Source organism: Rosa chinensis, chromosome 7 (assembly GCF_002994745.2).
Source record: "Rosa chinensis cultivar Old Blush chromosome 7, RchiOBHm-V2, whole genome shotgun sequence".
Classification (NCBI taxonomy): Eukaryota; Viridiplantae; Streptophyta; class Magnoliopsida; order Rosales; family Rosaceae; genus Rosa; species Rosa chinensis.
Genome location: NC_037094.1, coordinates 13,892,542 through 13,964,321, shown reverse-complemented (window position 1 = coordinate 13,964,321; position 71,780 = coordinate 13,892,542). Strand labels below are relative to the sequence as shown.

Below are 71,780 nucleotides of genomic sequence, written 5' to 3'. Positions count from 1 at the left end.
CGTGACTCCCTGCTTCCTGACCTAGAGGTGAGCTGACATAGCTTCCGCTTCTATGATTTCAAGTCAGTTCTTAACTACAACTCGGAAGCACTTCGCATTAAATTCTTAATGGAATTCTGTGGTAAAGAGATCACAAATGCGTTGTTGATTGAGAAAACTCTCTCTACTTTCCCTTTCTATGCATTGATGGTTGCTAAGAACCATCGAATCGATGTTTCTGTAAGACGGATCACAAGGTTTCATGAGTTCATTGGAGCTATGAATGTCACTGAAAAGCATGACAACATCCTTGTGAAGAACTATAATTCAAGATCCGTGGGAGCAGAGCATATTTTGGAATCCAATTTTAGTCGCGCCCCAAAGAGAGGGCGCTAGGAGCTAAACCATAATCTTAGGGATACATTTGGATGTTCTGGTCCATATAATTGCTCTACTTGAGAAGGAAACTGCCAAAATAGGCGAACACGGAACCGAAGAGGTCTACGTGGAAAGAGAGAGGGAGGCAACGCCTCTAGCCATGTTGGTGGCTCCACCAACACTAAGAGCCATCTAAATGACCCTTTCAGAGCACCTCAATCAATGGAGTTCAAGCAAAGTGATGTATGTTATGTGGAGTATCTGATCATTGGGCACACATTTGTAGAGCTCGTGAAGAACTTGTCATTGCCTACAAAGCATATTGTGAAGCAAGAGAAGCTCACTATGTGGAACAAGAAGATCAAGAAGATGATCTAGAGTGAAGGGTTGAAGACTACAAATCTGGTTGGGATCAATAGATCGCTAATTCTGTTTAAGTCTTTATTTTTCCAAGAGATGTAATAGGCAATTGCCATATACTTTGTAGTAAATGCCAATGGTTTAGTCTTTCTTCAAAGTAGGCTCACCCCAAAGTAAGTGTGATGTCTAGGAAGGTTCTGAGATTAGTGGTACTTAAGTGAGCCTTGCTCCACTGACATCTCTTTACTCACCTAGTCACATTCATTTTGGAATTACTGAAAGAAGTTAGATGACTACCATTGTTTTGCATTAGCTACCATTTTGGATTAAATTTTCTTTGGTCAAAGAGACAATGATGTGACTCTGTTGGCTTATGAATAATATTTCGAGTTATTTTCATTTTGACTCCATTTTAATTCTAAGCATATTACTTTGTGACTACAATGACTGGGCCATCAGTATTAATTCAAAGACATGGAATAGCTCAAGTTCCCCTTGCCATGCGAAAATGCATGTAGAGAACGGAAATGAGTTCCTTTGCAATACCTCTAATGATTGCGAACAAAGGCGCATCTTAGAGAAGTTTATGTGTCTCTCTAGTGGATTCTATGTCACTATTCGAGCTATTAATATAATAAAAGTTATGATAGAAGATCTCTTGGATTTAGACATATATTGGCTTTGTCATGACAGGATAGGTCATCCTAGTCATGATGTCATGAACTGTCTACTAAAGACTTCACATGGACATCTTTTCTTTCGAGCAAAACGAAACATGAATCAAAAGTTGATTCATGGACTAAGTGTGACCTCCGTCGCTGCCGTCCACCACCAGCCTAGGGCTGGCATAGTCCTTATCCATGACGCCATGGATAGCATGCATCATGGTGATGACGCCCCAGGTGATGTTGCAATCATCAACTTTGCTTCAAATAGCGTTTCAGACGCTCAGGCCCAACCAAAATCCTCATTGGTCACTTCTAAAGTCTCTAGCTCGTTTTCCAAATCCCGTTCCTTAGGGAAACTAGGACTGAGACCGTCCTATGCAAAGGATATAAAAATACTCATTTTGTTCTTACATAGAATCTATCAGGATTCTATGGACTGATTCAACCCATTCGTCTAGAATCTATCAGGATTCTATGCCATATGTGCCAATTGCTCCTCCACAACACTCTATGATGGTCCTTCTAGACGAATGGGCAACTGCGTTGGATTTGAGACTCCAACAATCGTCCGCCACTTAATGCCATTGCAAGGCGATCTCCCTACCGCTAGATTTTCGGGTTGTCATTTTGATGAGACAGTCTTCCCGTCGTTAGGGGGAGATAAGAATACAAATGTTCAGCAGGAACCACTGGAATTGTCGTGGCCTGTCCCCACTATGTCTCATCTCGATCCTTGTTAAAGTGACGAGATCACACAAATATGCTGCAAACTTGCCAGCAAGGAAGTACGTCCCTACGAGAGGACGTAGCGCCACCCTACACGGAGGTAGGCATGGCGCCAACACCAAATAGAGTGGCACTCTGGCGTTACAGGCCATGGCCCCAGCTAGGATGCGTGGGAGGCCCGTGGGTTCGAATGATACTTTGGCACATTCCAATCCTTTGATCATCAAGACTCAAAATATGTTTCATGAGAATCTTCCAAGTTATGGTTATCATTGGGGGACGCCTCAACTTTAGAACCTATTCCTGAGAATATAGATCTCTTTGAAAATTACACTAGTGTACATGAGATGTGGTCATGTGGGATAGAAACTCCATCATAATTCATGATGTAGTTGCGCATGAGATTGTTGAGGAAGATGATAATGAACCATGCTCCGTTGATGAATGAATGTCAACGTAGAGAGATTTGGCCTAAATGGAAAGATGCGATCCAGGTTAAATTGGATTCTCTAACGAAGAGGAAGGTTTTCAAGTCAGTGATGACAACACCTCCTAACATAAAACCTATTGACTAATGGGTCTTCGTTAGAAAGCGTGATGAGAAAAAGAGATGGCAATCTCGCCTTATAGCCCAAGGCTTCTCACAAAACGCCCTGGAATCGACTACGATGAGACATATTCTCTCGTAATGGATGTCATTGCACTCCACTACCCTGTCAGTTTGGTAGTTTCCAAATAACTAAACATGCAACTTACAAATGTGGTCAACACGTATCTCTATGGGGATCTAGATACGCAATATACATGAAGGTTCATGATGGACTTCATTTACCCAAGTCAAGAGGTTCTAGACCATGGAGCGCGTTTGCAATAAGGTTGAAACGCTCACTAAAGTGACTACTTGATTGGGAAGGGATATGCCCACGCGTTTCTATGACAAGTTTCGGATTCTATCGATGTTCATGTTGGATATGATCTTCATTAGAAGCCCCTAAAGAGTTAAGGGAAACCGCTGAACACTTGAAATCCGTAGTTTGAGATGAAGGATTTTGGGAGAACACAATTATGTCGCGGTTTGGAACTTGAGCATCGTGTTGATAGATGCTTAGGCATTTTGACAAGGTCAAGCCTTCGAGCACCCCTATGATCGTCCCTAGTCTTGATCCTAAAAAGGATCATCTTCGTTTGAAGGATGATGACGAAGATGCGCTAGGGGCAGCAATGCCCTAGTTAATTGCAATAGGCGCATTATTATACTTAGCTCAATGCACAAGACCGGACATCTCATTTGCCATGAACTTGTTAGCTAAGGTATAGCTCTGCACCAACGCGACGCCATTGGATTGGTGTAAAAGATATCTTTCGATACTATGTACGACTGATATGGACATGCTTTATCCCTACAGAGAGAGGATGGATTCGGACCCATCACACACTTGGAACGCCGCCAACTCTAGCCTGCATTCACTATCCCCATCCCAAAACAACATGTGTTTTGGAAGGTTTTGCTGAATTTAGGTATCTCTCTGACCCACACAAAAGTCTTCCCAAACTGGTTATATGTTCACCATGGGTAAAAACCATGATATCTTGGAGGTCTACAGAACAGACCCTAGTCGCTATATTTTCGAACAATGTAGAGATCATTGCTCTTCACGAAGTGGTTCATGAATGTATATGGGTTGGATCCATAATTTCGCATGTTCGAAAAGTTTTGGTTTGAAGTCTACCACAGATGAGCCTACACAAATGATGCAAGGCTACATCAAAAGCGACAACACCAAGGATAATTAGCAACAACGGACTCTCCTCAAGATCAAAGTGAACTAGGTTCAATCTGAGGACATTGTGGCAGGCTTGCTCACTAAGTCATTGCCTGAATTCCACTTTCAAGAAACATGTTGGTAGCATCATTTGCAGAAGTCATCCGAACTCCCATGACCGTTGTCATCAGGGCGAGATGCAGACATAGGGGGAGATGTTTAAATGTATGGTCTCGAAACGTGAAGGGTGTGTTGTGCTCTTTTTCCCCTTCGACCGAGGTTATTTTTGTCCCACTAGGTTTTTTTTTACTAGGCAAGGTTTTGAGCAAGGCAACGAGAGAAGCACCATGTTTGGGCAACACAAGGGGGAGTGTTCAAGTAAAACCCTAATTTGTGTTTGGCCCAAACTCTAGGTTACTTGAACTAGTGGTAATAGGGTTTAATTAGAAGAATCTAGATATTATCTTTCCTTTTATGATTCAGACTCTATGCCTTGTAATCCTCTATATAAAGAGGCCCCTGTTATCAATGAGACTACACAGCAATTTTCTCTCAATTCCCGTTTCTCTAAAACAGGGTAATAATTAATATAAGTTGGGCAATGGTCCTGCTAACTTTCATTTTTGTTGTTGAAAAGCCAACCATCTTAATAATTAATAAAGATCTAAATTGCATAATTGCTATGTGGGTTCGCTCCATTATTATATGTAGTCTTCTATATGGTTTATTGTTATATGGTTTCGCCCCATTGTTACGCCACTTGAGCAGACTATATGGGTCTAAATTTGATTCATAGTAGGGTTTCAATCTAGCAATCTAATGGCACATTTACTTACTTGGAATGAAAAATAATTATGAATCGGAGACAAGTGGAATGAGAGAAAAAAGGAATCGGTATTGATTCCGGAGAATTTGATTCCTAAACCCATCTCCCCCATTCGTAATCAAATTTATGAGTATTCAGGAATTCATTCCTGATAAGGAGGTGGAACCTACATCAATTATGATTCCTTCATGTGTTAGCAAACACAAGAATATTTTTACCCGTAATCATTCCAATTCTTTTATGTGTTAGTAAGCACATAAATATCTTTACCCTGTAATCATTCTCTCCTATTCCAAGTAAGTAAACGTGCCCTTAGAGTTAATGAGAAACGTGGGGTTGATGTTAAGAAGTGAGGACACTGTAATCATAGTGAGTCTGCAGTGAGATTTTCTGGGCTTCTTCCAGTAGAATCTTATATTGTTACATGTTTTCGCTGTTGTAGCTTTAGCACATATGTTCGGTTATTGATCGCTATCCTTCCCAACTTGGTGAAACCTTCACATCCACTTCAATTTGTGAAGAACAAGGCATTTTGCTACATAATTATGTGCTTAAGTATCTACTAGCTAGCTTTCCTGCACGCGCTTTGCACGTGCGGAAAGGTCACGCTCGTGCGTGCATTTAGCTGGTATCTTTTAAACACTTCAACTTTATGAATGTTCTAAACAACGACTCGGTGCATCGCACGAGTATTAAACTTACATTGAGTTTTTCAAAATAAAAAGTTTAAAGTTATATAGTTGTACATAAACATGCCTAGAATTGTTTTGAAACACACATACTACTTAGTCCTTATTCATGTGAAAATGAAAATAGATTGTATATAAATTGTTAAGGCTACCAAAATTAACTTATATACTCTCCACCATCACTGAACAATGAAAACAGCACAAATTTGGCTCCGTATAACACAATAGATACATAGAGCTAGTCATATTTAAAGTTGCTTTAGTTTCATCTGTTGTACCTTTAACTTTGGTATTTCATTCATCTCAAGTTACTTATTCATTCTATTTTCATTTTTATCAAACTGCTTTTTCATTGTTTTCAGATTCCCTTCATTTAATTAACTTCTGTGCACACTTGTAGCATCAAATATGTAAGCACACTATCTCCGATTAGTTAGCTGCTTATCAAATGTTAACTAATCATATCGATTAAAAGACTCCTTATTAAAAGACTTGATGTACTTATAATGACAACCATTTGAAACTTATATTGATGATAAATGTACAATGTGGAGAATTGATGTTCTGTGAAGCCAACAAACAAACTATAATAGAACAAGGAAAATACTTCAGTACATTAATGTACCGATAAATCAAGTAGACTATGTTCAATACAGAGGTAGACTAGCTCCGTACATGGGTAGACTAGCTCCGTACATGTCTACCCATGTACTTGTTGGAATTTAATTAGAATATTTCAAAATACCACCTATATTCGAAACCTCCATTAGTTTAATTGCAGATGGTAATAGTTATTAACTCTCTTTTATTGTGATTGACACCAAGATTTCATCAGTTTACTCATATACCATTATTTGGTCAAAATCTGCAATTATGGTGGTTCATTCCTTATTTGATTTATTCTGTTTTGATTTACTCATCAATGTCAAGATATATATTGCCTTTCTGTTACATAAGTTACAGAGTATAGATGTCATTCCTAATTAGACGTTTTGACTCTTCCTAATCAGTGTCATAATATTCCTTTCGGTTACATGAGTTACATAACTTAATTGCTATTATTAAATTGTCATTGCATTGATCATTCCTGCCATATATATAATCCCTAGCTTTCCAGATAAAAATACACAACGGAAATTCAACCTCCTATGTTTCCTTTCCGAGCTCAAAGTATTCATATGTTTCCTTTAATTTATCTATTCTACCAAAAGAAAGTTTCAAGTTGTTCGATACGATCCGAGTATTATGAGTGTACACCTACAAGGATCGAGGTTGTTGTACCCTGGAGGGTAGGGCGCCACAAACCTGCTACACCGAGACATTGTCTTCGAGGGGCGAAATCTACTCTTAAGGGCAGTGTTTACACGCCTCAACCTTAAACTCTTTTTGAAGTGTAATCATTTGGTGGTGGCTCGCAAATCTAAAAGATAAGTGTTGATCTTCTATTTTCAGCTTATTATGACATTAATTTGATTATATTTATTTACTAATAAAATATTATATTTGTGGAATTTTGTAGGAAACGAAATCTGGTGACGGAAGTAGCATCCATCGACCAAAATTTCCAACAATCTTAAGAGTAGATTATGTTGATGGATGTTTCCATGTGGAATGCTTAAAATATGAAGATAAGTCTTTTATTCTTTGAATGAACATAATTCTATATATCTTGTTAAACATATTACTTTTCATCTCTGAGAATTGAAAAGAACATTTTCCTTTGAGAATGAAGGATCACTATTATCTTGAATTATATTTATGAATTAGTTGTTCCTTTTGCAATAGGAATCGTTTGATTTGGAATTATATGTGATTAGTTGGCTTTTTATTGATTGCACTTTAATCATGCATTAAGTTTCAGTTATATTTTATTTGCTTATGGCTTATGATCGTTTAAGTTTCTGCCTATATTTAAATTACTCAATTGCATTCATTTTTGTTATTGGTGTTAGGTTATAACTTGAAAAACTAAATAGTTCTACATTTGAAGTTGATCCTATAATGTGCATTTTTCGGTTAGTAATGCATGGTGTAATGATGATCTAGGTTGTGTTGTCAAAGGGAAAGAACATAAAGTTTGTAAGCTTGTTAGATCTTTGTATGGTTTGAAACAAGCTCCTAAGCAATGGCATGATAAATTTGATAAAGTTATGCTTTCAAATGATTTTGTCATTAACAATGCTGATAATTAAATGTTTATATTGCAAGTCTGATGGTGATTCACATGTGATTATATGCTTGTATGTTGATGACATGCTTATTTTTGGAACTAACCTTGAGATAGTTAATGAAACTAAATCTTTTCTAGCATCTAGCTTTGATATGAAAGATATGGGTGTTGCTGACATGATTCTTGGAATTAAGATTACTAGAACCAAAGGTGGCATTTCACTTTCTCAAGAACATTACGTGGAAAAGGTATTGAGAAAATTTGGTCATTTTGATTATAATTCTGTCGTAACACCTTATGATGCTAGTATTCAATTAAAGAAAAATAGAGGTGAGTGTTTTTCTCAATCTAAATATGCACAAATCATTGGTAGTTTAATGTATCTAACAAATTGCACAAGACCAGATATATCTTATGCAGTTGGAAGATTGAGCAGATACACTCAAAGTCCAAACAAGGACCACTGGAATGCTATCTCAAGAGTACTAAAATATTTAAAAGGTACTATTAATTATGAATTAAAATATGGTGGATTTCCTGCTGTACTAGAGGGGTACTTTGATGCCAACTGGATCTCAGATTCAGATGAAACAAAATCCACTAGTGGGTATGTATTTACTCTTGGTGGAGGTGCGGTGTCTTGGAAATCATCCAAGCAAACAGTGATAACTCGGTCCACTATGGAATCTGAGTTTGTAGCCTTAGAGAAGGCAAGTTCAGAGGCTGGGTGGCTTAGAAACCTCTTGGCAGATATCCCATTATGGAAGAGACCAACTCCGCCTGTGTCTATGCATTGTGTAGCCAAGCTGCTATAGCTAGAGCTAAAAATAAAACATATAATGGGAAAAATAGGTATATACGCCTAAGACATAATATTGTGAAGCAATGGCTTGAGAATGGAGTCATATCTATTGACTATGTAAAATCAGAGTTGAATTTAGCGGATCCTCTAACAAAACCACTAGGCCGAAAACTAGTGAGTGATACATCGAGGGGGATGGGGCTTATGCCTATAGACAAAGATCAAGAGTAATGGTAACCCAACCTATGTGATTGGAGATCCCATGAAGTAGGTTCATATGGGTAATAACAAGTCACTTGTTGGTCAGTGGTGCACTATCAAATAAACTATTGATAGTCCCTCCCTATGATGTAGATAGATAGTGCTTGAACTACAATGTGTAAGGTTGAACAAATGTTCTTAATGAGTTCCATAGCTCAAAATTTGGGTGGTGTGTTTATTTGTAGTACACACTTGATGGATTCACCTATATGGATGTGGAAGTGGGGCCGCTTCCTATGAGAGTAAGGCATACTCTCTAGAGCATTCATGAATATCCAGGTAGGACGCATGGCCTATTCGCGCCAACCCGCTTCGAACAACTTGAAACGAGAGTTAATGTGGATGGTTAGTTGACTGATTCACAATTAGAAATTTTGGTTCATAGAAAATTTTATTTTCACCAAGGTTTCGTGGGTCACGACTAATTTGTCCTATGGCCGGTTCATAGTCCAAAAGAAACCAGTTCTGATGCATTGATTCTCACTTTCTTTTGGTATTCCTTATGTTACAGATTTACACTTTCCTTAACACTTTGGTATTGGTATTTTGAAATAGTGGGGGATTGTTGGAATTTAATTAGAATATTTCAAAATACCAGCTATATTCGAAACCTCCATTAGTTTAATTGCAGATGGTAATAGTTATTAACTCTCTTTTATTGTGATTGACACCAAGATTTCATCAGTTTACTCATATACCATTATTTGGTCAAAATCTGCAATTATGGTGGTTCATTCCTTATTTGCTTTATTCCGTTTTGATTTACTCATCAATGTCAATATATATATTGCCTTTCTATTACATAAGTTACAGAGTATAGATGTCATTCCTAATTAGACGTTTTGACTCTTCCTAATCAGTGTCATAATATTCCTTTCGGTTACATGAGTTACATAACTTAATTGCTATTATTAAATTGTCATTGCATTGATCATTCCTGCCATATATATAATCCCTAGCTTTCCAGAAAAAAATACACAACAGAAATTCAACCTCCTTTGTTTCCTTTCCGAGCTCAAAGTATTCATGTGTTTCCTTTAATTTATCTATTCTACCAAAAGAAAGTTTCAAGTTGTTCGATACGATCCGAGTATTGTGAGTGTACACCTACAAGGATCAAGGTTGTTGTACCCTGGAGGGTAGGGCACCACAAACCTGCTACACTGAGACATTGTCTCCGAGGGGCAAAATCTACTCTTAAGGGCAGTGTTTACACGCCTCAACCTTAAACTCTTTTTGAAGTGTAATCATTTGGTGGTGGCTCGCAAATCTAAAAGATAAGTGTTGATCTTCTATTTTCAGCTTATTATGACATTAATTTGATTATATTTATTTACTAATAAAATATTATATTTGTGGAATTTTGTAGGAAACGAAATCTGGTGACGGAAGTAGCATCCATCGACCAAAATTTCCAACAGTACTGAGCTAGTCTACCTCTGTATTAAACATAGTCTACTTGATGTATCGGTACATTAATGTACTGTAGACGATCCCATAGAACAGAGCTGAATTTATTTTTCATATTGTTTATCATACGAAAGCACTAAATCATTTGGTCCCGTTCCAAAATGCACTGGCTTATCTCTAGTACTAGGTCATTGAAGCTTGATCGTTTTACAGAAGTCATCAATACAAAGCTTGCCTTCGATAACATAAGACAGGATTGGGTTGTCAACCATAAGACATGATTGGGGTGTAAACCTGTAGGAAAGCATAAAATGCATTACACTAATACATATTTATCAAACAACAAAAAGACATAAATAAAGCAATACAATTGTGCCTTATTATAGTATCTGAAAGGAGAACATCAAACAGATATGAAGAAACATAATGCAACACAAAAATGAGTTTGAAATGCACAAAATTTCATTGCACAGCCATAATGGTATCTCAAAATAGGAAGAAACGATTGATTTTGGTTCCGCACAAGAAACGATTGATTTTCGCTAGCCTTCTTGCGTGTATGTGCACTTGCAGAAGGATCACACTCACGCGTACGAATTTTGTTTTTTTAAAAAAGGGGTAAATTGTATTGCAAAATGCCTTTCCTTTGCTAGTTTTAGTGCCCACATAGACCTAAAACTATTTGTACTTACAAATTAGTTCTAAAAATCCCTCCTTGAAATATTTTACTTTAGGTGGACTCAGTAGACTACAAATTTGTGTCGAATCTTCACTAACATATACAAACAACTACACTACTAGAAAAAAAAAAGGCAAAAAGTAGACGCAGTATACCAATAAATTCTTCCATAACTCGAACTGCTTAGCAACTCAATAATTACAACAATGATAGCGTGTAAATGTGGCTGCAAGCCAACTTAAATGATCAAAGAACACATGGAAAAATGCTTATCATGGATGTTTTTCTTCAAGTCCCTCCAAACATCAAAGATGAAGGGTCTTAAAAGCCAAAATTCCTGCTATAAGAGAGTATAGGTCGGTCTGATCACATCAAGAGATTGAGTATTTGGTTAAATGCCTTATAGTAACATGACTAATTACATCCATAAAAATAAGATCATCTCAAACAAATTGAGAAAAATCAAGTGACAGGAGAATTTGGTCATGTGAAGCAATAGCAAAAGAACAGTGAGAAATTTAATCTCCAATCATACTTCTCATTGAGAGAGAATGAGAGATTACCTGTGGTTGGGACTTACACACAACTTCTGCATTTACCAAAACCCGTTGAATTTACCTGTGGAGGATAAAACAAATGAGCAAGTCATACAGAAATTATCATTCTATTTCCGATTTCTCATGCTTCTCCAAAACTCAAGGCTTGTATTCCTTGTATCTCTTCTCCGTTTGCACTGGTATTGTGAAGCCAAATTTGCATAAACATGCATACATGGAATCCGAGGTCGATATCTAAACTATCCAAAAATCAAAGAAAAACCAAAATCAAAGTCGGAACCAAATGAAAAATTAAAACACATATACGAGTAAGAAGAAGAAAAAGGAAGTAGAAAACAAATAAAACACATAGATAGATTAGACCATTGAGTAGACATGATGTTCTTTCCGTTGATACTAGATTTGTCATTCCGTCTTTCTTCCTATTTGAAACTACGTATGAGAGGAGCCGTTTTAAGAGTCAAGAACTGCAAAGCACTTTTTTCTTGGTTGAACGACGTGGGAGCGTTGATTGGGAGCATAATAACTGCAATCACTTTGGGTTTATCTGTTATTCAACTGAACGGGGGAGTAGTTTGCCCCTCTTTTATTCAATCCATTTATGCTAAAAGTTATATATAGAGAGGGGTATTTGTATGGGTCTTAGAAAATTTAACCTTAAGACTTTTTTTTTTTGCTCGGTAATAGGCCAGCCCTTTCATTAATATTCAGCAAGCAGTACAAAAACAAAACACCCCTATGGGGTCGACAGAAAGAATCGTTCCTTAGAACCACCTGAAATCCTATTCTAGAAGAATAAAACCCCAACAAATCCCGAGTACACCCACCTTTATTCTTACAAAAACCCAGAAACCTCGAAGCAGACATAAAATAAAAATAGTTTCAACTAAGGCTCCGGTTTTTGCCACCCATAACAAAATTAAATTAAACTAGCCCTAGAAGGTGACACGTCATCTTCCAGCCCTCCCTCCATAACAGGGAGCTCCTTCACAACCTCCTCTCCCCCTATCGGCATAGTCCCCAGCTCCTCCACAGTGGCAGTATCCAACGCTTCACTTGAGGAATCAAAATTCAAAATTTTCCCTCTACGCTTATACTTACGTATCTTCTTCACTTCTTATTCATCTGCATTCTTAATCTTATTTTTGCTTCCCTTAGGACGTCCACCTTTCTTCTTCTTTGGTGAGACCAGAAGCTTCCCATTCTTGTGTTGGACAATCAAAGAGACACTCTCCCCAACCTCCAGCTTCGACTCTGGGAAAGTTAAGTACTTCTTCCTAAGGCGATCCAAAGAAAATGCAGCCTTTCTCTTTCTCCCCGCCGGGACCAATTGCATGGATGAAAACTCCATTCTTGAACCCTCGTTACCTATCGCAGATAACCTAGGGATCAAAGTCGCGGACTTCGAGGCGATCTCCTGCGGAGCAACCAGCATTGGAACCCTCAGCTTCAAGTTCCCCATGGTGTGGATCACCGGTTCCAAAACCCTAGGTATTCCAGACAACATGGAAGGCATGAACTTGACAGTTTTCGACAGTACATGGTTGCCCTTCCCACCAGCTACCACCACGGCACCTTGTCCAACAGACCCCGACCCAACTTCCAGATCGACGTTGCTCAACCTCAGAGACTTGTCCTTCAAGAAAAACCAGTCTCTGTCCCCGAGGTCAACGATAACCCGGCCATGGCTACTGCCGTCGGCCCAGCTTGGATTTCCTCCTTCTCTCGGATTAAGAGCTTGTCACAACCAGTGGCATCATGAACAAAACGCCCACAGTCCTGGAAAAAACCCTTAACCTTCTCGAAGATGAAAGTTAACTCCGGTTTCACCACCGGTGAGAACTCAAACACCTTCCAGACCCGGATCCGACGCTGAACATCAAACACCACCTTGATGCGCTGTTCTTCTTCTTTCCTCTTCAAAGCGTTTTGATCCACTCGAACCATCATCCCCAAAGAGGCACCCACCATGGCCAGCGCCGTCTTGTTACTCAAAGCAAAAGGAAGCCCCTTCATAACCACCCAGGCCTCCAACAGATTTAGAGGCACCTCCTCCACCGGACTGAGGCCATCATATTCTCCCACCACCAGCATAGTATTCCGATAAAACCAGGGACCTCCAAGCAAGATCTGGTTGCGCACACCTTCATTCTCAAATTGGAACACAAAACGCTCCCCTGCATCCTGAATGGTCAGTCCTGATCTGATATTCCAGATCGTGGAAATAGTACCCTTGAAGCAGGGCAACCTTGCTTTCAGCGCCAACAAACGGCCCACCATGCACCAGTTCCCATCCTGAAACGCTGCAGCCCCCAACGCCACGAGGCTCGAGTCCATCTGTAGCCCTACCTCCTCAGCCTCAAAACGGATGTCAGCCATCGAAAAGATGAGATCTAAAGGAGAGAAGTGAGATTTGGAATTTTTATCAGTGAAGAAGCCTACACTGAGAAACCCTAGCAGAGACGGCTAGGTCACGTAATAAAAAAATGATTGATATGTACTAAAGATATTTAACCTTAAGACTACTAAAGATATTTAACCTTAAGACTTATTGGCTTAATTAATACTGATAACCTCCTTCAACTCAAAAAAATTTGATTTATTAGGCATGCATTATTCATCAATGAATTACATAGATTTGGATATTTGAATTTGAAATTTAAAATAGAGTTTAATGAATTTTGAATTATTACCTTATTTGGTTCTATAAGCAAAATGGATTATTCAAAGTAATAATTAGATTGCTATTTACAATAAAATATACGCGGAATGCATCCAATTTTTATATGGCAAAATGGACTTGAAGTCAAAAACCTCTAAATTAAAATTAACAAATTATAGAATAACTTTTACTGACAAATAACTATTGTCAGTGAATGTTGTTCTTCAATTAAGTTCTCCTTTTAAGTACAGAACAATTGCTGCGAAGGACTTATCTGTACTTTCTATTAAACTTCTCTTTTTTTTTCTTTTTTTTTTGGTGAAGGAAATCCAGATTGAAAATGATTGGCTTTCGACTCTATCCTTCCTAATGAACTCTTGAAACCATGAACTGTTCCGAGTACCGTTCTTTAGAAGATTCCTTGCGAATCATGGCATACTTACGGAATTTTGAAATTTCCACAAGTTATGTGATAACCCTAGATGTTTATGTGTTGTATGGCGGAGAGAGTTCATTTTATTATAGGCAAACAACTAAACAAAAAATTTGAGAACAACCATCAGACTTCCTCCATGGACACGGCCTTGTTTCTTTCTTTTTGACTCGATCCTTCTGAATGAACTCTTGAAGACTTGAACCATGCTTTGCGTTGAGAATCAGTTGCGAAGCATGTGAAATCGATGTAAAATCATTTGCAACACAAAGTGTTTGACAAAGAATCTCTGCTTCTACTTTGATAAAGGTTCTAAAAAGAGAAGAAAAAAATGGAATAAATTGGGATATTAATCACTTGATGCATCTTTTGCTTGCAATATTTGCCTGACTCTTTAACCTACCATCATGGAAAATATGCTATGCCCAGTGTTAGGGGCTGCACTTGTAACGCCGCAAGCAACCTTGTCCAGGGTCATTAGTCAAGCCTTTGGTTGGTTTGCTTGTGTGCTAGGAATGTTTTGGTAATTTACAAATTATGTAATTTATTTTATTTAACATTTAGTCTCCTCGGCCTTTTTCATGTTTCCTCATGCCATGTTCATGTAAGTCTGATATGCTCTTTAGGGAGGGGCTCTTAGTCGGTATAGTTTGGACTACAGAACTAGTATAAGTAAGTACATGTACTTTTGCCTCCCTTACCGTCTTACCATCAATAAAAGAGGAATTATTCAATCATCTGTGTCCCGTGAGATTGCTCTTTGATCTTTCTTTTCGATTATTCATTTGTTCTTCGTAGTTGCCAAACATTTATACAATTGTGTTCTTGCTTACCGCTAGCACCTTTTTAATATCGTGTGGTTTTCATTGTTCCTTGCAAGTTACTCACTTGGCTAACTTACTTACTTGCAAGTGTCGCGTGGTCCTCTTTGAGCATCAAAAAATTGGCCTTTGACAGTTGGTATCAGACCCAACTCTGCTCAAGAAAGCTCACTACGATGACAGGCAAAATGACAAACCAACAAAGATTTGATTGGTATGACCAACAACTCGAAGAACTTGTCGGGGTGCCGAATAGATTGATTGATATCACTAATATGTTGGACCGCGTCGACCTAGATGGGTTGGCGGCGCAGATGACAGAGGTGGAGAGCCTAAAGGACCGAGTTGTGCCCCTTTAAAAATGTACAGCTCGAGGAAGCGGAAGGGAGAGAAATGAGGAGGAAGCTTTCGTTCCAAACGAGCAAATGGGGGCGATGAGTGATGCCCTTGACACACTCCAGGTGACCGTGGACAATATGGCATAAGATGTCTGAGCCACCAGTGATGTTTTCAGGAACGAGCATGTGGAGATGAATACTAAGCTCAACTTGACCATCCGTGCGATGGGAAACCAACCTGTGACGGACTACAGGAAGGTAAAGATACCAGAACCTCAAGCTTTTGGAGGGGCGCGAGATGCTAAGGAGCTTGAGAATTACTTGTTTGATATGGAGCAATACTTCCAAATAGTGAAGCTAGACTCGGAAGAGGTGAAGGTGAACATGGCGACAATATATTTGTTGGGGGATGCTAAACTATGGTGGAGAACCAAGTATAATGACATCCAAAGAGGAGTATGCACCATTGACACTTGGGAGGATCTTAAGAATGAGCTCAAAGCTCAATTCTTCCCCGAGAATGTAGAATACATTGCCAGACGACAACTAAGGGAGCTCAAGCACACCAACAACATCCGAGACTTTGTGAACAAGTTCTCTGTGCTCATGCTTGACATCCCGGACATGTCAAAAAATGATCGCTTGTTCTATTTCCTTGAAGGCTTAAAGCCATGGGTGAGGACAGAACTGCAACGACAAAGGGTCCAAGATTTGGCCTCCACACAGCCTGCTGCTGAAAGGTTGACAGACTACACATTCGAAGAGAACTCTACTAAGAAGACTCAGCCGATTTCGAATGCGAATGTCAATAGAAATATAAGGCCTGGACTGAGTAGAAGTGGGGGAGCTGAGTCCAAATTTTTCAACTCAGGAGTAGGGGACAGGAGAGCAGCCAATGCGAGGGACACGGCAACGTCTAAGCCTGCTGCCTCGACAAGGGTCTTCACCCCTCAACCTTTTAATCCCTCAGGCTATGCTCCAAAGCCTCTAGCATGCTTCTTATGCAGAGGACCCCATAAAGTGAATGAATGTCCTCACAAAACTGCCCTCTCTTCCCTACAGGCTCATATTCAATCGAAAGAAACGGAGGATTAGCAAGAGCCAGAGGAGAAACCTGGTCACATGGGAGCTTTGAGATTCTTGGGTGCGGTGGGGAAGCAACCACAATCACCTAAAAAGTCCCAAGTTAAAGGCTTGATGTTCGTAGATGGTACTATTAATGGGACAGCAGCCAAGAGCGTGATGGTTGACACAGGGGCCACTCACAACTTTGTGTCATAAACTGAAGCAGGGAGGTTGGGGCTGAAGTTGGAGAAGGATGTCGGCCTCATGAAAGCTGTGAACTCTAAGGCCTCGCCCACAACGGAACTAGCTCGAGGGGTATCACTCAATTTGGGTCACTGGCAAGGGAAGACCGACCTCGTAGTTGTTCAGATGGACGACTTTGATGTCATATTGGGGATAGAGTTCTTGTTGGCGAACAAAGCTATTCCCATTCCTAGTGCCCAAGACTTGCTCATTATGGGAGAAAGGCCGTGTGTGGTTCCAGAAAGAATCGAACAACCAAGTGAACCTCGTCTCTTGTCCGCCCTCCAGTTCAAGAAAGGCGTGAAGTTTCATGAGCCTACCTATGTAGCAATTCCCCTGATAAGGGATTAGACTAAAGGAGAATTGATTCCGCAGGAGATTGAGGGGGTATTGGAGAGCTATGTAGATGTGATGTCACCTGAACTCCCCAAAGAATTACCTCCAAGGAGGAGTGTGGACCATGAGATCGAACTACTTCCGGGGGTCAAACTACCTACAAAGGCACCTTACCGAATGGCTTCCCCAGAACTGCCGAAACTTTGAAAGCAGCTCGAAGACCTGCTCAAGGCAGGATTCATTAGACCGTCGAAAGCCCCCTTTGGTGATCCCGTGTTGTTTCAAAAGAAGCATGATAGGAGTTGGAGATTGTGTGTGGACTATCGGGCTCTCAACAAGGTCACTATGTGCAACAATTACCTGATTCCTTTGATTGCAGATCTGTTTGACCAACTCAGTGGTGCCAAGTATTTCACGAAGCTAGACCTCCGCTCGGGGTATTATCAAGTTCGCATTGCAGAAGGCGATGAACCCAAGACCGCATGCGTCACCCGTTATGGGGCCTTTGAGTTCCTGGTGATGCCTTTCAGGTTGACCAATGCGCCAGCCACTTTCTGCACTCTGATGAACCAAGTCTTCCACGAGTACTTAGACAAGTTCGTGGTGGTCTATCTGGATGACATTGTGGTGTACAGCTCTACCCTAAAGGAACACATAGCGCACCTGAAGCTGGTGTTCCAACGGTTGCGGGACAATCAGTTATATGTCAAACGTGAGAAGTGCTCCTTCGCGCAAATGACCATCAAGTTTCTAGGTCACATTATTGAAAGGGGTCAAATCAGGATGGATATGGAGAAAGTAGAAGCCATAACGGAGTGGCGAAACCCCAAGAATGTAAAAGTGCTACATTCTTTTCTTGGGCTGGCTAATTACTATCAATGTTTCATTGAGAACTACTCAAAGAAGACAACTCCCTTAACTGAGCTCTTGAAGAAGGGAGTGGCATGGGATTGGACTAGTGATTGTGAGAAGGCCTTTCAAGATTTGAAGAAGGCTGTGATGGAAGATCCGGTCCTTGCCTTACCCGACCTGAATCAGCCATTTGAAGTCCAGACAGATGCTTCTGACTTCGCCTTAGGAGGTGTCCTGTTGCAACGGGGGCATCATGTTGCGTATGAAAGTCATAAACTCTCGGAAGCTGAGAGGAAGTACACGGCTCAAGAGAAAGAGTTACTAGCCATAATTCACTGTTTGAGGATGTGGCGACACTATTTGTTGGGGTCAAAGTTCCTTGTGAAGACAGACAATTCTGCCGTCAGCCACTTTCTGACCCAGCCAAAGTTAACTCCAAAGCAAGCTCGATGGCAAGAGTTTCTCACAAATTTTGACTTCCAGTTCGAACACAAGGCTGGGCACACAAACCAAGTTGGTGATGCTCTAAGTCGCAAGGCCGACCTTGCTACCCTCAAGGTGTTGGCCGCTTTGTTGAGCAGTATCATTATCACATACATCAAGCAACGTATCAAGGAGAGTTTGGAGAAGGATCCCATGGCGCAATCCCTCATAAGAATGGTGAAGGAGGGGAAGAGTCGTCGGTTTTGGATGGAGGATGGCATATTGATGGCCAAAGGAGGAAGAGTGTTTGTTCCGCGAGCTGACGGACTATGAAGAATGCTCATGAGGGAGTGCCACGACACCCTGGATGGCAGAGAGGTCCACGCACTTCTCAAGCAGGGTTACTATTGGCCCCAGATGAGGGACAATGTCACGGAATACACCAAGACTTACTTAACATGCCAGCAAGACAAGATTGAGTGTCAAAAGACTCCAGGGCTATTGGAACCATTGTCTCTTTCGACTCGCCCGTGGGAGAGTGTCTCCCTTGACTTTATTACTAACCTCCCGAATGTGGGAGACTTATCAGGCATCCTAATGGTGGTTAACAGGTTTTCGAAGTATGCCACCTTTGTGCCAACCCCAAAGTATTGCTCGGCGGAAGACACAGCAAGCCTCTTCTTCAAGCATGTAGTGAAGTATTGGGGTGTGCCTCAGAACATTGTCAGCGATCGGGACATTAGGTTCAGGGAACATTCTGGACCGAGCTATTCAAGCTACTCGGGTTTAAGCTCAATATATCTTCAAGTTATCACCCATAGACTGATGGGAAAACAAAAAGGTACAACGGGATGTTGGAGGAATACTTGCGCCATTTCGTTCATGCCAATCAACAGAATTGGGCGCAATTGCTAGATGTTGCACAATTTTGTTTCAACTTGAAGAAGAGCTCATCCACCAACAAGAGTGCTTTTAAAGTTGTCACTGGCCAACAGCCTCTCTTGCCTCATACTGTGCAAGAAGTCTACAAAGGGGCGAATCCGCATGCTTTCGACTTTACAAAAGAGTGGAAGACCAATGCCGAGATTGCTCAAGCCTACCTAGAGAAAGCGGCGGGGAGAATGAAGAAGCGGGCAGATCAAGACCGCAATCCCAGGGAGTTTAAAGCAGGAGACATGGTCCTTATCAAGCTGCTCCCGGAACAAATCAGGTTCCTTCGCTCGAGAGACAAGCGACTATTCAGGAAGTATGAAGGACGCTCCCCATCATTTCTAAAGTGGGGAAATGCTCCTACAAAGTCGATATTCCCGCCTGGATGAGAGTTCACCCCGTCTTCCACGTCAGCAACCTCAAGCCGCACTAGCTAGACCGTGAAGATCAAGCACGCAACCATCCTGTTCGAGCGCACGTCGACATCAGACCACCCAAGCCGAAAGAAGTGGAGGAGATCCTAGCAGAGAAAGTGATCAGAGTGTCAAAGCGCCCATGCCAGTAGTTCTTGGTCAAGTGGAAGGGTCTTGGAGATGAAGAAACCAGTTGGGAGAACGCTGAAGCTCTGAAGAAGAAGTTCCAGCAGAAGATTGAAGACTTCAAGACCAAAGCCGTCGTCGAGAGCGCTAACAGCTTAAGTGGGGGAGGATGTTAGGGGCCGCACTTGTAATGCTGCAAGAACCTTGTCCAGGGTCATCAGTCAAGCATTTAGTTGGTTTGCTTTTGTGCTAGGGATGTTTTGGTAATTTACAAATTATGTAATTTATTTTATTTAGCATTTAGTCTCCTCGGCCTTTTTCATGTTTCCTCCTGCCATGTTCATATAAGTCCGATATGCTCTTTAAAGAGGGGTTCCTAGTCGACATAGTTGGGACTACGGAACTAGTATAGGTAAGCACATGTACTTTTGCCTCCCTTACCGTCTTACCATCAATAAAAGAATAATTATTCAATCATCTGTGTCCCATGAGACTGCGCTTTGATCTTTCCTTTCGATTATTCATTTGTTCTTCGTGGTTGCCAAACATTTATTCAATTGTGTTCTTGCTTGCCGCTGACACATTTTTAATATCGTGTGGTTTTCATTGTTCCTTGCAAGGTACTCATTTGGCTGACTTGCTTACTTGCAAGTGCCGCGCGGTCCTCTTTGCACATCGCAGAGTAGGCCCGTGACACCCAACAAAGAAGAAGAAGGATATGATGGAAGAACAAACAATATCGTTTTAATATTCTACAACAAACAATATCGTTTTAATATTCTACTTTATTTATTCTCATTTAGTATATTAATTATTAATTAAAATGCATGTTGGAAATATGTAGGTATATGTAGATGACACATCAAATGCCACATCATTTGGTATATAAAATTTGATAAATAATTTTGGTGTCTCAAGCATTTTCCATAGAGGTTAGCATCACAGAGAAACTTTATAAAAATAAAATAATAAACCTCCCGAAGAAACAATGCAGAGGGCTGAGAGTTCATCAGCCATGAATTAACTTTATTTCCAAACTGAATACTAACCAAATTTGCAGAGACGATCCATTCAGATGATAAGAAAATGCCGACGCAAGTTGAAGAAGAAATCAAACAGAGATGATAGAATATATGTGATCTCAGTAAAGGCTTTATTTATTGCACCAGAATGTCCGACAAACTGACCGACCATACACAGGTGGTATAAACCTGTATGCACAACATAACTGCTGGACATTTTATAAATATTTACAGGAAAGAACACCAAAGACCAGACTCCAAATGCTAACTATGCCCCTAACCTTGATATACCACCATACTGTTACACTAAGGTCTTTTAGGCACTTGAGGGTTCCCTCCATTCGAACCAATGAATGAGAACTTCTATTGCTATATATATCAAACCCACTATTGACTAAACAAGCTAAGAAGCAAAGGACACAAGACAGACAGACCTGCAGAGAAACTCTGCCAACTACTGAGACCGAACCAAATAACAAAGTTGAGAAATAGCCTTACATCCAGTTCTTGGGCATCGAGTAAGACTTCACTGGCACAGATGAATCACTTCCCATGATGTTTGTGTTGGCAGTATCTGAACCACCTGCAAGCAGCGCCATCAGACTTCCCCCGTGGACACGGCCTTCTGGAACAATGACTGAAGGTTGACCAACGGAGCTACCACCATGCTTCAGATCAGAGCAGCTTCTGCTTACTGTAGTAGCTATGCTCCCAATAGTCATGGCTTCATCAACATTCATTTCATCAACTTCTTTCACCTTTTCCAACTTTCCAAGTTTAGGTTCCTGAACTATAGGCCCCAGGGTAACACCTCCATGGACCCTCTTATCCTGAACCAGACCACTATGGAGTGCACAAAGACCTGTCTTCCCCCTTGCAAATGAGTTGCAAGGACCCACAGCTTGGCGCCCATAAACAGACCCAGGATGGCCCCAAGAGCATCTCTTTCCTCCACCATGTGCCTTGCAGAAGTCAGTACTGCCTTGTGCACTCTTGCCACACCCTTCAAACTTGCATCTTTTGCCTCCACCATGTCGGACACAGTAGTCAGTCCGTCCCCTTGCACTCTTTGTACACTCAGGCATGGCACATCGCTTGCCACCCCCATGTGCCACACAGAAATTGGTACCTCCATGCACACTCTTTGTACAATGCCCACCACCTTGGAACGCACACCTCTTCCCTCCCCATGGCCCTTGCAATAGGGCGTGCTCCCTTCAGCTCCCTTGGTGCAACCTGGAGCAGTGCATCGTTTCCCTCCACCATGAGCCTTGCAGAACATTGTGCTCCCTTGTGCCCCTTTTGTGCATCCTATAGCCTGGCATCTGCGACCACCTCCATGTGAGATGCAAAGGCCTGAGAGTCCCTCGGCACTTTTGGTGCAATTTTCTCTTTGACATCTCTTGCCGCCACCATGACGGATGCACAATCCTGATTTGCCTCTGGCAGCTCTTGTGCAACCATCATGACTGCATCTCCGACCACCACCATGGGCAATACAAAAATCCGTGCGTCCTTCTGCACTCTTGGTGCACCCCAGGAATTCACATCGCCGGCCACCACCATGAGCCTTACAATACACTGTGCGGCCCTCAGCACCTTTGTGGCAGCCAGCTCTCTGACACCTCCTACCACCACCATGAGATATGCAGCGGCCTGAAGCACCTCTGGCACCCTTTCCACATCCCTCAACCTGACACGTCTTTGAATTGGAGCTGCGATGATGTGGCTGTTGTCTGTGTGTGATTGCAGAAGCACATGTGACTGAGCTATTTGGTGTGGTCAATATGCTTGATGAGATATCTGGAACAGTAGGAATGGAATCAAGTTTATTTGGAACTGGTTTGAAAAGGAAATGAGCCCCTGGATTCAGTGAAGCCTGGAATGGCTTAACGGCAACCCCTGGCTTCCAGTGGCATGAAGTGGATACTTCATCTGCATTTTGGGCCCCGCCAATCGCTGGTGGCATCTCCATGCCTGAAAGAACAGAAGTAGAACTACGATCCACAGAAGTGATTCCAGATTCAGAGAGCACAGTTGAGAGACTTAACTCCAAGTCAACCTTAGGCTGGAGGTCTGGTGCGGTCAGGTTTGAAGTAGCAGGTTTCTTCAGGCTAGGTACCTTTTCATTTCCAAGATGCAGAGAAAAGTCCAGTTCAAGATCCATTGAGGACTCCTCATCAGTTTCTTTGGCCGAAGACATTGTAGTGCAAACTGTTGCTGAACTCCCCTTGCTGTCTGAAGAACTTGGTGAATGGCCAAGCCCAAGAGACAGTGAAGAGCGAACATGTTGGTTCAAGGATGCATCAATCACACTCCACTTCCGTTTGGTTCCTTTCGGGCTTGACATGTAACTGATCGAAGAACCAGGGGAATTAAGCCGTAAGATGGTATCTGTGCAATAGTCACCTCCAGCTCTGCGAACTGGCATTGAATTGCCCAAGATCTTGAAAATATTTGAGTAATTAGCAGCAAAGCCCAGGTTCTGAGGCCTATTGTCCATTAAGTAACAGCTACTGGAATAATATTATACACGAGACTAATCAAATTGCAACGACTTCTGAGCTAAACAAATTTATATACAAATTAGGGTCAGATGTCTCTGAAAAAGTACATCCCACCCCCACTAACAAATCCTGATGTATCGCGGCGATCCATTTTAAACGGAGCTTTAAACCAGACTTTCAGTAATCAGTTGCTGCAATACATATATCTCAGAAAACCAGATTCCCTTACAACATCCTTATGGAAATCGAGCATCCTGCTTCAGAACAAATTGAAATGTTAGACTGAGGAATTATCATATAACAAAACTACCCACAAAGGAAAAGAATCCATAAAAGGAAAGAACATAATTGTTTCCACAAGGATAAAACCCAATTCATTTGTCAAAAAGAACATATAGAGTTCAAAACAAATGCTAATAAACCATTTCTAGCAAAGAGTAAAGGAGAAAACAGTAGCGCAAACCAAAAAAAAATCTGGGTATGAAATTAAAGGGATTTGAGAAATTCTAAATGCTCCCTCTATAGATTCAAATACATGAAATCCAAAACCAAACAATTCACCAAAGAAAATAACCAGAACACAACAGTGCGAACCAACGGATTTCGGGTACGGAACTAAAAGGGATTTCAAGTTCAAAATGCTCCCCGAATAGATTTAAACACATGAAAATCCAAAAGAATTCAGACTCTTCAAACATATTCTTTTCAATAATCAGGCACACAGAATAGTTGCACCGAAAAATCAGAAGAAAGAAACTAACTGATATATAGATAAGATAGTCAAATAAACACAGTACACACAATCTCAAATTCAACACAAATCTAATCATAACAGGACACTTGAAAGGCTGAGAAACACTGTGAAACAAATCATAAACCACACAAATGCAATACTCACAGACAAATCTAGACCAAGAACTTGAGAGCGCTCAGATGCGAAAAACAACCACACAAAGCGAAGCTAAAATCAAGAGAAGGTGAGCTACGCTATGCTCTGCTCTATTTAGCTGGCGAGAATTCATAGTTGACAACGCTTTCATGCCGAAATCTGCTCACTGGAAGCAGCTAAATTACAACCCAAAAACCACATCTTTTTCGATAAAAACAATTGAAACCGAACAAAAAGCAGACTTGTTTTCAATCAAAGGGAGGCTGAATTACACTTGAAATTGAACACAAACGGAGAGAAAGAGCTCAACAACAGGGAGCCGAAAAAGGCAATACGATTCGGCAATTGACGCAAGAAAAGGTTCGAAATTTACCTCCGGATTTGGATTCGGGGTCGATGGGTTGGGCGGTGGGAGCTAGGGTTTTAGGAGGCGCCGGCTGCAGAGAGAGAGAGAGAGTGGACGAGACGGCGAGGAGAAAGAGAGAGAGAGAGAGACCCTGAGAGGGAGATGCGGAAATGACGAAGCGAAGAGGAAGAGAGGGTGCGCGTGTTATTAAGAAAAGAAAGGGTTTGGGGGAGCGCACGTGGAAAAACTGTGTTAACCAGGGTTACCTGCTTGTCAGAAATACACACAATCATGCTAATCAATGGTTCCCATTCTTTCCTACATTAATTGCTATATAACTTCTTCTTCTTTTTTCAGTTTCTTTTCTCTTTTTCCACCAAAATCTTCCATTTATGTCATCGAAATTTATGATAATCTTCCATTTATGTCACAACGAGAAATATAATCTTCCATTTCTGTTTCATTCAACAATTTCATCATCTTCCGATTATGTATTTTATCCTTTTTTGTCCTTCAAATCTTCCGTTTACACTATTCATATCGAATGCATTATGTAAGATCTATTTAGTGTTTTAGATTTAAACTGTAAGATTGCGAGTTTAAAGAAGGAAGCATATAGAGATGACTTAAATTCGGCCGAAAACACGATGTACACTACAAGTTTGTTACGTACAATGTCGGTATTATTTGGCTTTATCAATTACCTATGTTACTGATTATACCGCGTGTCATGCAAGATTGCAAGTGAATTGCATGTGAAGTGAAAATCAGGGAGAGAATGATGAGGTTTAAACTCTAATGGTTAGGAGTGATGCTCCTATGTACATGACAAGTTTGTTATGCTCAATATCGGTGTTTTGGCTTTATTAGTCACTTGAAATCACTACTCATAAGGCATATCGTGAAAATGAATTGCATGTGAGATGAAAATCCAGGAAAAAATGCTCACATGTACACGACAAGTCTGTTACGCTATTATGTGGCTTTATTAAACACTTAAGTTATTGATCATAACGTGTGTCGTGAAAATGAATTGCATGTAAGATTAAAATCTGGGAAAGAATGACAAAAATCTAACTTTAAAGGTTAGGAGTAATGCTCCCATGTACACAACACAAATCTGTTACGTACAATGTCGGCATTCTGTGGCTTTATTAATCACTTAAGTTATTGATCATAACACGTGTCGTGCAAATGAACTGCATGTGAAGTGAAAATCCGGAAAAGAATGACAAACGTCCAAACTCTAAAGGCTAGGAGTAATGCTCCCATGTACACGACAAGTCTATTACGTACAGTATCGGCCAGGAACAGATCTAGAAATGTTTCTCAGGTAAGGCAAGACTCAAAGTAAATAGGAATGATATATTTAGTAGGTCAATATATCCTACGAAGCTTGCCTATTTTGCCCCCTTTTGCCTTATTTATGCCATTTTCACATATATATATATATATATATATATATATATCTTGCCTATGCCAAACCTATATATTAAGGATATATTCAGTACCAAGCTTGCCTATTTTACCATATTCCTGCCCTATTTCTGCCATATTATTGCCATTTTTGCCCTATTTCTGTCATTTTCACATAGCTTGCCTATACCAAATCTATGTAAACTCAAAAATCCAGTCTAGGCAAGTGCCTAAGCTGGGCTCTATGTGCATCCGCCCCTTGTATCGGCATTCTTTAGTTTTATTCATCACTTAAGTCGGTGATCACAACGCATTTCCTTTGAGTGAATTGTGTGTGAAGTGAAAATTCGGGCAAGAATAACGAAGTCCAAATTCTAAGGGGTTGGAGCATTGTGGGAGCAATGCTCCCACGTACCTTTTTTTTTGTTTTTTGTTTTTGTTTTTGGAGTAATAGTCAGCCACTTTATTGATAATAATACTAAGAAATATTACAACTTATAGATGTAGAAACTACATCTGAAAATAAAATAACAAGAAGTTATGCTCAAAACGATATTTTGAGTTTTGTATTCCGTTTACTATAGAAATTTTAAGAGCTTCAGCAAGATAATAAATTTAATAAATTAAATTGATACTTTCAACGGATAAGCACAACATCATTGAGGAATGCATAAATGAGATAAAAACATATGGTCTTTATTGAGTGATGTGTGAAATAATTGTGTTCACACCATCTACATCACTACATGTGTATTTTGGTTAGTCCAAAGAGTCAAGTTAATGTTCTTGTCCTCTCATTTACTACAAAGTCAAGGTCTTGTGCAATCGTATTTGAGTTTTTTTTTTTTATGAGACAATCGTATATGAGTGCGGAGTATGTACATCACAAGTTCATGATAGATTGAAAGCAAGTTAAAATAAAATAACTAAAATTGTGGAATAGAGAGGTAGAATTATATGTTAGAAAAAGTGAAAGTTTTATGTTCACATTTCAATCCTTGTTATTGTAAATGAAGGTTCCCATGGAGTGGGTGTTATTGTTGATTTATAGATTATTAATTTATTAACATCTTCTATGAAAATAGTGGGTGAATTTGATATACATGCTTGCAATGAAAATTTAAAGAGAGGGGATCTATATTAATTTAGTTTCTTTGTTCACATAATCTTTTTATATTCAAAGTAGGAGTTACCCACAAACCTTTATAACACTAACCAGTAAATAACGTTGTATTCGTACGACGCACATGTGTTAAGGAAAGAAGAACGTTTGATTTAAGAGTTGACTAGTTCAAATATTTGATTCCTCTCTAATATAGGCGTATAGCAACAAAGAAAAAAGACATCATTAGCAACCTTCAAATTTTGATATTTGGATTCTACGAATAATAATATTGTGATTTTAAGAATATCACGTAATATTATCAAATAATTTAGATTAATAGTATCTTGATACGTGAATTTGTGATTATATGCCCTAATGCTCAGTACCATTTGGTCTATAATCTCATCTTCGTAAATAGGAGGATGTGAGTTCGACTCACGAAAAACTAGTCGTAGCATTTTGAGTTGTTTATTTGATAAAAAAAAAAAAACAATCACATGACCTCGAGAAATGGGTCGAGCTATAACTAGGGTCACTATTAACTCTTGACTTGGGGCAACCTTATCTGGAGATAAGTTAGGGTTTGGCTCTATTGAAGGGGAAGGGGAAGACAGGTAATACTAGGATCAGCCCATTCGCAAGGTGATTAACCCTGGTTAGCTCTAAACCCAAGGTAAACCTGACGGGTTGGTCAGATGGGTTGGAATGAATGCGTACATGTGCGTTAAACTTGTTTAACCGCCGCCGCACGATGCCGAAGACGCTTCCTTCGAGCGGTCACGCTTGTTCGCGACTTCCGATGCAACCCCGCGTGGCGATACGACATCGAGAGCTGTTTGGACTCCTCCCTGGCGTCATTATTATTTGTTAATATCCTTTTTTTTTTTCTTTCTTTTCCCTCTGATTTTTATTTTTCTTCTTCGGCAGCGGCTCGTCACCGCTCTTTGTGCTCCCCCTTCCCCCAATCCGGGTGGGCCCCATGCGAGGGGTGGATTGGAATCATTGGATGATGAGACCCTTGATAAACCGCGGACCGAATTCGCTCGCTGTTTTATTAAAGAGTTTCAGAGGGCCGCGGCGGTTAGCCCGGACACGGAGAACTCCCTCAACCACGCGCTCGGCCAGCGCGTTCGGAAAGGGCACGCGAGCGACGTCGTTTTCGGAGCAAAAGTTGAAAACCATCCACGTAACGGAAATCCCTTGATATTTAACTCCAAAACGGGGAGGCTCAGGAAAAAGAGTGGCGGTGGCTCTGCTAGGAGTCTGGGACAAGATCATGACTCACTTTTTTCCTTTTTTTTTTTTTTTTTTTTGGCCAGATTTTCAACCGTTCAAAAAAGGCCAAAAAATCAGTGTTCTAAAACTCGGCCGCCCAGACCGATTAGGCGGCGCCTAGGCGTTGGGCGGCGGGTGACCGCCGCGAGTAACATCAACTCGGTGAGGTGGGCGGCCTGGATTTTGGGCGGCCGATTAGTCGGCCTGGGCGGGTGATTAGTCGTCCTGGGCGGCCTAGGCGGACGTTCTTCACTTCATTTTGCGTCACACATGAGAGACATGGAAATTAAGAACACAGAGATATACACAATTCTATACCAAACATGAGAGAGAATGCATCATTCATGTTGCTGCTTTTGAGAAAGAAGCCATATATGCAGAGGATTGAGAAACAAAAGAAATTGAAATTCAAGAATCAAGATTTTTGATCCAAGATCCAAGCTTCAATAAAATTTAAAAGAAGCTGAGATTTTTCCTTCATAAGTGAAAGATGCTGAGATGCCACTCCTTTGCGTTGAAGAAATTAGAAAGGGGATCTGGGTTTTAAGAAGAAGAAGATTCAGACACTTGGTGAGAGAGAGAGAGAGAGAGAGAAAGGGGATCTGGGTGTTAAGAAGAAGAAGAAGAAGAAGATCCAGACGCTTGGGGTGTGTGTGTGTGTGTGAGAGAGAGAGAGAGAGGCACGATTTGCGAAATGGTGAAAAAAAAAATATTTAATTCCATAGATGTCAGATGCAATAGTTACAAATCATATTTCATGCCACCACTACCACTACGGACGTTTTGCACCATCGATGAGAGTACTTGACTAAGTCAAAGGTGGGGTGATGAATATGGCATAGATTTTATCACAGTTTGTGTCAATATGTGCCAATTTTTTTAGTGTATCTCAACTATTTTGAGTATCAATATTATTTTGAGTATCAATATTATTCTTATTTATATAATTATATGATATAAAATAAAATTAAAATTAAAAAAATAAAAACCGCCTAGGCACCCGCCTAGGCGCCTGGGCGCTAGTCCCCTAACCACCGCCCGACTAGCGCCTAGCGATTTTTAGAACCTTGCAAAAAATTAATTCGAATATGTTATTGTGTCGACACTCGACACGTAAGAATTGCAAGTTGAGCTATGCACCGCCGGAATAGGTCTCTTCTCATAGGTGGTCCGGGAAAGTGCTGAAAGATGTAGCACCGCACCGACCCTTGATGGGGATTGGTCGGATGTGTGAATTACTTTTTACCTGTCATAACTAACCTCCCTTACCTGTATGTTTGTTTCGACTTTAGCATATAATTTTCACAAAAAATAAAAGAAAAAAGCATCGTCAATATATCTAGCAGGTTGGTTTAAATATGTTATATATAGATTCTGAACACAAATCACAAATTGAACTCTGATGAATACCAACATGGTTCGAATACCTAAGTGCTAACATCTCAAGAAATCAGCGAGGGTCATGAGGCAAAGAGATGCCTTGTCATTATTTGTCTTGCACTGGCAATCGCTGATGAAATTGACTATGTGTGTCTCGTCGTGATGATGTTACGAAGGACATCAAGACTAGTCCACATACCCGATAACCTGAATGATTAGCGCCACACCCTTTGTCAGTGAGATACAACCACACCATTTACCAACACCGGTGCGCTGTTTTTTCATGTATGAAATGGAAGAAAATCACTAATCTTTTATCACTAAAGGGTGAGAGTTTTGTTGTGATTGAAAATAATCTGCCTCCTTTGCAAACCTTTAGAGAAAAAAAGCCTTATTGCGGCCATTCTAGTAATGGCGACAATGGCTAACTCTAGCAAATTTCTTCCTATAACTTTATTACTTCCATCTATACCCATTTCTTACAAATTCAGTGTAGGAGTAAGTGTCTTTAACCCTACCCCAAAACTATTTGATTTGTTGAATATAAAATAAACTATTTAGAAAATTTTGACATATATATGATGAGACACACAATCACTCGATTGGTAATACGATTTAGAAGCAATTCAATAATTAGTTAATTAAATGTGTGTTTGGTGAGGTGGTAAGACAATGACTTATCATTTGGAATATCATGTATTCGAGCTCGGTCAAAGATAAAGAGGAGAGGAGAGGGGAGGGGAGGGGAGGGGTTGGAAAAAAAAAAAAAAAACTAGCTAATTAAGTCATTAATTGTACATAGACAACTCTTTACAACAAATGAGCTAAAAAGAGGAAAAAGACGTCGTCCAGAGTAGACTTAGTAACTTCGTACCAAAAAATAAGTGTGTTACATCATTCATGATTCATATTCGATCCATAGCTTCAAAATGCATATCTTTTATATACATATATAATTATATATTGGTGGATGCATCGAGGTGCTTTGTTACAACGAAGAATATGCTTTTGTCAGATTCGGCCCTCTGTAAGGTGGCACGTGAGATGCACGAGCCAATCATGCATGCGAAAACAGTGAAAGTGAACTTATGAATTTTGACTGCATTGCTGGGTTGGCTCGCGGATCATTTTAGATTTTTAGGGAAAGGATAACTTCTCATTGACCTCCGTGCATACATGGTCCCACAAGATCTTCTTAGCTTCAAAAAATCGCTCTCATGGTTCATACTTCATACGTAGCAAAGGTTAAAGAAAAGAACACAATCATTTTCCGTTAATTCAAAGAGTAATAATGTTCTGCATCACTGCATGGCCATTTTCGTGATATCACCACATGATGTGAAAATATTTGATATCGCCACATATGTTTCGCATCATCTAATATAAGTTAGATGGAGAATTTTGTTCGTATTTTGACGATGAATAACAATTTGTTCACATATATATAGTTAGCAATGGCAGAGATGTAGGTCGATATCTCTTCTATCTATCCCGACCAATATCAATTTTCTATCTTGATCAAGCCGGCTACATTTTGATTTGCATATCAACTTTGATCGAGTTTGTACACGATCAAACATTTTTTTAGACACACGTTAGGTGTTTGAATTATTTCAAAAAGACACTATGTACGTACTTTATGATGAATTTAGGTAAAATGGTTATTTAATTTTCTGAAATATTGCCCTAACTCGAGAAAAAGAGCGATTCAGGCAAGTGTTCCGAGTTCAAACTCAGAATAAAGAGTTACAATTACATATAGCTAGGCACAACTAGAAGGAAGTTCGACCATGCATGAAAAAGAAAAAGAAACGAATTTAGGAAGGTGGAGCATTTGACAGGGATCGAGAAGAGCATGAGCAACAGCCAAATGAGGCCAGGAGTGTACGGAGGCAAAGTGGAAAGAGGGGCTCAATGAAAAAAGCAGGGTGGGAGAGGCATGCAATAGTGGGGCTTGTCTGCCTCCACAATCATCCTTTTTACGACTTTTGATTCTCCATGAAAGGTTCTAGCTATTTAAGCTTACTGATGGGGTAGGGTTTGCCACGTCCCTTGGTTTTCTGCAACTTCTAGCTCTCTTATACTTGTACTCATTCTCAATCTTTTTTTTTGTCAAGTTACTCATTCTCAATCTTCAACAATTCATGTGTAATAATAGAGTTAGTTCAATATTTATCTTACATACATTGAGAGTCGTTAAAATTTAACAGTCAATATATTAAAGTTGAGTTAGTGATGACATTGAGAGTCGTTAAAATTTAACAGTAAACATATATTAAAGTTGAGTTAGTGATAAAGTTAAACAGAGTGAATATAACACGTGTGTGAGCAACTGAGCATCATACACCATAAATCACAAGCAACAAAAGAATCGGTAACTATCTCAACCAAAGACACAGGTCATAGGCAACAGCTATCCTGCATAATCAAGGAAACAGATCAAAAACGACTTGAGATAAAAGGACTTCTTTACGGTGCAAGTTACTGCCAATTAGAGCGATGGCAAAAGTGATATTAGCAGTAGGGTTTGATCAGGTGGCATGGCAATTAAGATAAGAAAATTCCTTTTTAACCCATGTAGGGCAAGGTTCAACCTGGGAAAGTATTAAAGGCATAAAACTGAAAATCTAGGGTAAGATGAACGTGCTCGCCAATCCAGCTGCTGAAACAGCTTTTCCCAAAAGCATGTAGACCAGGATGCTAGCTTTAAATTTGACCCATCTATGGTTGCTCCATAATTTTGATACCTATATTCTTCGAGTAGTAGTACACATATTCCAAATGGTTCAAAACCAATCCTTCATTGCATTATTATAGAAGAGAATACCAGAAGTCAAAAAAAGCCGAAAAGAAGTAATATGCATAGAACATGCATTGTGATTAGCTAGCTAAGTAGATTGAGGGAATTTCTGGGCCAATTCAGGACATTTTCAATCCTATTTTCTACTTTAGTGTAAGCAATATACATCAAGTTTATTGTTCTACGCTTTGTGCCAAAACAAATAAGTAGTCAAATCCAAGAAACAATACATTCTCCCAACAAAAAGGTCCTATTATATATGTATTATAATTATATTCTTTAATTCTAGTTCCATTCTCATATACTTATGCGATTCGAACCACAACGTACAAACCAAAAAGTCATATATTGCTTATATATTGACAACTGAAGTCTGAAAGCAATTACCTTGCTAATTAATCTGTAGTAACTTCAAAAAGCCAAGATTCTAAACCCTAGATAATTTTATACAGTATTTGAAGCTGATGTAGTAAAGTATAACACCAAAACCTCTTCAAAAACAGAATGGTGAAAGCCAAATGAGAGACGAAGCATTTCCATGATGCTACAAAGATGGCCATAAGCTGTGCACGTCTGATTTCAAATAGGGTAACGATCGAGTCGACAAACTAACTCAGAAAGTTATTTATTTCTTTTATCTTTTTGTTTTTCCTTTAGAGTCTGCTAGCATCATTATTATTATTTTTTTTTTTAACCAAACACAAACCCAAACCCATAGAGCGGGTGTCAATATATTCATCTTAAGCCAGAATAGGCCGTTACATATCATTCCGCTGCCATATACAGACAGACAAGAAGATAGTGATAGTACCCACAATAATACATAAAAATAGACATACTCATTAGACATATCATGTACGTAGACATAGCAGAGATCCTCCTTTAGTACTACCCTAGAGAGGCATACATAGGGTGCACGTTACCACAAACGTGCATTAGCTTCCTAAAAGGAAATATTCACCACAGGAAAATAGGTCATTTACGGTGCTCAAAAAACGCCCTAAATAACTTTTTACGGCGCGTGGATACAAGCCCTTATAGACCGCATCGTAAAATTGAACTGAATTTTTCAATTTTACGGCATTCAAAATGCACGTCGTAAATGTACTCAAAAGCACGTCGTAAATTTTCATTTACAACGCGCATTGCACGCCGTAAATGTCTTTTGCAAAATTTAAAAAAAAAAATTCAATTAATTTCTAGTTGCTTCAGGGTCACCCCAACATTGCAACCATTAGCCATATCATGTTCAGACACTCATTGAATCAAAATAGATGTACAATATACCATATGTAAAAGAAACTCTTCATCAAAATTATCTCAATCAACTACAATTAGAGATCCTTGGCTATAACTACTCACATGAAAATGGGGTCAAATTAGATACGACAGGCATAAATAATAGGTGTTCTTAACCTTCTAATGACTATAACTACCTGAAGAAAGTAAAAGAGATCCTTGGCACATTTGTCATACTCCTTAGTACCAACAAGACTGATAATAGCAGCCGGTGCATTATCTGCACATCAATATGCTTCCTTCAGTCTAAATTCAATCCCATATATTTGTTACGTCCCGAACCTAGAAATTACGATTTACTTTCGTGTTGGACGGTAATTTTTAAATATTTTCAATTTTGAACCTTTTTGGATGTTTTAGTGGCCCTAAAAGTTGACTTTTTATTCGGGTCAAAATTTGAGAAAATGTTCTTCACGAAAGTTGTAGGGGATGTTAAACCGAGCGCGTGCATATGTGGTTCGTAAAAATCGGACTTCGTATGCAAGAGTTATGGCCGAAATAGTAAAGTTACTGTTCACAGTCATTTTTGATTAAAATAGAAAGTTACCTAGGGTAGGTTTCCATTTCCGGAAACCCACCCTTCCGCTTCTCTCTCCTCCCCCCGAGCTCTCTCTTCCTCCGGTTCGCCCCATTCCCTTCCTCCTCCGATTGCCGGCGATTCCGGCCACCCCAAGGCGTGCCACCGGTCATTCCAGGATCGCCTCCTCCCTCCGAGCACCCCTGCATCCTTGGTTTTCCACGATTTGGCCGGAAAACCATGGATCGAAGCAAAACCTCCTCCGGCTGCAGTTTGGGACTTTTGCCGATTCCCGGCGATTCCGGCCACCTCCGGTCTCCATCTCTTCATCGAAGGTTTGGTTTTTGCCACTGATCATTTCCCCTATGGCCTTGTAACACGATTTGAAGTGTAGAGGCCGGATCGAATTAGGGTTCTTGATTTTTCTGGGTTTGTGTTCTTGAATCGATTTGAACTGTTTTTAGTTGTTATTTGGAATTGTTGTAGTTATGAAGTGGAATCAGTGTGTTGAGTAGGTGTTGTACCTGAAATTTGGTGGCCGGAGGTGGAGGTTGGCCACCGGCGCGTGAAACCCACGCACCGCCACTGTAGGTGGCGCGTGAGACAGGGTTTTGGCCGGGAATTGTGACTGTTGAACATGTATTCGATCCATTTTACACCTAGTTAATTAATCGAAGCTTGGAAATCGATTTGTAAGTGATTTGAATATAAATTTTGATGGTTGATCAAGAAAATTGGTGAAATTATTAAACGAATTATGAGGAATCCATCCATCGGATTTCCTCGGTTTGGCCTTTGAGCCTATATATTAAGGAGATAATATTATTGAAGAAGATTGGGAGAAATTGGGCAATGAAAGTTGATATTAGGGTTGATTTTAATTAATCCAATTTGGTTTTCCAACCCGAAATTAAAGTTACGAATGTTATATTGTACAGGACGTGAGGAGGATTTTCTCGAGGAGGGTTTGAATCGACGGCAAGCTTAGCCGTACTTTGTGAGTGGACTTTTGTTTTCAAACAAGTGATGCATGCATTTATTTATTAAAGCTTGATTTATTTTATTATCGTATTTTTACCGAGCATATAAAGATAATTATGATTTATCTTATGGAGTTACTTCTAAATATTATTTTTCCATGAAGTGATTATGATTTATATCGGTTGAGAATTTGGTTATAAAGTTATTATGCTCGGATTCGAATTTATATTTGAGACTTTATCTATAAATGGAGTTTGTTTGAAATAAATCTCTATGATTATTTATTGATTACGATTTTGGCATTGGGAATGCCTCGTTGTTGATTTATTTATTTCTTTAGCATGTGGGACACGCTGTTAATTTATACGGCTTTTTACGAAAATCAGAGTACGGTTGGGAATCGTACCGGTATTTTCTTTATATGTGGGACATGGGGAAGCTTTAAGGATTTATCGGTTTTTAAACCGCCATACCTAGGGTCGTTATTTATATATTATATTACTGGCTAGCCTATTATTACTCCTCCCTACTTACTATGTGTTCGTAGGTGAGTAGAGGAGAGCATGGGATGCTCAAGAGTGTGGGACACTCCGACCCGAGCCAATAAGGCTCCCTTCTTTCGTATGGTGAAAGTTCTTCCCCATATTTTAATATGATTTGACTAGCGGGGCTAGTCAGATTTATTTTATCCAGCGGGGCTGGAATGGTTTGTACGAGTTTTGGGTTTAAAGAAATACGTTTTATAAACGTTGCATGCATCGAGACTTTATATTGTAAACTTGTGGGAAAGTATAAATTTATCTTCATTTATACTTATTTATTTTGTCCACTCACTCTAACGTTTTTATGTACTTTCCCCCTGGGCCCTTTGGTTTAAATTGCCCAGATCACAGTGTTGCGGACCGGCATAGGAGCGGAGGCTAGTACCACATTTGTCATCCATTCTCAGTAGGTTATTGATTAACCTACTTATTGTTTTATATTCCGAGTCTGTTCCTTAGATTGCTCTGAATATTTGTTGAGAGTGGATTTATACATTTGTATAATTATGTGTGTAAGAGTGGTTTATTTTGGGAGATTGTTGAACGATTGAGTTGCTGGGTTGTATTTGTTTAAGATGTTAAGATTGTGGAGTTTGATGTTTATACTTGGAAAATTATGGAATGTTGCTAGGAAGCAGGGTGGCTTCAAGCATAGCATTTAGAGTATTTGAGGAGTGTTTTCAGCAGGTTTAGGGTTGCACATTTTTAGGGGAGGTTCTGTCGAATTTTCTCGAAAAGTGGGTCCCGCAGGTCCACCTAGGAGTTAGGAGGGTAATTCCGGGGTGGGTCCTGACAATATTCCTTCTAGAAATAGCTGAACTTATGTTGTCCTGGCTACAGAGAAAAAGCTAGCACCAACTTTTTCATATTGACATACTTTGATTTACCACATCGGATAATGATCAAGTGCAATAACTCTAAAAACATGTGTACATATCTGTATCAAAGTCGTAGGAAAATAAACCAAATGAAATCATAGAGCTAGAAGATTTACCTCTGTAGGAAGGGTAGGGTATGTAGCAGCATTAAGAAACAATACAGATTTCTATCAAAGGTTGTGACGGATGAGATTATCCTTCCAATAAGGAAGCTAAAAAAATATACTTTTTTTCTTCCAATTGTGCTTCCTTTTCTTCAAATGATCTTTCTCAGGTTTCTCTGGCCCCATCATTTGCCTTGTTTGCAAATCTTCTCTTCTATACTCTGTAAGGATACCATTCGATTGAAGCTGGGTGAGAAGATCTACTCCAGAAAATGTTGTAGGAGCTCGTCTATATTCTCGTAAGCCATTGAAAGATCTGGGATCCTTCCGATACTTGTGATCATAAGGTAAAAACCGCCGGCCGCTACCATATGAGAACTTTTTACCGTTTGGCAACCATATAGAAGCAGTTTCAGAGTTGCAAGAAGGGCATGCATATTCACCTTTTGTACTCCACCCTGATAGATTAGCATAGGCAGGAAAATCATTAATCGTCCAAAGTAAGGCAGCATGCATTTGAAACATTTGATTGCTTGATGAGTCAAAAGTTTCTATGCCCTCATCCCACAATTCCTTCAACTCTTCAATAAGTGGCTGCAAGTAAACATTGATCTTATCACCAGGTCCTTTTGGGCCATCAATAAGCACATATAGATAGATAAAAGGTTGCTTCATCAACGTCATTAGCAGTAAGTTGTACGGAACTAGTATGACAGGCCAAGTAAGTTGTACGGAACTAGTATGATAGGCCAAGTACTATGAACTATATTCAGAGTCCAAAATGGATTAAATCCATCTGAGGCCAACCCAAGCCTTACATTGCAAATATCTCTGGAGAAACTTGGATGTTTCTTGTCAAAATCCTTCCAAGCAAGAGAGTCTGCAGGATGCCTAAACACACCATCATCAGTTCGTTTCTCGGCATGCCATCTCATAAGCGTTGCAGTTTTAGAGGACATAAACAACCTCTGCAACCTTGGTTTTAAAGGAAAATATCTTGCTTGTTTTGCTGCCTTCTGTTTCCCAGGTCCTAAATCAAAAACTAAAATGCAACCATCTTCTTTCCACCGAGATGCCTTACATATCAAACATTGATCAAGATTTATGTCTTCATTTCTGAAAAGCATTCAGCTATTATGGCAAGCATCCACTGTTTTATATGTGAACCCTAAATCTTCAGTTAACTTCTGAGCTTGATAATAAGAATTAAGTAGGTTTACACCTTCTGGCATAGACTCGTTACATATGTCAAGCAAGTCTTTGAAAGATTTGCCAGTCCAACCATTTAACACTTTCACCTGTAGGAGTCTGACAATGAATGACAAGGTTGTATGTTTCTTAGAACCAGGATATAATGGAAGGTTTGCATCTTTCATCAACTTTAGGATCTGCTTAATATACTCGTTTGGCCCAACAAGTGGATTTGAACTTTCTCCACCACTCTCATCATGTAGTCTAACAACATTTACTGTTCCTATAGCTTCTTGGACTAGTCTAACCATATCCTCTTCCATATAATTATCTGACCCCATAAACATTTCATCTCTATGCAATGAATCAGCACCATCCCTGGACTCACCATGCTTATCCTAGATCTTATACTTCTTCCAAAACTCATTACCATGAAGATGCTGCCGCACAATTACTTTTTCAAAGAATTTTCGCTTTTCACATTTTCTACAAGGATAGTAAATCCTTGAACTCGGATCCCTATTGACATATGCAAAGTTCAAGAAATCTTCTAACTTCGCATGATATGGCTTAGAACACCAATCTGGCCAATCAATCCATGACTTGTCCATTTTTTCCCTTATCAATATCTATGTCAACTAGAAATACAGTAACACAAATAGCTAAGTATGAAAATATAAACCAACTATACTAACAATAAATCTCTACATTAAATGAACAACATCACATCAAGAAGAAATAAACAAAACTAAATTTTTAATTAGAGAACACACATGATACAATATATATATATATATATATATATATATATATTAGATTAACATCTAATCAATCTAATGTGCACATATATATGCAAAGTCATAAAACACATGCAAGATAAGGGAGCTTCATTACTTTGGAGAAGACATTGAGTAATAAAAATAATAATAAGAATTATAGAATTCCTGTCATAGATTTTATATCAGAACCCCAACATACCAATTAAAACAAAATGCAACAGACAAAGATCAAGGGCATAACTTTCCACTACATTTACAACCAAATATTATCATTAAAAACAATATAACGAAAAGAGGAGCCTTACTTGGAATCAAAAACTAGTAGATAGAGCTTCTGATAAGAGGAAGACAAATGACACAGATCGAACAACGAGATTATAATGCAAAGAACCTGTAACCAAAAACAAAAAGAATAATTCAGGCAAAGTCATATGTATGGAAAAACCAAATCGAATTATATGAATATATATATATATATATATATATATATATGTGTGTGTGTGTGTGTGTGTGCGCGCGCGCGCGCGCGCTTTAATTATAGGCATGCATGGTAGGTTGTGTGGGGTTGTGTTAAAAGCAACTTAATCATTAAAATGTTTGATTATTTAGTAGCATAATGACATTAAGTTGGGTAATTGCATGGGTATCTATTTCAGCTGCTGGCCAAAGTGCCAAAAATAATGCAAAGGTTCGTGAAGAAAGTAGTATTAAGACAAAGTATAGGCATAAAATCAAGTTGGAATATATTGGTTTAGTCTCTTCATCAAAATCAAATACATCAAGATAGTATGTCATATCTAAGGTTTTTCTTTTAACATAGCGGAATAATGTCCAGACAAGACAAATATGTTCTCAAACTTGGAATATACATAATCAGACAATCTTTAGATTAAGCATTTGATTAACTAGTCAGATGAATATATCAAGCAAGTATTTCAAACCAGTCCATTTCCATCACTTTCTTCATTCCAAACTAACAAATTATATAGCAAGCAAGTATTTCAAACCAGTCCAATTCCATCACTTTCTTCATTCCAAACTAACAAAATTGAACTAACAAGATAATTAGATATGATGCGGTACAAGTTTATGACTAGATACAATTAGATATGAAATGAACTGCTTATCAATCTCATAATTCTAGACTTTTTGTTTTCATTTTTTGAAGCTATATATTTCTTGTGTACTTCAGCTTGTCCCCTTGGGGATCTTTTCAGTTTACACAAAATTAACCAGTCCATAAGGCACTATTGAAACATTTTTACCCCATAAGATGAACTTTGCTATACATTATGAATGAAATTGATTACAAAAAAGAAGAAGAGAGTTCAGACTGCAGGAGGTCTAACAATAGCATTTACAAAATTCAACACATGTATAAAAGGGAACACACCTTCCAAAAAAATGATTATAACCCCCACCCTCATCGTAATGAGACTTTCCTTTCACCACATCGATCAAAAACCGACCTGATAAAAAAATACGAATTAGTTTCTAGGAATCACCAAGGCTAAGTTCACAGATAATTAGTAATCATATATATACACATATGAACAGAGAGAAAGTAAAAAGGTACCCCAATTCCTAACAAGACTGGCAAACTTTGATCAGTCCCATTATACAAAGCCAATTCTTCAACAGTGAACAATCTCTACAAACATTAGCATCATCTAGATTATATATCCAAATATTCCAATGCAAACCAAAGTTAATTAACAAATCAAATATACACTATTTTTGTTAGTGCGCAAAGCCCAGAAAAACAAATATCCCATTTGATTTGTTGAAATAAAAGACCACTTCCCTGGAGTAAACCCAAGCCAAATCGAATCATGGTTTTGATTAATTAGCTCCCAAAACATGAAAAGAAGTGAGCTTTGAGCTTCTGACCTGTTTTGAGAGTGGAGATCAACAAGATGCAGTCCAAAAAGTGAGAGATGAACAGATCTGATTGATTTCTGGGTATTAGAGTTTAGGATCTGAGCAACGGAGGAGGAAGAAAAATAGGAAGGAGGTGGAGCTGAACTAGCAGATGTCGACTTCGCGGATTGCTACGGTCGACTTCGAGGATTGCTATGGTTGACTTCGTTGTCGGGACTGGATGGAGTGAGCGGGAAATAGCAGATGGAGGGAGCAGGAACAAGAAAAATGTTCATGAACCCAAAGTTTTTGCCGACATGTTTAATTTTGGCACCTATATTCACCCAAAAGTAAAAAAAAAAATGTATAAAATGAAAATACACGACGGCACATTCTACCGTAGTTAAAAGTAGAGAAATTTAGCGACGGAAAAAATATGCCGGAGCAATTGAAGGCACATTTATGCGACGGTGACGCCATGCCGTGGCAAATAATTTTTCTCTTTGCGACGCAGCATTTGCTGTAGCGAATTTTTGATCAATGGCGACGACATTCTAACGCCGACGCTAACTGGTGAAGCTAAATGAATTCTTTTTTGTAGTGGCCTAGAGCATTTTTTGGGTGCCAAATCATTTTTTTTTCTTTTGATAAAATGGGGGCAGAAGGCTCAGAAGGAAAGAAAAAAGAAAAAAGAAAAAAAGGTTATATTAGAGGGCAATAAAGGTCTATTAAGGGAAATAGACCTTTATTGAAGGTCTATTGTGGGGCAATAAATGTTTTGAATTGATGTAATATCCTTTTTTTTTTTTTCCTTTATCAAAGTTTTATTTGTCTAATTTTAAGGAGATTAGTTCCCATTCCGGCGACCTTTTTGGGTACATTCGGCAAGGTTTCATAAACTTTTACTGCCCCCCAATAAAGGTCTATTAGGGGCAATAGAGGTTTATTGAGGGCCAATAAATCTTTCTAGTAACTATGAGATCTCCGACGACCTTTTTGGGGACCTCCGGCGAGGTTTTAGAGAAGTCCGTTGGGAGGCGGGCGGTGACAGAAATCCGACGATCGTTGACAGGAACCCCGCAAAGTCTCATTCTCTCTCTCTCTCTCTATATATATATATATATATATATATATATATATATATATATATAATCCTATCCAGAGGCCTCGTTCTGAAATTTCACAGCGAGGTTAGAATTTAAGGTCACTTTTCGGTCGCATATCCACATCTCAACTGTTCAGATTTTAGGTACTAATGTATAGATCATCTCTGCAAAATTTCAGCCAAATTGATGGTCGTTAAGGCATTGATAGCTGCCTTAAAGCTAATACATTTCAGGTTGGACAGATTCAGTTTGTCAATTGGTTTAAGCGAGTTAGAGACCTTAAAGACCATCAATTTGGCTGAAATTTTGCAGAGATGATCTATACATTAGTACCTAAAAACTGAACGGTTGAGATGTGGATATGTGACCGAAAAGTGACCCTAAACCCTAACCTCGCTTTGAAATTTTTGAGCAAGGCCTCGTTCTGGATAGGATTTGTATATATATATATATAACAAAGAGGTGAGGGTAAAATAGTTAAAAAAAAAAAACTTAATAGAGTAGTAGGGAAGACCTTATTAGAGTCTTTATGGGTAAGGGGGAATTAAAAAAACTTAATGGGATAAGTGGGATAAATGACCCTAGAATTAGGGTAAATGGACAAAAACCCATAATTAATTGTTTTGAAGATCCTTGGATTAGTCAATGGCTTTATATGGCAACAATTAAATAATGGGTGGGTTCTTGGACAAAAACTCTTAAATAATTTATGAACTCCTTTGTGCACTACATATTTTTCATCACGGAATATATGGCAACAAATTAATTTTTGTTTTGAAGTGAAATTCACTCCTTATTTTACAATCTACACTCCATATTTATATTTTTAGTATCTTAAGGTTTGTTTTTTGAGAGTTTCTATTGGGACCTCCAAATCTGCTCACTTGACCTCACTCTATTATGAATTATTAAATGACATATATAACCTACTATAAAATGACTATTAAGGACAATAATTATACCAAAAAATTGTTATATTTATTTTCTCTAGACTTTCCAATTCAATAATATTAGATTGCATTCTTTATTATTTTCCCTATCTATTTTCATTTTTCAATTTTACTACATACTCATTAAAGCATTCATATATATATATATATATATATATAATATATATAATAAGAAATAAAACTATGATTAAGATAAAAATGTATGATATGCATATTGAACGCATATTGGTCAGGTAGAACAAACGAAATTGTATTATGACGTAAATCTAAATCTATCCATTATATTTGCAAAAAGAAGGAAAAAAAACAGAGCTAGCAAATAAAATTAAATAAAAAAGTATTTAAATAATTAATCATGAGGTACAGAAAATAGAGAAACATTAAGAAAAAATGATTAATTTTTTTGTTGTTGCACAGCTAAAAAAGTAAAAGTAAATTAAAAAAATCACATAATAGTTCATGTTATTTTATTTTTATTAATTTTTAAAACTCAATACCTTGTGTTTGATTTTTTTTTATTGGATAAGAGATTTATGTTATCTGATTAAGGAATGGAGATATAATTAAGATTTATAGAGTAATTAAATCATTAAAATGACTAAGTTTTGTTATTATAAAGATCTTAGTTTGTTTGTAAATTATATGAGTGAGGTTATTTAAAGAACTTTAGTGAGGTTTAATGAGTAAATTTAATATTTGAAAATTTGATAGGAGGTGTAAAAAGCATAGAGGTCAAGTGAGTAAATTTAGAGGTTCCAATAGAAATTTTTTGTAGAATGGATGTAAAACATAGAGAGTTTCTATTGGGACCTCCAAATCTGCTCACTTGACCTTACTCTATTATGAATTATTAAATGACATATATAACCTACTATAAAATGACTATTAAGGACAATAATTATACTAAAAAAATATTATATTTAGTTTATGTAGACTTTCCAATTCAATAATATTAGATTGTATTTCTTATTATTTTCCTTATCTATTTTCATTTTCCAATTTCACTACATAGTCATTAAAGCATTCATATATATATTTAATAAGAATTAAAAATATGATTAAGATTATATGACATAAAAATGTATGATATATATGTTGAACGCATATTGGTGAGTTTATGATTTATGACCTATCTAAGTCAACCAATTATATTTGTATATAAAAAACAAACTAGTAGTTTAGAAAACAAAAAACAAAAACATTTAAATAATTAATCAAGTGGTACAAAAAAAAGAGAAAAAAAACATTAAAAACAAATGATTTTTTTTTGCATAGCAAAAATAGAAAAAAAAAAAAACAGAATAGTACATGGCATTTTCTTATTGATTAGACATTAATTTTTGAAACCCAAGTTTGATTAAGAAATGTATATTTAGTTAAGATTTATAGAGTGATTAAATCATTGAAATGACTAACTTTTTTATTTTAAAGATAACAATTTGTTTGCAAATTATATGATTGAGGTTATTTGAGGAATTTTAGTGAGGTTTAGTGAGTAAATTTAGTATTTGAAAATTTGATAAGAGGTGTAAAAAGCATAGAGGTCAAGTGAGCAAATTTGAAGGTTCCAATAGAAAAATTCTAAAACATATGATGTTAAGATATTAAAAAAAGAAGTGTAAGTGTGGGGATTCCACTTTTTTTTTTATTTGGTCTGAAGCAACAAATGAACTAGTATGCAAAATCAAGGAAAATTGATTAGGAGATTGGGAAAAAGTCCTAGCCATTTTTGTGGGAATTAACCCTTATGAGTTATGACTTAATGCCTAAACGATGACTGACCTATACGAATTTAACGATGAATAAAACACCCTTCAACTTAAACATCATCACAAGTTATAACTTAATACATTAAACATTGCTTCAATCATTTCCAATTCCATGCCCTGTGACAATCTTAAAAAGTATGGTAGATTTTGTGTAATCACGGTATATTTGGTAAACACCTAAAAACTGACATGAAAAAAAAGCATATAATGTTTCCTTGCTGATTTACAAAGCATGCCAAAAGAATCAAACGTTGTGCAACATCTCATCAAGTAGAGCAAGTATGACAATCATTACAAATTTACAATCAACAAAATTCTGACTCCGATTAGAGCAGTTATGGTCAAATTTACAAATTCACAGCAATGCACCACTTGTTTCCGATGGATTAGAAAGAATGGGGGCACCTTTTCACGTTTATAACTCAACTTACTATCTCTGCCAGTGTTACAGCAGCAAAGACAAGAAAAAGAACACCCCCGACGTAGGCAATAGTCTGCATAAGGAAACATAAGAGATTTATAGAGAGTTCCTTAGAATGCAAGTTAGTTATTTGCAAAAGAGAAAGCAGTTGCGGCTCAAAATTCATATTAATGGGTAACACCAGAAAATTCCTTTAAAGTTTTTTTTTTTTGTCTAGAAAACTGTTTAGTAGAGATGCCTTTAATATGATCCATCCATGCTAAGTCACATATATCATATGGTTGAAACTAATCCTTCACTGCACTATGATTTCTACCAAACATAGAGTAGGCAGAAGTCGATAAAAGGCTGACAAGTTGTTTTCAAAGAACTTTGTAGCTAAATAGAACGAGGAAAATTCTGAATGTAGGACATCTGTTTGTCACATTTTCTACTTTAGTGTAAGCAATATGAAGTTTAATGCATTACGCTTGTCCCAAGCCACTCACAACTTGTCAAACCCAGAAGACAAGATAATGATGTTATCTTCATTGAAAAAAGTGGGTTCTAAACTATGAAAAATAAAAGAAAATTATTGAAATTTTGCCCCATGTGGGTTCTGCTTTAAAAAAAAAAAATTCTCACAAGAGGATGCGGACTGGTTAATGAGTGAAAGGTTACGAGTTCAATTTTTACCTTCTCTGATAAGAATGTTCCCAGTATAGAACCTCCCAGTACAGCAAGCTGCCCACCAAAAATTTGGAAAAAAAGAAAGAAAATGTTTAACTATATTACACAGCTAAGTAAAAAATAAAGGTGAAAAGTTAATCTAAGTTGATTTGGCATAAGTTGAAAACGAAGGGGATTTTTACTTTGAACAAAGACTTTTCAGTTTGAATGCAGTTTTTAAGTCACTGTAGTACAGCTTAGATCAAATTATTGTAAACAACGAAAGAAACTTGCCAACGTTGCAACACCGTGACCAGCTAGTGCTCCTCCAATGACTCCAAGGGGTGAAGAGGCAGCGGCAAGTGCTGCATATGAAGCAAAACGTTTGTCTTATTAAGTTAAACGCAAAGAGTGAGGTATGCATCAATAGCTGGACTCTGTATTACTTTGACTCTATATAAAGTCAGAGGTAAATGTATTAAAATACTCCTAAGTACGTATCTAACCATAATACTCAAAGCAATAAGCTGTTAAATAGACCAGAAGAAATAAGTAAGAGAATCAACAACACATCAGCCCATTTCAGATAAACTCACTTTCACTTTCCTCTTAGAAATTCTACTCACTTCTTGGGTTTTCAACATCCATTTTAGGATGCGAAATTTGACACTTCCATTAACTAAACTAGTACTTGACCTTTACAAAGTGCAATGAGTTGATTTCTTGTTTTTTTTAATGATTAAATGACAAAATCTTCCTATTGGAACTTGGGCAAATATAAATGTTAACCATTCCCAATGCAGAATGCTAGCTCCATTGTTCTTTATCCTCACAAGCTCTTTAGTTTTCATATCCTAACTTCAGTTTACTATCTCTAGGCAAAAAGAAAAGGAAAATGCAGGTCTAGTTATCCATTGTGATTTGTGAGTAGAGCTGACTCCAAATTTTGAAATATAGTTAGAAAGTGGGATGAGATGATATATAGACTGCAAAATAAAATAAGAATTGAGAAACCTATAACAGGTACAATTTGAGATATTCCCTTCATTTCCTTAAACCGATTCATGCTCATATTAGGATATGAACTTTGACTTCCATCCTTTTATCTACTACTCGACTTCAACAATAAGCAGTAAGTTAACAATGAAAAATGCTTCAAGACAGAAAACTCAATATGCCAAGTTGCCAACTCAGTTTTTGTTACAACATCCTATTACTTTCTCTAGGCTAAAAGAAAGGGAAGTCTAAGTGTGATTCTGCCATTAGGGGAAGAACCATCTCCAGCCTTTTAAAATACAGCATGAAAGAATGACTTCTTAAACATTAGAGTTACTTCAAAACCAAGTAGAAATCAAGTCTGATAGTATATGATCTTGACCATTGCTACTCACCTATTGTAGAAAAAAATGATTTGTCTCCCCATTCAGCAACAAAAACTAAAGCGAAAGTGCTAATGACTGTGCTAGCAGCAGCTAGTATTCCAGCACCATTTCCTGTAAACTCTGAAACGGCTAGCTCTGCCTGATTCAGAATGCATATGTGATAGCTAGGTTAACTCTTCCAAGAAAAATCGGCCATAAAAGGACAAGAAGACAGATTTTATTTTATTAATCAGTCTGGACATATGCATTGCAGGTTGTGTCTCAAGAAAGTATGCAATATTACCTCCCTCTGTTCATCTTCTGCTTTCAAACCATCACTTGAGGTGGCATCTCGCAAGGTTGAAACCCCAAAATAAACCTGAAAATAGGCAAGATCAGTGGTAATTCTGGAATTCTACTGTTGATGGTTTTGCCATTGCACGAGAAAAGGAAAAGGAGGGTGATGCATGTTTTCGAGTTTTGAAATAAAAATAATTACCAAAAGTAAAACTGCAGCAATATCATCAATGGGTAAATCAGTCTCGCCAAACCTGTGGCAAAAGACCATATACATCAGAAATAATAAGTAAATATGACGTACAAAATGGATAACTAGATCCAACTGATGTTTAACAGAGCCCACACCAACCCAGATTTGTAATGGGACTATGGGAGTAAGGTTAAGAAAAAGAAAACAAAAGCATAAATTTATGGGTAACATTCGACAATTCCCCAGCAAGAATATTTCAACCAAGTATATATACCTCTCATCTGCTCAACTTGTTTAGATTCTCAGAAAAGATGCATGCTGTTATGTAGTTAAGCTACGATGGGAAACCAATTAAACAATATTGGTACACTAACACATAATAGCGTGCTTCACAAAAAAAAGTTGAACAACAGATGACCAGATTACTCAAATTAAGGATTTCATTGACATGACACGATATCCCCAAGATCCTTACTGTCAAGCAAATCTCAAGTACCTGAATGGTAGGATTTCATCGATGTAGTGAAAAGTTCGCCCAAGACCAACAGATATGATGGTCATTGCCCTGTAAGAAAACAATTATAAGATTTAAGGATGGGGTGCAACTGCAAAAATTAATAGTAGTAGTCTTTTAGGACATATGCATGGAGGAGGGGGGTGGTTTGTGAAAAATTTCACCCCCTTTAGGATAAGGTAAATCACTTTTGAAGTATGTCTAGTTTGTGCGTCCTATAATGGCCTACAAACTTTATAACCAGAAAATATATTTGGCCCAGGACATTATTGCTACATTCACAAGATTTGAATTACTATATTGGCTGTCCAATTGTCTTTGTTTTATTAACTTACCAAAACATATGTAGATACTGTTTAGTTGTCAGGAAAAAAAAACAGAGCAAAATAGAAGTGATCATGCACAAACAGATAACATACGCAAGTGCACTGAAGGTTCCAGCAAAAACAACAGCAGCAGAATTCCTAGCTGCTAAAAGTGCCTGCAGAAAACAGAAAACTCAAGATTATGAGTGATTAAAGCATTCTATCTATAACGTAATGCTAAAAACCTAATCATATACATACGTTACCAAAGAAAATATAAAATAGGAGATAACTGTATCAAATATGAGGATTATGTGGAGCTAGCTTGCTCTTAAAGTCAAATGCCCCTTTACTTCTACCCTTTCACTAGACCAGGACAAAATACTTGAGTCAATTGACAGACAATTGGGAAATAAATAACGAAGATGCAATTTCTGATGGGTACATATTCAGTTGGGTCAGGTATTGGATAAACAGTTGACAGTACTCACAGTCAACTGGCATATGCAGTTCCCAAACAGACTTTGTACTTAGATGAACATAGACAAAGCACATATGCACAATCCTCCTGTTCACCCATTAGTATGAACTACTTACTAAAATTTGGTAATTTAGTACCATTGAAGTATGGATAGTTTTAGTCTTACCGCAATAAAGAAGGTCTTGTCCCCTAGTTCTGAGAAAAAAATCAGCAAGAAGGCCTGAAACAGGAAGAAACGCAATCATATAATTAGTTGTCCTGTCAGAGGTGCATGTTGCTTAATAGTTAGACAGAGTTTATAAGAAAGAAAGAAAGAAAATGTGCATCATAGAAATGATCATAAACTAAAAGGTCAACGTCCCCCAAAGAAATACATGATCTCTAATTCAAGACTGATTTGTCAACTAGATTTCAGGCTTCACTTACAACAACAAAAATGCCAGGTTACAGAAGTTAGAGGGAGATTTTCCTAACTGAAGCAAAACCTGTGCTAATATCGCCAAGGTCCCCCAGAAAAGGAACTGACTGCAATGCACTAGCAAGATCAGGAAGAGCAAGTGCCGGCTCAGAGCCTTGAAGTGTAAGAAATCCAAACAGCAGCATAGCTTTCCAAAAATGAGTGGACACAGGTGCTTTATCTAAAGCAACAGAACCATCCATGGCATCAATTGGTTCTCTGATCACCCTGCACCTCTTGTAATTAAGGTCACGGGACTCCTGAGTCGAAATTAACATTCCCAATTAGTTAATGCAGCATACATTCTGTAATGTCCTCTAAAATTTATACTTGAAAGAAACGCAGACAAGTTGTTACTTTTATAAACTTCTACATAAGATTAAGATCATTACAAGGCCATCTAAATTATCAGAAGTTTGTAAAAGGCCACCGAACCATTCGTCACATTTGTTTGCAAGCCACATACTTGAATACCTGAAACACAAGAATCCTGCTTTCAGTCTCCATTTCATATGCTTGTTTAAGTTATTTCTAATCCCCACTTCAAAATTTTGTCCATAATAATAACATGTAACATTCAATCCTTGTTACACATATTAGTCAGAACCAAACTCAGACCATCTACTTCAAATCACAAACAAATGCAAAGTGACACTAGTTACTTGGCCAGCACATCAGCATTTCCTAAAATTCAAGAACAACAAAACTTATCAATCTTCTTGGAAAAAAAAAGAGATGGGGGTTCACTAAAAGTCTCACCTGGATGAAACAACACTTGGGTTTTGAAGAGAGGGATTCTTAGAGCGCAATTTGAAAGACTGCAAATAGCAAGAAGAACATAATGGCTTATTGGGTGGTTTGGAAAACGGTGAATGTGCACCACCCAGAACGCTCTCTGAGAGCGTTAGGCTTCTCATTCTGTCACCCTATCTCTCAAAGCTTTGGCCTTTTGGGTTTGGAACTCTGTAAAGTCTGAAACTTCTGCAAGGCAGATAGATAAGCAATAAGAGGAGGGAAATCCATCCCTTTTACCATTTTATCTACTTCCCCAAAATTACATCTTTTCCTCTCTATTTTCCTCAAATTCAAAATTGACCCCAAACCGACATGTCGTTTTCCTCCCTGATCAAAGCAACGCATATACCTACCCTCTTCTTCTCTCCAACGTCTCCATTGTGAAGTCTGAAGGCTCCGAACCAGTGAGCTCCAGCAATTCGAAAATGAACAGGTACGCGTTTGTGTCTAATTTTGGGTTTAGGGTTTGTGCCGTAGCCTCTGTTTTGTGCCCAAAGTTTATACCTTTACCTCTTTGTTTTTGCTGATATGATGTTAGGCTATGCAAATTGAAGGTCAAAAACTTTAGCTATAATCTCTTTCTTACTGATTGAATAGAAAATTGAAGTTTTCACATACTTACATTGTGGTTTAGTCTGATCTGAGTGGTTGGTTGTAACAGCTTGATCAGAAGAAAGCTCGTTGAAAATGCATACAGATTGAAACTTTCACACAAGGGTTTCTGTACTGGTGCAGCTGCTAAAGTTTCCAGCTCCAATGGTGCCCAACCAAGCAATGTAAAGCTCTTGAGTTCTTCACCATTGTTTTAATTTCCCTCATTGATTTTGTTCTTGGTTTTTTGTTACATGGATTTTTAGCTATCGATTGTGCTGAACTGGAAGTTAGTGTTCTTTTTACTACATATTAACTAGCAAGAATTGTGATATTGTTTCGTGGTTGGGGATTTGATCATTCTTTTTAAACCGCAGGATCATGTGGGGCAGCAGAAATCTTCAAATAAAAGCGAACCGCATGACATTGCTATTGTTGGAGGAGGCATGGTTGGCATGGCCCTAGCTTGTTCCTTGGGTAGGTAGTCTTTTGTGTTTTCATCACTTGGTTATTTTGTGTAGTTTATTGTGTTAGATTTGGTAGGCAAGTTGTTCTAATAATCTAGTTGGATTTATGGTTAATATCATCTCACAACTTCATGAATATGAATTTTTGGCCTCTATGTGCTTGTCTCTGAGATTCTAATGTGTATTCTGACATTTAGAGTGGAGAGCTTGATGAACTGGTAACAATTACTTTTGTCGCGCAGTTTGTTATCTGCAGATTTCTACAGCGACATACTAATATATATATATTTTTGTATATTTATGGTCTATTCTTGTGTCTTTTTAGCTAGAATGCCGATGACAAAGCACTTGAAAGTGGCCATCATTGATAGCAATCCTGCATTATCTAATGGACTCTCAATCAAGAAAGAAGACCCCCCTGATGCAAGGGTCAGTACAGTAACACCTGCAACCATATCTCTCTTCAAAGGTATTTATATTAAAGTGTGGGTTTTCAGTTTGTTCTGTAACAGCATCATTTCCTCATGCTCATGTACTGGCCATCATGCTAAGAGCTCAAATTGTTGCTCTGCGAATCTGGTTAACTTGTATTCCCCATTTTTATAGGATGTTAGCTACTTCCTTGTCTATTTTGATTTAATGATGCCAGAAGTGTTACTTATATCTTAAGTAGAGAGAAACAATTGGTGCACTTGTTTTGAACTTGCAATAACAACAGATTATTACAGATATTGGCGCTTGGAAATATGTTGAACAGCATCGACATGCATATTTTGATCAAATGCAGGTGATATACATTCCGTTTTGCAATTTTTGTGTGTAAATAATTGACATTTGTTCGTTTTGTCCATCGACTTGCTTTATTTGCAGAAATCTTATTCAAATAGTCCAATCTTTAATTACAGAAGAGTTATGATTCCAATCAGTTGTCTGCCAATTAATTATGTTTATCCTGTTCATTTATTGTATATTTAGTTATGAAGAATGAAGTATCAATAGTTGTGCCCTCATAAGCTTGGACATGCATGTTGTAGTCACGGTGGAAATTGCCAATATGTTATAATGGACTACAAATAATGATAGAGGGATTGATCGGACTAGTTCATTCTGAGATGGTGGAATGATAGAAGTTGATCATCATTGCCAGTATGTGAGTCTGTAATCATTGTGGGTGTTACAGATGTGATAATGGGGAGTTGAATGTCAAATAATTTGCAAGAGAACCATTAAGATACACCCATACTCTCTCACAAGTAAATTAGTACTTCCTAATCCAAAAGAATTACCCTAGAGAAAGGAAATAGAAAGCATAGTTCTTATTACGCATATATCTTATTTTTTCTGAAAATGAAGTATAGTTCTCATAATATATTCTATGTCCCATTGACGTGGTATTTTTCACTAAAATTGATGATGTCTTTGAAGTTAAGTTTACTGATCTAACTTATTCCTTCATGATATTTTCTAGGTTTGGGACTATACTGGCTTAGGATATACGAGATACGATGCTAGAGATGTACATAAAGAATATCTGGGGTAAGAATAGAGAGATTTTATATTTGTTATTTATCTATACTAGGAGGATACATACTGATATTGACTTCTGATCAGGTGTGTAGTGGAGAATAAAGTGCTGCACAGTTCTCTTTTGTCATGCATGCAGGTATAACATAGCCGTATGTTTAATTACATTACTTTGTTACAAGCAAAAAACATAATCATTAGTGTAATTTTTTGTTTCTGATTCACTTATCGTTTTGTTGGTGGCTGAACACTCCTATATTCTTTGATTTACTTATTTTTTTTCGTATTTTACATTCTTTTTCTGAATGAAAAATTTCTTAACCACCTTCTATTCTTGTTTTAACAATCTCCGGTGTATTTTTTAATTTTTATGGTTTGATTTTGATGTATTGCATTCAAGTCTTAATACTTTCTACAGCTAAAAAGGTTAAGCTTGAACAGGATACAGATTTCCAGAAGACTATTTACCCTTCCAGATTATCCTCAATGGCTTTAAATCCAGGCATTCTATCTATGGGGATGAACAGCACATCATCTGGGTTGAATGAGCGTGGAAACTTAGCAAAACTGGATCTAAGTGATGGCAATAGTTTATATGCAAAGTTGGTGGTAAGTAATTACATTTGAAAGAGTTGTGCTCCCCTTTTATAGTTAATAGGATCAACAAAAATGTCTGTTATGATGAAGTTGTGTATCTCATCCTTAAGTTACAGATTGTCATCAAATTGCATATTGCAGGTTGGAGCTGATGGGTCCAAGTCACGTGTTAGGGAGTTGGCAGGATTTAAGACGACTGGATGGAAATACTCACAGAATGCAATCATTTGCACAGTAGAGCATCATGCAGAAAATCGATGTGCATGGCAAAGATTTCTACCTACCGGACCAATTGCACTTTTGCCTATTGGTGATAATTTTAGTAACATTGTTTGGACTATGAACCCGGAAGAAGCAACTGACCGTAAATCAATGGTCGAGGATGATTTTGTGAAAGCCGTAAATTCTGCTCTTGATTATGGATTTGGCCCTCATCCTAAGTCGAGCAACTTCGGAAGTGGAGGCATTTTTTCTTGGTTTAAGACAGACACAACTATTTGTGCTAATGAATGCTTCAAAGTTCCGCCGAAAGTGATGAAGTTGGCATCTGAAAGAATGGTGTTTCCCTTGTCTTTGATGCATGCCAATAACTATGTGTCAAAGCATGTGGTTCTAATTGGCGATGCAGCACACACTGTTCACCCTTTGGCTGGGCAAGGAGTTAATCTGGGTTTTGGAGATGCATTTTCTCTTTCAAGAATCATTTCTGAGGGCATTGCAGTGGGAACAGATATTTCTGAGGTGGGTGGTTTTCTGCTTTTTCTTGTGTTGAGATAATAAATCTGCTTTTTGGTCATTGAAAGTTTATGATATTTGAGGCCACATCACATGCATATCTTTCGATCTGGTGAATTTCATCTGAACTTGTAAATCAAAGTTGGTTTACCAAGGAGACATGGACATCTATTTAGTAGTCTTTCAAATCATTAACAAGAATCAAGAGTTTAATTATTGAATGCGTGAAAATAAATTGCATTGAAGCCATATATAAAGGAATCACATGTTGGGCAGTTAATCATATCAGTTTATTATTATTACAACTAAGGCTTTATTCAAGTAGTGCTTAACCATGGCTGCATTTTGAGTTGGATAATACTTTTATCTGTTCTTTCCGTGAGTAATATGCAGTAGGCAATGACATATCAGTGGTGAGTGGATTCCATTTTTTCAACTTGGTTTTTTGAGTCTATATGTGCTGATACTTGTTTTGCTGTACAGAAAAACAGGTTTACATTCATCATCATTATTTCATGGGATTCATTTGATGGTAGTTCTAATCTTATGCAGGTCAATTTGTTGAAGAAATATGAAGCAGAGAGAAAAACGGCTAACGTTACAATGATGGCAATCCTAGATGGTTTCCAGAGGGCTTACTCAGTCGATTTTGGACCTTTAAATGTTCTACGCGCTGCTGCATTCCACGGAGCACAGTACATTCCACCCCTTAAAAGGAGTATAATCTCATATGCATCAGGGGATCAGAGATTGCCAATATTCTCTTGAGACTATTGTAAATATTGCGAGGTATTTAGGGTTTAGGCAATGACAATAAACAAAAAGTTTCGATGACCTGCTATCATCTTGTAAAAGAACAACTGACCTGTTTCGGCAATGACAATAAACAAAAAGTTTCGATGACTTGGTTTGATCCTAGTTGTTGTGTTTGCGTTATTGGTATCAGGGCATTTAGAATTTCGGAAACTGAAATTCAAATAGGATCCGTTTAAAGTAAACCTAACTGAACTACTGAAGTAACTCACTGAGTTCTGAATTGAAGATCCAAATTTGAGTTGAGTACCATCTTAATTTAGAATAAATATTGTGGGATTGAAGGAACTTGAAATCAATGTGGCCGGGTTTGTAGAATTACAACCCAAAATTAAGAACCACAAGCAAAATGGTTACCAGTCTACCAGCTCTCATAAAGATTAAAATCAAGGCGAAGCCTGAAGTACAGTTTCCCCTTAAATGAATTAATCATCAAAATTGCCCTCCCTTGACCCATGAAGAAATCACCAGTACCACCAATCACTGAAATGTCCTCGGCCTTGCCCATCAAAGGATTAGCACCAGGAAAGTTGAAGCTTCCTCCAGTGCGCTTGGTGTAGTTAAACACGAAGGAGAAGCCAAGCCAAGCAGTGATTATATCTCTCTTGCCATAAAAACATAAGCTTTGTGCACAACGAACTTGGGTTGGCTGCAGATCGTTGTCCAAGTTAACGGGGTCATCAAAGACGACCATGTCACCCAAATGGTTTTCTCCTGCCAAAGTGGTTCTGTATGCATTCTTTCCATCGTAAAGAATGTCATTGAAGTAAAACAACAACCTTCTCTTGCTGGGTGCTGTGGCCGCAGAGCCAGATGCGAGGAGGAAGAAGAGGAAAAGCGCTGAAATTGGTGTTGAACTAGCCATGTTTAGAAGGGCGTGAGATAATGTACGTAGTACGTAACAAGTTCATGCTTTGACAAGTATTGTGGGTACGGATGGTTTAAATAAATCCAAACTGTAGAAAGGTTTCTAAGACAGTTTGCACGCTTCGACTACAAAATTATGAGTAATTAGCTTGACTTGCACAGTACTCTTTAAAGATTAAACCAAATGGGAAAGGAATTTGTTTCTTGTTTTCGGAACGTGGCCACTGGCTGTATTTTCTTTCATGCTCACTTCATACTTACGAGTTACGACTAACATACTCATTGGGGTCAGTGGTCACCCAGCAAAATAACTAAGAATTTTCTTCCTGCCTATTTAATCATGAGTTCTTGGCAGTGCAAAGTAGAGTACAGAAAGAAAGTGAATTTCGTTCACTGAATCAAAGGACCTATACCTTTTTTGCTAAACGTCATTCGCTTCCAAAATACGTGGCAGAGACCAGAGAGCCATTTTGATTCATTTATATTACAACCCAAAACATGAAGTTAGGAACAAAAGTACGCATCATGAAGCGAATGAAGTTGTTTGATGCGTATATTAGGACATCAATGAGTTGGTACTTTTGTTCCTAATTTCATGTTATCACTGTGTTGGTACTCTTGATTCTTGAAGCCAATGATGTCTAGCATCATATCATTTATTCTCACAGTATACTATGAAATCTATCTATTGGTTAGTAATTAATTATTAAGGAGTAGTTTGAGGCCCACGAAAATATTCATATGGTCAGTTATTGACCAAGAAAATAATACTTAACCACATTTGGATGTAAATCCAATGGCAGAGAGAATTATTATTAAGTTGAGGTGTTTTGTTTTCTACCATTGGATGTAAATCTAAGGGTTGTTGAGCATAAATTATTTAGTCAGCAACTGACCAGGTGAACACCACTGTGATACCCATCTTAAGTTCAAGTACTAATATTCACATAAATTATTTGGTGCCTAACAAAAATGTCTCCAACAATCTTGTATAATAGAAGTTCTAGTTTCTAATGATATGATTGTCATAAATATCTTGCCATTGGTTAGGTATTTCATATCACCACAATAATGTGATTCACAACTACTAAAGTAAACTTACCAACACTATTTAGCAAGACGTACTTTACCCCTAGTAGTTTCAGGATGAAAGGGAAGTTGAAATTCAGAATGTGATAATGGGGTAATTAATCTTCTATTATAACAACGTTTTAGGAAGCTGAATGAGAGCTTTAATTATATGCACTCACATGCATAGTCACGGATTAGCCTTGTATGTTAATCCACTTTAGTTCAGGTACCCTTTGTCTTTGTGTAGTTGGTAACCTGCCAAAAACTGAGAATCATCATGCTATTACACGACTAATTAGAGGCACCTCCTAATCAAATCAAGAATTACAGCTTTCGAGCATTAGTTATAATCCAAAAGTAACTAATTTGTAATAAAGTATATGGTTTGTTTTTTTCCCTTTTTTCTGAGGAGTGTAGTATGATCAATAGTATTGTCCATATTGAGGAGATACAAAGAGTACAAAGTAGGAAATGTACACAATAGGAGTAAAGCAAAATTTACACTTACTTATTGCTATCTAAAATTATCACAAAAGAAAAATAAGCTTCACATACGAAGCAACACAATATAACAAAGAGATTCAATCATAAAACTAGGCTATTGATTTTTTTTTTCTTTCTAGCTACCTACTCAATTATTAACAGACATATATCAATAATATCATGTTGACCCATGCACTTTATTCCCTCAACAGGAAAAAGAAAGTAGGGCATTATGACCACACCCAATACATTATAATTCAACAACAAGCACGTACTAACAGACATCATGGACTCATTAGTTACTCACCCTTCACTCAGACATTGACACCCAAACCACCCACCCAGTTAACTAAACTTCCAATCGAAGTTGAGATCCAATAGAATCTCACATAGGAGTTCTGTGTTAGTCTTGCATATGATTGTATAATATGATGCCGAATGATTTGAGGTAATTACGTGTAATGGGAGTTTATTAGTTACTTATCAAATTAAATAGTCTCACATGTTTAACGTCATCTAATATAATTCATCACATTTTTAATATAGTTAATACAACACAATGTTTTGAGAAATATTACTCTATATGGAGGACTCATAGCCTTACATCACATTGTATAATATAATGAACAAAACTAGCTCACATCTCTCATTTGGTTCAAAGGAAAGTAATTAGATGATCAAAACAGGAAAGGATTACAATAAAAATGCTCATATACCCGAAAAACTAGAATGGGTTCATGAGCCAAAATAAAGGACTAAATTACTCAGCTTTTTTAGCTGCATAAAAGTCGAGTAAAAAGTTAAATCAAATGGAAAACGGACTCAAAAACTAGCAACATCCAATAGCTAGTCACAAGATTTTTTTTACCAACACTCATACAGTTTAATGTCAACTTTGAGACGGAAATAAACTTCACCCTCAAATGCATCAGTCATCAAAGTGGCGATCCCTCTAGTCATGAAGAAGTCACCAGTTCCACCAATAACTGAAATGTCTCGAGTCTTGTTCATCAATGGATCAGCCCCAGCAAAGTTGATGCTCCCTTTGTGTTGGGTCGAGTTGAACACGAAGGAGAAGCCGAGCCAAGCAGTGAATATATCTTTCTTGTCGTACAAGTAAAAGCCTTGCGCACGACCAACCGGGGTCGAGTGCAAATTGTTGTCCAAAGTGATTGGATCGTCGAACACAACCACATTCCCAAAATGGCTTTTCCCTGCCAGTATGGTCTTGTTTCCCCAAGCTGGTGAACCCACAATCGCCGCTGTGGCATTCTTGGAATTCTTGCCGTTGTAGACAATATCGTGGAAATAGAAAACGAGGCGTTTGCAAGGGAGAGGATGGCGAGGATGAGGCTTCGATTTGAGGGTGGGGGAAGCTGCTAAGGTTCCAAAGAGAAGGAAGAAGAGGAAGAGAGTTGAAGCTAGACTCTTTGATTCCATTGCTATAGTTTAGTATAGAGAAGTGGGAAGTGCTCCGAGTGGTGAAGGGGTTGTGAACTTGTGATCATGTGAGCCTATTATATAGGACTCGGAGATTGGAGAATATGAAACTAACGTGCCTAGTGTTGGCAAAAGCTTGGCTTGAAAGACATTCTAGGTGGACTGCTCAGATAGTGGACTAGTTCATTTTGTTAGCTTCTAGTCTAAGATTAACATAATCAGTGGTTCGTTACTCGAGTCCTGGGGACCTAGTAGTGGAGGCTTGGGAACCACTAAGACAATTGGGCGTCCGTTAAAAATAAAATATTATAAAAAAAAATTATTCGATAAAATTAGTTTCTTAATAAATAGCGTTCTGTATAAATTATTTATCATTTAAAAAAAAAATTAAACTCTTATTTTAGAAACCCACCGTCCTCTTGAAATTTATATATGATTTAAACGTTTGAACTTTTTATATATTTTATATTTTAACATAGTTGAATTTGGTAAAAATTTAATTTAACGGTGAAAATTAACTTTCTCGATAGCCGAGCAAATAAATTTGTGCGGTGAAACACCAACTCCATGCCAACCAATATTGCCATCATCAGTGATTACATTTCCAGTTTCTGAATCATACTCATATCCAAGTCTTTCCGGCTTTATCCTCCTACAAGTCCAACTCAACTAACACCAATTATGATTCTCACTTTTCCCCCAAATTATTAACACTAGTAGCTAGCTATGCCACCATATCAGTACCAACCTAGCTACCACCTTACAAAACATGATCCGTCAAAAAGGAAGGAAGAAAAAACATGAATGTGTGATATGTGGTGATACTAGCTAGCTAATAAATGGAAACCTAAAAATCTAAAATAACCAATAAGTAGATATAATTCTGCTTTGATTAAAGAAAATGATGTCATTTACATCTGACATACATACACTACTACAAATTTCCCCAAACCCCACTGATTTGAATTAGTCCCTATTGGGACAAAGCACACTGATATCCATGGCTAATGCCCATTAGCCACTATGCAGCCACTAATGAGGAATCAGTCCCCTCTATAGCAGGTGCTATTGGGGCAATAGGCACTGAAAAAACAACAGTGGAATAACTTCATCCAAGGCAAGACAAAATCTAAATCCACACTGATATTAGTGGCTCTAGAATGTCACTGATATCAGTGACAAATTTATGAGGTTGGATTAAAAAAATAAGGTGCCAGTTGGCACCTCTACATTCTATACTGTAATTTAAAATGTGTCATACAATAAATATACTAACTAAAAATTTACAGATGCACCCATCAAAATATAAACATCAAGACTCTTCATCCCACAGCTGCAACTCCTCTTTGATATGGACAACCTGCAAATTACATCAACAGAGTTTGTTCTTATTTTAACAATTACACAGACCGACATCGTAACATATTAAAAACATTACAGTGAAGCTAGAGGTCTCTTTTGTTCTGAACATGTAGTATACAAGGATATAATACATCAGCCATTACAGAAATTTAGCATATTTGAATAAACAAAACTATCAAATTGAAACAAAATCTGCCTAAGAGACAGAATCTTACACATTTCTGGACAACTTTTCTTTGCTGAGATCCTTCTTATAATTCAAAACCTCCCCCTTTATTGCTGAAATCAACAAACAGAGCAAAAGAACAGATGAAATTATTGCTTTGAAGCATAGCAGCGAAGAATAGCACAAATAAGAAAGAAAGGCTTTCTTTTTAATGGCTTTTTTGGTGACCACCTTTTTCATGAATTCTTTGATACGAACAACCAGCATATGACTCTTCTTTGAATAAAGCCTTCAGCAAGAAGGATATGACTTGAAGCTGGATATATACGAGAAATAGTTAGAGAATGTTGCGCTCAATAAGCAGTAGTATTACTTGCTAAGAAAAAAAAATGTTTAAAAGTAAAGCAGTTGTGCTACATGGTGCGCAAGGTTTCAGAGATGAACCCCAAAACAAAGTTTGAGCTTACTTGAAGAATTATTAGCCATATGCACTAATGTCCTGATATTTCTACTCCGTTGGGAGTTGATGCATAGACTGAACCGTAGTAAATACATCAGCAGTTATGCAACCTGACATTCAAATATTGAAATTCAATTACCATCTTATGAAAACGCATATAAAGCCCATATAAGAAAGTTAAAATAGTGGACTGACTATAGTAAGTTACCAATGAGATAGTTAAAAGAAGTGGACATACTATAATATCCCTATATTTACAGAGAAGTCAAAAATTAAACATAAAATCTTCAGTGATATCACAGCTAAGTTACCAGTTACGAAAAAGATGAAAAAAAGAGACAAGAAAGATATTGAAACATTCCAAAATCTTCTGCAAAGTTGCTCTTGTGGACATATATAGAGAGGAGAAACATACTGACGTTGGTAAAGTTAAAAACCCATGAACTAATGAAGAGAAAGCATGCATGCTGTGTGTTTGGGAAAGATGGAGTGAGTGGAAGGATAAAGCAGGAATAACTACAGCATGCTATGATCTTAAAGGAAAAAAATAACAATAATCTGGAATAACAAAAGAACATACCACTGGCTGGATTTTCTTCTACAGGATGGCTGTATATTAGCGAAGGACAGAACTTTACAAACAATGCCTATGGCATCATCTCAAATGCCTATGTCCTGAAATAACTTGACCCTCAAGATGGTAAATAAATACAAGTCAAAAATCATCATTACGAAGCATGATAACGTCAACGCAAAATTATTGTATGTGTGTACATGGTAATGGGATCTGGTCACTTAGTATTAACCCATTACGAGTTTATAAATGATTGACTGTGAGAACTACATGGTAGTTGAGACTAGAGAGAACCAAATTACCCAAAACAGGTTGAGCGGAGCTACCAAAAGAGAAGTATTAAGGTCAGTTGTTCAAGTTGATTTTATGATGTAGGTATCAATGTCAAGACAAGCTCACCTTATATCTTTGCAAAATAAAATGTTAAGGATTCAATATTCATTCAAAAGAGGAAAAAATAGACAACTTTAGATCTCATAAGACGCATAAACTAGCTCAACATAGAATAAACCATATTTATTGGCAGAACCCAGCAAACATGGTAATCCAAGAAAATCATACCCAGAAATACCCATACCTAGAAAATCCCAACTCTAGCTTGAAGATCAAGCACTGAGTTCTTACCCAAAAATACCCATACCAAAACCTTTTCTGAACCAAGAACTTCATGCATCATCGTACCAAGCTTTTCATCTAAATTACCTTGCAACAAGTCTTAAAACATCTTAATAACATCCTCAAATTTTTGAATTTAACAATAGACGAAATTGATGAACATCTTTATAACACAAATATACAGATCAAGAAGCAAGACCGACTTACAAAAACAGAACAAAGTTAAAACCCTCCAATAACAAAGAATATGACCCGAACCCCTGTAAAAAAAAAAAAATCACATCTTTCATACATTTGTACACCTAATGAACAAAAACTACAGAAACCCCTACACTAATTTCAGTTTGCGGAAGCAAATGTGAAGCAAAAATTGAATAAAAGTTGAATCTTTCTTGCCTCGGAGAAAGTGGGACTCTGCTGCGGCCAGTAATGTTTTGAAATTTAGGGTTTTCAGAGAGCAAAATCCTGATTTTGAATTTCAAAGGAAACTGATGACGATCTCTTCCTTGACCATCGATCTGGACGGTAAGCTTGACCCTTCCAGTGCTTGGCGATCTCGAATTCTCCAAGACGAAGAGAAAATTGAGAGGATGGACGAAGAGAAGAAAGAGAGGACCGAGATGCCGGCCGGTGAGCCAATAGAGAAGAGAGATGCTAGTCTCCTAACTACGACACCGTGCCCAACAAAAGCGCACTGGGGCGATCAAATCACCCGGAGAAACGAAAGAAAGAAGAGAAGCAAGACTTTGGTCTCTCTTAGCTGAGAGAGAGGTAGAGAGGGTTGAGATTTCGGTAGATCCAGATCTATACCTACTTCTCTCTGCTCACCTTTTGCACAATAAAAATAACATTAATCCCAGCTCACTTACCGTCTTTCGAGGTTTTGGGAATGATACAGTCACTGTTGTCCATAAACTAATGATATGTTCTACCCACTATTCATAATACCCACTGATTTGGCACCTATACAATCACAATTATCCGTAAACAGTATATATGTTCTATTTTCTATTCATGACACACACTGATGGTCAGTGACAGGAAAAAATAACTCACCGATTTTTCAGATCAGTGTGGTACTATTCAGTATTGGCACTGATAGGTGTGTGGTGGCTATTGAAGAGGTGCTATTGGGGAAAATTGTAGTAGTGATAGAGGTCGAATTGCTTGCTGATATACGATTGGGAGTCAGAGATTTGTGGAAGCCATAAGTGGATTTGACAAACTATAGCATGGTCGTGGCACAACTCAGAATTTCAGATAATTTGGAACTCGAGGCCGGCCATGATTATTCAAACAAGCACGTTCGATCGAGAGCCAGTTGGAATCCGACAACCCTATGATGATTATTAGGAGAAATACAGGGTTCGAGTTGTTATGTATCAGAGAAAAAGATACGCATCATATATATAGTTGATTTTCTTAGATTTATCAATAATTGCTAAAAAGTTTGTTCAAATGTACAGGATCTTGAGTTCTGAGTAGATATAAGACCTGATCGATCTGTAAAGGCAGTGTTCACGGTCGGTCTACTAGTCTGTAGAATATGATTCTCACAAATATGATCTTATCTTTGTCCATGGATCTATTCACAATTATATATTTTGGTACAGGGAAATTTAGGAAATTTTTGTTTTTAATTTGAGAAAGGAGATTTTTGGTTGAATGCATATATAAAAGGTCTCTAATACGTACGACTTTGGTTAGTGGTTAGAGCATCTCCAATAGTTTCTCTATAACTTGTATTTTCTCTATTTTACGGGAAAATATGAATTTTTTTTGCTTCAGGTAATTCTGGTACTTAAATATGACCTAGCTTTGCTAGGGTTTACTCGACGGCGACAACCTTCAATAAATCTTCCAATTATGGTCAGTAGCGTTGAACACTTGGGGCTTCACTCCCTTCTTATCTCGGAATCCGTTTGACTTGGGGGTGATTTTGTGATGGACGGTTTGGTTTTAAGTTTTGATGGAGAACCTCTTTCTTTAGTTTGATGGGATGGCCTGAGATTTGATGAGGTCGGACTTGGGGCGATGCTTCACGGCTGTTCCGAGGGCAGATCGATTCCAGAAGTGATCACTGGCTTTTGAGCCCAGGACGATGGGGATTGGGTCAGGGCTGACCGAGGTCGGGTTCCTTATGTTGGCGAAAGTGGGTCTGCTTGCTTTGCTGATCGTGGTGATCAGTTCTAGGCAGGCTGGAGCTCTACGACGGTGGTAGATCTAGCCGGTGGTGGCGGCTTAAACCTACACGGGGTGCCCTTAGCAATTTCCTTTCTAGGTTGCTGGTGGAGGGTCATTTGGACCACTTGGGCCATATGGGCTGTGTTTGGCTAAATCTTGGCAGCTTTCACCAACCGGGCCATATGGGCCTATTACTGGAGCTTTTTGGAGGAGGATGCATGAGATGGTCAGGCAAAGGCCGGTCCAACAGATGAGAAGACTGGAGATGACTGTGGTTATGTGCGCATGGAAGTGCTTCCAATTGATGGAGGAGGTATAGAGGGTGCCATGGCATCCTCAACTACTAGTTTATTTAAATTTTGTATTGGTCGCAAACACTAGTGTTAGGTTGAAAATATTTATTTAATTAGCTTCTGAGCATATAGTTTTTGTTAGAATAATGGTGCGTAGACTTCAAAAAATGTGGGTGTACTTTGAGTTTAGAGGTTCTGTTTATTAGAATAGGATATTTGTATGTCCTAAAAGACAGCTCTTTCTATCGACCTCATTGAGGTGTGTCGTTTGGTATTGCTTGCTGAATTATAAAACGGGGCTGACCTATTTCGATTAAAAAAATGCATTTTTTTGCTTCAACAACTTCCCTATTCATATCCCTATTTTAAAGAAAGTGAAGAGAGATCTCTATATTTACATAAAACTCTAAAATTATAGGGAATCATCTTTTAGGAACACTCTTCTATTTTTTGTTGAAGCAAAAGGTCAAATCTTTAGTAAGTAGGAGGTAATCCTTCTCCATTACATCTCAAACAAAGTTAGGGGAACATAAACACTCTTCTATGTTCCCTCTTCAAATAATATTTATTTCCATCATTAGTCATTTGATTACATTTTCCAAATTTAAAAACTATTATCATATTTAATTATGAATAATAAATTATAGAGAATGTGATGGAGAATTTGTTAGAATTATGGAAGAAATATAATAGAGATTTTAAATTTTTTAGTTTCTATAGTAGAAATTTTATAAGAAATCTGTTAGAGATGCTCTTAATATTCTAAAATCTTATGATAAAGTAATATGAGCATCATACTCGACCAGAGCTCCACAAAAACAAGATCTAGGATTTAGAATAAAAAGAGTTTGTTTTTTGTTTATCTGGTGGCGCCTTTGCGCTGGCGTTAACTTTTGGCCTTGTCAATGTGACTTGAGTGTGGCCAGACATGGTACTATGTTTCTCCAGTGGTCGTGTGGTTTAGTTGCTAAGGCTGTTGGTCGCAATATATTTCTTCTCAAACCAATATATTTCCTACTGGGTATAGACGATGGGGGTGCATCTCTTGTCACAGGCTAGAGATCGTGTTGTTCTCTTGACTTTTTCAGATGGGTTGCTTCTTGGAGATTGGATTTGGGGATCAAAGAGTTATGATTTTTATTATTTATTTATTTATTTATTTGAAACAGTGGTTGTCATGGGAGATGGATCAAAACTGGTTTTCTTTTCTACTTTTGAACTTTGGCTGGGAGTGGTGGAGTATGGTTGGTTGATAGGGCTTGTGGCGGAGGAGTGGAGGCTAGATGCTATCTAGGTGAGAATGGAAGAGTGGTGGTTAGCTGTCAAGTTCAAACATTGATGTTTGTTTGGAATTGGTCCAAGTCTCCGATGTTCACTATCGGCAGTCAGATGTTGACTTTTTTGGGAAGTCAGGTGGATTGCGAAACTTGTTATCGTTTTTTATCAATGTTCTAAAAAATGGCATAGGCGGCAAGGAATGAATCGGATTTTGGCCTAGGCATTGCCCTTAGGCGCTGGGCTACTAGGCGGGCTAGGCGGTGCCGCTTGGGCGGTGCTAGGCGACCCTAAACCCAAATTTATTCTATATTTTGACTAATTTTATATTTATAATTAATTTTTAGACTTTAAATATTTTTATTTTTATTATTATAGGTCATAAAAATAATTTTAAAAATAAAAAAATAAAAACAGTCTAGGCGCTAGTCCCTGGGTCACCGCCCTACTAGGGCTTAGCGTTTTTAAGAACCTTATTTTTTTATTGAGTTTTTCTATTGGAACCTCCAACTTTTTACACCTCCTATTAAATTTTCAAATACTAAATTTTCTCACTAAACCTCACTCATATAAATTGCAAATAACCTATTATCTTTAAAATAAAAAAAAACTTTAGCCATTTCAATGATTTAATTACTCTATAATCTTAATTACATGTCCATTCCTTAACCAGACAACATAAATTTCTTATCCACTAAAAAAAAAAATCAAACACAAGGTATTGAGTTTCAAAAATTAATGTCGAATTTTTTCTATTGGAACCTCTAAATTTACTCACTTGACCTCCTATACTTTTTACACCTCTTATCAAATTTTCAAATACTAAATTTACTCTCTAAACCTCACTCAAGTTCCTCAAATAACCTCACTCATATAATTTGCAAACAAACTATTATATCTAAAATAAAAAAACTTAGCCATTTCAATGATTTAATTACTCTATAAAGCTTAGTTACATGTCTATCCTTAATCAGACAACATAAATCTCTTATCCAATAAAAAAAAAAGCAAACACAAGATATTGAGTTTCAAAATTAATTTCTAATCAACAAGAAATGCTTTAACATGAACTATTCCTCGATTTTTTTTCTTCCTCTTTTAGTTGTGCAAAAAAAAAGAAAAAAGATGAAGGGTAATCATTTCTTCTTAATGTTTTTTTTTCTATTATAGTACCTCATGATTAATTATTTCAGTTGTTTTTTAGTTTTTTTTTAATTAATTGATAGCTCTTTTTTTTTTTTTTTTTTGCAAATATAATGGATGGGCTTAGGTTATAACGGGATTTCTGGTGTTGTCCCTCACCAATATGAGTTCAACATGTATATCATACATTTTTATGTCACATGATCTTAATCATAGTTTTAATTCTTATTAAATATATAAATGCTTTAATGAGTATGTAGTGAAATTGGAAACTGAAAATAGATAAGGAAAATAATAAAGAATGTAATATACCATTATTGAATTGGAAAGTCTAGAGAAACTAAATATAATATATTTTTGGTATAATTATTGTCCTTGATAGTCATTTTACAGTAGGTTATACATGTCATTTAATAATTCATAATAGAGTGAGGCCAAGTGAACAAATTTAAAATTCCCAATAAAAACACTATTTTTTATTAGATTTGACTTTAATTTTTAGTTTAGATTTAATTAGTAGTCCCTAATTTTTTGTAGGGCTGGCTACGGCACAGTTGCCGACATTTTTGGGGTCAGTCGAATACCGACCGAAGATCTTCGGTTTTGTCAGAATTGAAACCGGTACAGTGCCGGAAGTTCAGTTACCGAAACTCTGGTTTACCCAGGTAAACAGTCGGTATCGGTTGGTATTTTGGCACACCAATCGTCGGAGGTCGGTGAGATCCTTGATGGTGGAGGTGAGTCACAGTAGTGACCGGAAGTGGGTGTCGGAGGAGAGAGAAAACAGATATGAGATATGAGAGAGAGGGAGAGCAGTGGGCGGAGGAGCAGAGAGAGGGAGACAGAGGAGAAGAGGAGTTGGATTCCACCATGAGGTTTGGGAGATTTGCAACTTGTACTCCTTGTAGTTAGAGAGAATCTGAAGCCCAACCCTGCTTCTTGTTATTTGCAACCTGAACTCCTTGTGTTAAATCATTTGAGAGTTGAGAGTTGAGAGTTGTTGATGCTTGGATCCATTGGGATCTAATTAACGATAAGTAAAAGAGAGGGAGAGAGTGACACAAGCGAAGTATAGTGGTTCGCCTCCGCATGAGCGGGAGACTACGTCCACTTGAAAGCTATACTAGTGTGTCGAGCCTTGCGGCCTAACAAGGTTACAAGAGATGTAATGAATGTGTTGAGTTGTGGGAGGAGGCATTCCTTTTATAGATGAAGGAATGCCTCTCATTTACTTGTTCTTCGATGTGGGACAAGCAAAGTTACTATTCTAGTCTATTTAACATGTAGAAAGCTATGTTTGTGAGGGCAACTTTGCAAGGCCGGAAATGTGGCTTCCCGGCGACGGATTTGCGACTTCCGGATACCGTAGCGTAGCTTGAACATAGGGCTACAAGATGCAAGTAGCGGTTGGGCCTCACCATGGCTTGTGGGTGTTCCAAAGAGGGTGTTAATTATGCTTGGTGAGATAGCAAACTAGTCATGCTAGTAGAGGTATCTACAAGTCCCCGAAGTCCGCAAGCAAGAGGAGCTTCTTGGTTGGGGAGTTATACACATGATGTCACCAAGCATAAGTAACCGGGCGGTACGGAGCCCCTACAAGTCCCCGAGCTCCGTAAGCAAGAAGGGACTCTTTTAACCTGCACAACAAAGACAAAAAACAGGCATATGTAGAATGCTCGTTGCATTGGGCAACAAATGTGAGTTGCATTGATATGCGTTGGCATATACGAATGTATGACGTCGTGATACATGTTAATGCATATACGCGAATGGTGCCGAGTACGATCGATCATGATATACAAACTCGAGAACGCGGATGGTCGTGTGGGCGTATGGATTGCATATGATAAATGTAAGTTGCATGAGCGGTGCGAAGGTAAGCGCCTGTAACTCATGAACGATGACCGCGCGTACGGTTGTGTCTGTTTGGTTTTCGCTCGTATTAATGGAACGCGAAAAGAATTTGATTTGTCGCGGTCGGTAAACGACAAATGGTAGAAAAATTCAATGTTCCATTAACGTGTGGTGTGTCGAGTAGACATGAGCGTAAAGCTCGAGGATTGCCGGGATGGTATGAGCGTAAAGCTTGCGGATTGCCGGGAAGGCATGAGCGGAAAGCTCGTGGGTTGCCGGGAAGGCATGAGCGGGGAGCTCGTGGGTTGCCGGGAAGGCATGAGCGGGGAGCTCGTGGGTTGCCGGGAAGGCATGAGCGGAAGCTCAGGGGTTGCCGGGAAGGCATGAGCGGTAAGCTCGTGAGCGGAAGCTCGTGGGTTGCCGGGAAGGCATGAGCGGGAAGCTCGTGGGTTGCCGGGAAGGCATGAGCGGGAAGCTCGGGGGTTGCCGGGAAGGCATGAGCGGGAAGCTCGGGGGTTGCCGGGAAGGCATGAGCGGTAAGCTCGTGAGCGGAAGCTCGTGGTGCCGGGAAGGCATGAGCGGGAAGCTCGGGGGTTGCCGGGAAGGCATGAGCGGTAAGCTCGTGAGCGGAAGCTCGTGGTGCCGGGAAGGCATGAGCGGGAAGCTCGTGGGTTGCCGGGAAGGCATGAGCGGGAAGCTCGTGGGTTGCCGGGAAGGCATGAGCGGGAAGCTCGGGGGTTGCCGGGAAGGCATGAGCGGTAAGCTCATGAGCGGAAGCTCGTGGTGCCGGGAAGGCATGAGCGGGAAGCTCGTGGGTTGCCGGGAAGGCATGAGCGGGAAGCTCGTGGGTTGCTGGGAAGGCATGAGCGGGAAGCTCGGGGGTTGCCGGGAAGGCATGAGCGGGAAGCTCGGGGGTTGCCGGGAAGGCATGAGCGGTAAGCTAGTGAGCGGAAGCTCGTGGTGCCGGGAAGGCATGAGCGGGAAGCTCGTGGGTTGCCGGGAAGGCATGAGCGGGAAGCTCGTGGGTTGCCGGGAAGGCATGAGCGGGAAGCTCGGGGGTTGCCGGGAAGGCATGAGCGGTAAGCTCATGAGCGGAAGCTCGTGGTGCCGGGAAGGCATGAGCGGGAAGCTCGTGGGTTGCCGGGAAAGCATGAGCGGAAAGCTCGTGGGTTGCCGGGAAGGCATGAGCGGGAAGCTCGTGGGTTGCCGGGAAGGCATGAGCGGGAAGCTCGGGGGTTGCCGGGAAGGCATGAGCGGGAAGCTCGTGGTGCCGGGAAGGCATGAGCGGGAAGCTCGTGGGTTGCCGGGAAGGCATGAGCGGAAAGCTCGTGAGCGGAAGCTCGTGGTGCCGGGAAGGCATGAGCGGGAAGCTCGTGGGTTGCCGGGAAGGCATGAGCGGAAGCTCGTGGGTGCCGCGAAGGCATGAGCGGTAAGCTCGTGAGCGGGAGCTCAGGGTGCCGGGAAGGCATGAGCGGAAAAGCCAGGCGGTGCCGCTGAGGCACGAGCGCGAAAAGGTCGGCAATGCCGCTGAGGCACGAGCGCGAAAAGTTCGGCGGTGCCGCTGAGGCACGAGCGCGAAAGTCTGGCGGTGCCGCTGAGGCACGAACGCGAAAGCTCAAAGGTTGCCGCTGTGGCACTAGCGCGAAAGCGTGGCGGTGCCGCTGAGGCACTAACGGGTAGCTCGATGGTGATGCCCTGGGGCATGAGCGTGGCCGTTGCTAATTATGCTGGGCTGTATGTGCAAGTCCCCGAAGTCCCCAGTCAAGGAGGGTGGTCTTGCGGGTTGATACCAAAGCGTAGCTTTGTGCCGTATATCAAGCATAATTAGTGCGAGTGCGTCGTCCATCTAGAATTGGTTGGAGCGAACGCTTTTGCCCTTTCGGGTGGGCCCCTGCTAGGCCCTGCGAGGAGTCCCCCACTCCTGGCTATAGACCTCCGGATGGTCGGAAAATTGTTTGATGAGGGGAGCTGCGCGGAGCAGAGGGTGTTAGGTAGCGAGCCCAATCTTTGGTACCCAAGCGTCGGGGTTAACTGCCGGATCAATGGCTGCCGTAGGCTGTGTTAACTAGTCCCTTGCTGTTTTCTCGAAGGAGAAAATCTTGACTGCAATGCCGCGTAGCGGTCATTGTCATTATGAGGCGTAGCCTTACCGCTTGGCGGTTGGTTAAAAAATGATAAACACATAGAGCAAGTAATAAAATTTTGTTTGAGTGACCCATACTTATTTAATTTTGCAATTAAAATAGAGGCATGGCATATGTGTATAGCATGTACTTGTAATGTGGATGCTAATATCTTTTTTGCATTTTTGTAGATATGCTAATGGATCATTGAGATCGGTATGTGAAGCATGGCATATCTAGTACGTGAGATCTAGAAAGTGTTGCCAAATCTACGAAATGTTGTTGGCATGCTTAAAAGTTATGGAAGTATGTAAAGATATATCAAGTGTGATATTCTATAAGCATGCTTAGAAGTAGTAAAAGCATGGTATTGGCATGGCGGTAGCTCAAATTGAAAGAGCGTAAAATGTAAGATATAGTGACTTATCTTATGCCGATTTGGAGGTTAGCGGAGTTGGCCGAGCATGACGGTCCCTTGCTTGTGGCGGAGAAAGTATTCCGATAATGTACGTCAACTCGTAGTTGAGATTGAATGCTCGATAGAAATAATTGAATTTCCTTGCAAAAATGGATGATTAGTATGCGGATTTGTAAAATCGACACCAATAATTTGCATGTGTGTTTTGCATATGTACTTTGATAAAATTGTAAACAAAGTGTATAAGCAAATTAATAATTGATGACCAATAACTTGCATATATACATATCTATTTTGAATGTAAAATTTTCAGGGAGCATGCAAACTCTATATAAATTTTAATTGGACATGAAGGTAGCCAAACTAATATTTCTATTGAAGATGCCATGTACCAAGATGTATAGCCAGATCCGGGGGCATATAGTTGAAGTCAACCATGCATATAATCTTGGAGATAAGGAATTTAGTCAAAGCATCAGCATGCCATCATATTACATGGACTCATGTAGCATAATTATGAATATCCAATTAACAAGCTGTGCATGTGGCCGACACAAGCATAAGGTGAAAGCATGGCAATCTGCACGCACAACCATGCTTTAATTGATCACAACCATGCTTTAATTG

The 71,780-nt window shown here is 38.6% G+C and overlaps 5 protein-coding genes and 2 long non-coding RNA genes across 11 annotated transcripts; 1 reads left to right on the top strand and 6 right to left on the bottom strand.

Annotated features, from left to right (window-relative positions):
• Positions 1-21,028: 21,028 nt before the first annotated feature.
• LOC112175904 lies at positions 21,029-24,862 on the bottom strand. The gene is given in 3 exon segments (XM_024313641.2): positions 21,029-22,121; positions 22,124-23,693; positions 24,702-24,862. Coding segments are annotated over 2 exon segments (2,007 nt in total). The 5' UTR covers positions 23,436-23,693; positions 24,702-24,862; the 3' UTR covers positions 21,029-21,426.
• A 15,493-nt stretch (positions 24,863-40,355) lies between these two features.
• LOC121050456 lies at positions 40,356-41,085 on the bottom strand. Its single transcript, XR_005803028.1, has 3 exons — positions 40,832-41,085; positions 40,518-40,592; positions 40,356-40,410 (listed from the first exon to the last, which is right to left on the bottom strand). It is a non-coding gene; the product is annotated as an uncharacterized LOC121050456 (long non-coding RNA).
• A 3,686-nt stretch (positions 41,086-44,771) lies between these two features.
• On the bottom strand, positions 44,772-50,314 carry LOC112178513 (protein PAM71, chloroplastic). 4 transcript variants are annotated; one of them, XM_040511193.1, is made up of 12 exons: positions 50,063-50,312; positions 49,696-49,777; positions 49,321-49,563; positions 49,013-49,066; positions 48,396-48,541; positions 48,043-48,111; positions 47,556-47,607; positions 47,361-47,435; positions 47,087-47,216; positions 45,990-46,060; positions 45,723-45,770; positions 44,772-45,120 (listed from the first exon to the last, which is right to left on the bottom strand). In XM_040511193.1, exons 1-12 carry the CDS (start codon positions 50,218-50,220, stop codon positions 45,049-45,051), a joined length of 1,200 nt encoding a protein of 399 aa, XP_040367127.1. In that variant the 5' UTR covers positions 50,221-50,312; the 3' UTR covers positions 44,772-45,048. The 4 variants fall into 4 exon arrangements, 3 of the variants coding, with proteins under 3 accessions (XP_040367127.1, XP_024172418.1, XP_040367128.1); XM_024316650.2 differs by having other exon boundaries at positions 48,480-48,541; positions 50,063-50,311; XR_005803539.1 differs by having other exon boundaries at positions 45,027-45,120; positions 45,899-46,060; positions 50,063-50,314.
• Positions 50,315-50,371: 57 nt separating this feature from the next.
• Positions 50,372-54,925, top strand: LOC112178512 (ubiquinone biosynthesis monooxygenase COQ6, mitochondrial). 2 transcript variants are annotated; one of them, XM_024316649.2, is made up of 11 exons: positions 50,372-50,531; positions 50,760-50,874; positions 51,067-51,166; positions 51,482-51,625; positions 51,885-51,943; positions 52,625-52,692; positions 52,768-52,819; positions 53,122-53,289; positions 53,419-54,018; positions 54,565-54,807; positions 54,847-54,925. In XM_024316649.2, the coding sequence occupies exons 1-10, from the start codon at positions 50,524-50,526 to the stop codon at positions 54,778-54,780; spliced, it is 1,530 nt and encodes a 509-aa protein (XP_024172417.1). In that variant the 5' UTR covers positions 50,372-50,523; the 3' UTR covers positions 54,781-54,807; positions 54,847-54,925. The 2 variants fall into 2 exon arrangements, with proteins under 2 accessions (XP_024172417.1, XP_040367126.1); XM_040511192.1 differs by having other exon boundaries at positions 54,565-54,925.
• Positions 54,926-55,134: 209 nt separating this feature from the next.
• Positions 55,135-55,715, bottom strand: LOC112178515 (dirigent protein). The gene has a single exon (XM_024316651.2). It carries the CDS (start codon positions 55,688-55,690, stop codon positions 55,187-55,189), a length of 504 nt encoding a protein of 167 aa, XP_024172419.1. The 5' UTR covers positions 55,691-55,715; the 3' UTR covers positions 55,135-55,186.
• Positions 55,716-57,830: 2,115 nt separating this feature from the next.
• On the bottom strand, positions 57,831-58,769 carry LOC112179516 (dirigent protein). The gene has a single exon (XM_024317949.2). The coding sequence runs from the start codon at positions 58,684-58,686 to the stop codon at positions 58,111-58,113; it is 576 nt and encodes a 191-aa protein (XP_024173717.1). The 5' UTR covers positions 58,687-58,769; the 3' UTR covers positions 57,831-58,110.
• Positions 58,770-60,287: 1,518 nt separating this feature from the next.
• Positions 60,288-60,784, bottom strand: LOC112175678. Its single transcript, XR_005803187.1, has 3 exons — positions 60,682-60,784; positions 60,446-60,530; positions 60,288-60,327 (listed from the first exon to the last, which is right to left on the bottom strand). It is a non-coding gene; the product is annotated as an uncharacterized LOC112175678 (long non-coding RNA).
• Between the last annotated feature and the right edge of the window lie 10,996 nt (positions 60,785-71,780).

Coding starts and splice junctions, on each gene's coding strand:
- LOC112178513 (XM_040511193.1), bottom strand. CDS start 50,220: ATGAGAAGCCTAACGCTCTCAGAGAGCGTTCTGGGTGGTGCACATTCA. Junction 49,778..50,062: donor CCAAGTGTTGTTTCATCCAG/GTGAGACTTTTA, acceptor CTTGTGTTTCAG/GTATTCAAGTATGTGGCTTG. Junction 48,542..49,012: donor ACAAGACCTTCTTTATTGCG/GTAAGACTAAAA, acceptor TGTTTTCTGCAG/GCACTTTTAGCAGCTAGGAA.
- LOC112178515 (XM_024316651.2), bottom strand. CDS start 55,690: ATGGCTAGTTCAACACCAATTTCAGCGCTTTTCCTCTTCTTCCTCCTC.
- LOC112179516 (XM_024317949.2), bottom strand. CDS start 58,686: ATGGAATCAAAGAGTCTAGCTTCAACTCTCTTCCTCTTCTTCCTTCTC.
- LOC112178512 (XM_024316649.2), top strand. Junction 51,626..51,884: donor AACCATATCTCTCTTCAAAG/GTATTTATATTA, acceptor AGATTATTACAG/ATATTGGCGCTTGGAAATAT. Junction 52,820..53,121: donor CTCTTTTGTCATGCATGCAG/GTATAACATAGC, acceptor AAGCTTGAACAG/GATACAGATTTCCAGAAGAC.